This window comes from Myzus persicae, unplaced genomic scaffold, assembly GCF_001856785.1.
Source record: "Myzus persicae strain clone G006 unplaced genomic scaffold, MPER_G0061.0, whole genome shotgun sequence".
NCBI lineage: Eukaryota > Metazoa > Arthropoda > Insecta > Hemiptera > Aphididae > Myzus > Myzus persicae.
This window is the reverse complement of record NW_019102076.1, coordinates 337,168-401,687: the sequence shown is the minus strand read 5'-3', so window position 1 is coordinate 401,687 and position 64,520 is coordinate 337,168. Positions and strand designations below refer to the sequence as shown.

At 31.0% G+C, this 64,520-nt stretch overlaps 4 protein-coding genes across 8 annotated transcripts; 2 read left to right on the top strand and 2 right to left on the bottom strand.

Annotated features, from left to right (window-relative positions):
- The first annotated feature begins 4,403 nt into the window (after positions 1-4,403).
- LOC111031152 (probable multidrug resistance-associated protein lethal(2)03659) lies at positions 4,404-16,666 on the top strand. Of its 3 annotated transcripts, none has more exons than XM_022310983.1 (26): positions 4,404-4,601; positions 6,861-6,946; positions 7,617-7,727; positions 7,802-7,936; positions 8,110-8,317; positions 8,457-8,679; positions 9,381-9,537; positions 9,646-9,784; positions 9,875-9,985; positions 10,053-10,325; positions 10,395-10,559; positions 10,689-10,810; positions 10,883-10,980; positions 11,088-11,173; positions 11,792-12,189; positions 13,310-13,596; positions 13,659-13,738; positions 13,849-13,999; positions 14,096-14,202; positions 14,288-14,411; positions 14,498-14,668; positions 14,762-14,889; positions 15,551-15,796; positions 15,910-16,082; positions 16,176-16,416; positions 16,505-16,666. In XM_022310983.1, the coding sequence occupies exons 2-26, from the start codon at positions 6,870-6,872 to the stop codon at positions 16,550-16,552; spliced, it is 4,059 nt and encodes a 1,352-aa protein (XP_022166675.1). In that variant the 5' UTR covers positions 4,404-4,601; positions 6,861-6,869; the 3' UTR covers positions 16,553-16,666. The 3 variants fall into 3 exon arrangements, with proteins under 3 accessions (XP_022166675.1, XP_022166672.1, XP_022166673.1); XM_022310980.1 differs by having other exon boundaries at positions 6,855-6,946; XM_022310981.1 differs by lacking the exon at positions 4,404-4,601 and adding an exon at positions 6,507-6,707 and having other exon boundaries at positions 6,855-6,946.
- A 5,370-nt stretch (positions 16,667-22,036) lies between these two features.
- Positions 22,037-31,577, top strand: LOC111031157 (GATA zinc finger domain-containing protein 10-like). 2 transcript variants are annotated; one of them, XM_022310990.1, is made up of 4 exons: positions 22,037-22,433; positions 24,302-24,438; positions 25,356-26,229; positions 28,412-28,674. In XM_022310990.1, the coding sequence occupies exons 1-4, from the start codon at positions 22,410-22,412 to the stop codon at positions 28,484-28,486; spliced, it is 1,110 nt and encodes a 369-aa protein (XP_022166682.1). In that variant the 5' UTR covers positions 22,037-22,409; the 3' UTR covers positions 28,487-28,674. The 2 variants fall into 2 exon arrangements, with proteins under 2 accessions (XP_022166682.1, XP_022166681.1); XM_022310989.1 differs by lacking the exon at positions 28,412-28,674 and adding an exon at positions 30,968-31,577 and having other exon boundaries at positions 22,038-22,433.
- A 6,371-nt stretch (positions 31,578-37,948) lies between these two features.
- On the bottom strand, positions 37,949-45,093 carry LOC111031156. Its single transcript, XM_022310988.1, has 3 exons — positions 44,594-45,093; positions 42,451-42,491; positions 37,949-39,675 (listed from the first exon to the last, which is right to left on the bottom strand). Exons 1-3 carry the CDS (start codon positions 44,612-44,614, stop codon positions 38,382-38,384), a joined length of 1,356 nt encoding a protein of 451 aa, XP_022166680.1. The 5' UTR covers positions 44,615-45,093; the 3' UTR covers positions 37,949-38,381.
- Positions 45,094-55,616: 10,523 nt separating this feature from the next.
- On the bottom strand, positions 55,617-63,271 carry LOC111031155. 2 transcript variants are annotated; one of them, XM_022310987.1, is made up of 5 exons: positions 63,085-63,271; positions 62,684-62,796; positions 61,660-61,780; positions 59,920-60,118; positions 55,834-55,947 (listed from the first exon to the last, which is right to left on the bottom strand). In XM_022310987.1, exons 1-5 carry the CDS (start codon positions 63,115-63,117, stop codon positions 55,931-55,933), a joined length of 483 nt encoding a protein of 160 aa, XP_022166679.1. In that variant the 5' UTR covers positions 63,118-63,271; the 3' UTR covers positions 55,834-55,930. The 2 variants fall into 2 exon arrangements, with proteins under 2 accessions (XP_022166678.1, XP_022166679.1); XM_022310986.1 differs by lacking the exon at positions 59,920-60,118 and having other exon boundaries at positions 55,617-55,947; positions 63,085-63,233.
- Between the last annotated feature and the right edge of the window lie 1,249 nt (positions 63,272-64,520).

Sequence of the window (64,520 nt, the reverse complement as noted above, 5' to 3'; positions counted from 1 at the left end):
TATATATGTATCATATAAATATGTATAGGTATCTTATCTATTGAGTTATTTTGTAAGCATTGCCGAATTGACATATGTGGTCGCACGGGGCACGACTTCAACTTTCCTGCGGGAGTGTAATATGCAGTTCGCTATCTAGTTGTTATGCATATGTCTATGAGCGAATGAGCCACAATAAGTAAAGAATATACAATGTGGTCATTTTTTTAAATAGAAGCCTAAAGAATATTTTATATAAGAGAATCTATTGATTTTAGATTGTGAGCGGAGCGATGATTGTATTGATTTTACAATTATGTGAATTTTTAGATTTTTTTTTTTTTATGTGTCCGTCATCGCGGTTTCTTGCAGTAAAAGTGCTTCGATTTTAACAGAAACTTTTAGGCAGGAAAGTGAATCCAGTTGATGCATTCGGCAGGTCAAAATTTAAAATTCCCAATAGTTTTCAAATGCAAGAGGAAAAACAAACAACAAATTAAAGGAAAACGGGAATTTTTACTCAAAACCAGTTTTTGAAAAATTCGATATTGGCTTTTAGTTTAACTCTAAAAAAAATGACCATAGATACATGCAATTTTCACTGAATATTTTTGTTAGCATTTTCTATTTTTCTATACAACATACAATTTTCACATATTATTTGTTTTTTATAAAGTAATGTCGATAAAATAAGTTTCGCTCGATCAAAAAATGTGTAAATGTAATACAAGGTTCCTCGTAAGTTGTTGTTAATGCAAATTGAAAAAAAATGAGAGTAAATCCACAATAATTTTTTATAAACTTAGTAGTTTGGCAAAAATCCGTAAAAAGCACGAAAATTAGTAAATTAGATTTAGTTAGAAATTCATTGAACATTTTCTTTTTATATCTATAAGATTTAAAAATTGAATACGAGATTCCTTATACGCTTTTCTACCTTTATCAAAAATTAAAATGTCTACCGGAAAGTTAAATTATTAAATTTTTATGAGCGTTGGAAGTTAAAATGTTTACACCTATATTGGATATTCACTCGATTTCCCAAGTAGTGATTTTCTTATTTTGTTGTAATTCAAAAACGAATTACTGCAGACACTTAAAATTTACTCCATTTGTTTATTTTATCAATTTATATACTGACGAATTTTTCAGTTTTTAAGCTGTTGACGGACATTTTCAATTTTCATTTTTTTTCATTATTCTTTCTACAAATGTTAATAAAATTGAATTGTTTGGGTCAAAAAACATGAAAATGTAATACAATACATTGTTACAATAGCAGTCGAAAAATATTAAAAATACATAGGCACGATTTTTTTTATAAGCACTTTGTGTTAAAATTTTAACAATATTTATCAAATTAAAAATTGAAAATGACTTTGTAGTTAAAAATTTATAAAATATTCAATTTTTATAGGTAAGAATTGAAAATTTAAAACGACTAAAAAATCTAAGACATTTATAAACACAGTTCTTTTTTACAGACATTTCAAGTTCAAATTTGGACAAAATTGCATATTAACACAAAGAATAACGTTTATCATTTTGTTTTAATTTGGTTTCAAAACAGCCTAATCTTACATAGGTATATTACATATTTTTTCAGCATCGCTGAAATGTTAAGAATAATATTAAATCAACTTATCGGCTACCATATTAATAATAAGTAATAATAATATAAAATATCCTATACTGACATACCGTCTTCCCTCAAAATCCTTTTTCGTATACAATTATATATATTGATATGATATCATTGAATTCAAATTTAATGACATCTATTATAGCAACCTCCGAGACACCTAATATACAGCAGAGTGATATCTACTTGCTTTTTTAAATTTAATAATCATCAAAAAATACAAAATATTTTTAATTTTAATTTCGTAATTTTTGTTTTCGCTGATTCTATTATTATTTAGCCCTGCTCTCATTATTACATAGAAATCAGTTTGTATTTTTAAATTACATACATGTGAAGAAAAAAAATATATTTTTAGTGTAGAAAACTAGAATATGAAACTATTCACAACTGTTAGTAGTTGTTCGTTCTGGAGAAATTGAAGACCGCTATTCCCATATTTTTAAATTAAATGTTGATATTTCTTCAATGTTATTATCACATAAATAATTATAGAATAAACGAGTATTGTTTTAATCATTTTGCTTCATCGGGAACAACTGACATAGTGACATAAAGACAACACAAGATACGCAAAAGTCTACAAGTGTCACTAAATTTCGATTATCAGAACACAGAATAGGTACATTTCACAATATTTAAGATTATGACCTATGAGACTTGTACTTACATTTTGTTTCTGATAGTACCAATTAGACGTACCTATGTTTGCTCAGAAATTAAGTACCTATATCAGTTTTAATATTTTATCATATATGCCAGAAGAGGATGAAGAACAAATAACACAGGCACACAGTTACTTTTAGATCACACTAATAACTCAGAAATTTCAAGACATGCCTACCTATTGGCAGTGGCGTACCTAACCTAACCTACTATAACGACGGAGAAGAAATAGTACCTACTATTAGTATAGATGAAGCTAAAGGGTGTTTCGGGTGTGACAAAGCCCTACGTCCTCAGAAATTCTATCAGAGTATTCAAAGATCCTCAATGATGGCTTATACAAATTACACAGTATAACTCTTTGCATAGCACACTATATCATTTTATTAATAATTTCATCTAAGAGTTGAAAATGTGAATAAAGTTATTACAATACTACCTATAATATAAAAATATAGGTATTTAATAATACATATAGGTTTCATACTTATGGTAATAATAACTTTCTAGTTTCTACCTATAAATCATAATTATCAGGTGGTTCATTGAGGGTACAGAACTTATATCTTTCATAAAAATGCATTTATACAAAATACCACTCACCTCTTATATTATGTATGTATTTAGTATGTTGTATGTTTAAAGAAAATTATAATTTATACTCAACCTTCTCACTAGACCCCAGAAAAAAATTCTGTGTGTGCTACTCAGAACGCGGCCAAGATATATTGTTATTTTTGACACCTATATTATCAGTGAACACGATTTTATGGAAAGGTCCTTAGAAATTTACGTTGGTTTAGTCCTTGCGGGTGGACTCATCTGGATAAATGGGAGTTTGTAATTTGCACCAATTCGGGTAGTTGAAAATAGTGTTTGTAATTTGCACCAAAATAAGTATCTATTGGTGATGGGTATTATTGATAGTTAGAATTATCGAATAGTTCAACGGACTATTCAAATAGTAAAGTTTTTCGCATAAAGGAAGTTAAAAAAATAAAAAGTAATCAAGGGGAAAATATTTTGGATCAAACGATAAGTACGAACATAATTTGTCAACGTTGTACTCGAAGAAAATGTTCTGCAAAATTATTTAAGAGTGGTGAAAATTAAAATATGACAATCATCAGTAATGAAAGTTCACACATCAATCACGACGAGAAAAACTTACATATTTATAAAGTACAAAAACATAATATTTATAATTACCTACAAATACCAAAACCTGTAATTATCAAAACAGTGAATTATAAAATTATGTAAGTTAACTATTTTTAAATAAGACAATATTATTTCCAGTAATTAGAAGCTCCAAAGATGAAGTGCAATCCCAACCAATCTGGTAATCAATGCAACACAAATTTGTTTTATTTATTTTTAATTTATACTCATATTTTTTTAAATTATTTTTTTTTTTAACTGGCTAAATTTTTTGTAGAGTTAAGAAAAGTAACTGTGATGATAATAAATTGCAATAATAATACTTACTTTGATGATTTTTGTATGTTAAAATAAAAATAATGAATTATGTAAACATTTTGTAGATATTTATACCGACATTTTTTTTAGGAGCGTCTCATTTGATGATCGATTTTAGTGTGTAAAAATATAGTCGAAAGAAAGTAATATTTAGCTCTTTTAAATGAAATTTATACCAATTATTTTAATTCAAAGTTATAATGCATTTATTAAACTTTTGATGCCCATGGTTCATAAAACTAGTGAACCAAAATTTATGATTTGACCATCCAAATTTTTAGAAAAAAAGCTTTACTAGATCCATGAAAAAATCCATGAAAAAATATAGTCGTTACCATTTAAAAAAGTAAAGTGGATTTTGCCGTTGCTACAACTAAGAATACAATTTTGAAATTGTTATAAAAACATTTCCTGTCAAAAAGAAATAAACGTCTTTTTTCAAAATCCCATATCATGGTTATTAAAAAACACCGGATACAATGACATAAGATACACCCGGTACCTATATGTTACATAGGAAAACTTTTGGTTGTATAAATTGCATATCTACTATGCGGACATGTGGTCGCCCCATTCCACAGAGTCCTTATACTTATTAAGATTCCCACCACAAATAGTATGTTTGATGCTTATAAGTTTTAGTCATTGACAATAGTCGAGGCAGCTGGCAAAACCTATAATTTGTTTTTCACAGTAATTTTTGATCAATTGATTTGTAGATGTGAACGTTTCTGGACTTATTTCGTTTACTTTTTAATCAGTATAATATAATGATTCATTTAACTTAAACAAATTACACATGATGCGCGTTGATTAAATTAAGACATCAACAAATGTAAGTTTTTTTATTTATAAAATATTATAGGTACCTACTTATAGAACGCGTTTCTCTACAAAATTTTATTTTAGTAAAATGCAGTTTTATTTTTTCATTACTTCTACACTTCTCATTTTAATATAAGTATCAATTTGTACTTTTTTTAAAATTTCTAGGAACTGATAAATATTTGGGTGTGCTGCAGTGTAAAACTAAAACATAGAATTAAAATGAGAATGGAATGATTCGTAGGAATTTGTGGTTCGCATTGTCGATGCATTAAATTCTGAAAAAATAAGTGGAATATAGTGATTATTATGTATTGTAAACATTTGCATAAATATTTTTGGGCAACTTTTGAATGTGCCATCTACGTAAAATGCGTCGTTGTTACATAAAAAATTTTAATTTTTGACTGTACAAAAAATAACTATGTTATATTGATTATCATTAATTAATAAAAAAATTTCATGTCTGTTAGTTTTTATATTTAAATCGTTCAATACTTTGTGAACCTCGTCATAACTTTGTGGAATGTTTGGTAGAATATTTTTTCTCATGCGATGAATATTTTTTTTTAATAAGTGTACAATCGTAGCGTGTTAATGTATTTATATCATTGTTTTTTAATTAGGGATGTAATAATTTAGAAGGTTTCTCACATATATCATCTTGCGCTTTTTTTTTTAAATTATTATTTAATATTTGCCTATTTAGTATTTTTTCAGAATCACAATTATGATTAGGTATGTGTTAAATTTTGATCAATAAATTGATTTTTGTTATATTTAAAAAATGACTTACGTGATCAATGAATACATCGCCATCGTTCAATATCATTTTTCGGAAGTTTGTGAAATGAAAATTTATAGCCTTCCATAATACCTATATATTTTTTTACCCTTTTCATTGAACATAATGTTAGAGTCTTCCATATAGTGCTAGTCGTTAGAATTCAGAACACTTACTACCAATATGCAACTATAGGTGTGCACCGTGTAAGCTCGTGTATTAAGCTAATTCTTTAGCTCTTGTAAGTCGTCGATAGATAATTCGTCGAGTTTTAATCGGCATTTATCGCTGTTTCAGATAGTTTATTATATTTTTTTTTTTTTTATTATTTTTTATTTTTTATTTTTTTTATTTTTTTTTTTTTATGTTTGTTTTATTTATTTTTGATATTTTATTTTTTTTTTTTTTTTTTTTTATTTTTTTTTTTTTTTTTTTTATTTTTTTTATTTATATTTTATATATATATACTCGTAAGTAACTATCAAATACTAATATATTATAAATTATACAATTCTTCTTATACTTATTATACCCATTATAATTAATATTCAAGAACTAGTGTTGTAGCTAAAATAATTCAGGACCGAACTAGTGTAGTAGGTACCTATAAAGATCCGAGATCCAACTAGTATAGTACTTGGGATTAGCCCCCATTACTTGGGACCCAACTCCAATGCGCTGGATTTTATAAAAGTATTTTATACAGAATACCTACAAATTTTGGACTGTCTACATAATATGACATAGGTATTCATTTTTTATTATAAATGTATTTCACTTATTTTATTTTGTTTATTTATCATCAACTTTTTCAAATTTTTTATATAGGTACACCTGTGCATAATGATGTGAAATATCTTATGCTATTATTAATGTTAAAAAATATTATTAGATTGCATTTCTTCTTTTTTGAATGTCTTATCGGGAACCTATTCGGATGAATTTGTATTAAGTAGGTATTAACAGACATTTATAAAATACTTACTGATTGTAGGCACAACTATAAAAACAATTCTACAGCTTTATCTTTTAAATATTTTGGTATTTTTAATTTGATGTATAATATGATTTTTATAGTTGGTACTTATAGATAACCTTCATTATGTTAAGTAGGTACCTACATAAGATATCTGAATACATAGAACGGTGGTATTATAGTTGGTTTATTATTTATAATTATAAATTGTTGTTTCTTTCTTGCTTATGAATATTGATCTATCAAAAATTACATGCAAAATTAACATTTTATTTTTATATTTTTTTAAACTGTGATATCGTATTTTTGGCAGAAATTATTAGAATACAATCATGTATCGTCAATAATAATATTAGGTATATATATATCGTACTGGTAGTAGGTACCTAGATAGTAATATAAAAAGTAAAATATTAATAAAATACATGGGATTTTTTTTTTAAGTACACTTTAAAAAAACTATGCCAGTTATACAAGACCATATACAATGAATATTTTTATAGTTATAGATTATAAATATGGACGCAACATCCAAAGAAGAAAAACCATTGAATCCAAGAGCGAAAGCTAATATTTTTGAAATTGTTACTTTTAGGTAAATGTATTATATTATGTTATAAATAGCTATTGTTATATATTGTACATATAGGCTTATAGCACATAGGTAACCTACCTAGGAACAATATTAATATATTTGTAAGTATTCTATTGAACGTTGCGTATGTGCCTACTATGATGCAATTAATTATTAATTAACCAATGTTTTTAAACATTATATTAAAAATGAAGTATTGTAAGGTGAGCTGTTAGCATAAGCTTCTGCAAGTAAATTACAATTAGTAAGCAATTGTTTTAACTATGACTATCTATGGGTACCAGATAATAAAATAGATCATAGAATCATGTGCTTTTATTTCTTTTTAAAGACTAAAGGTACACGAGCACAAATTAGTTTAGCACTTTTGGGTTATCTGAAAACCTATGCAAATTGCGCTTTTGGATACCATTGCATTTTAAACTTTTTATATTGAATGTATTCTTTCAAAACGCGAGTCAACTATTTTTAATGTTGAAACTTGTTTTTGATTTGGTTATGTTACCATGTATATGTTAGTCACGAAGGCATTTATTTATAACAATAATGAAACATCTAGAAATGTAAAATGTGAATATTATTGCTACATTTATTACAAACCATATATTATTTTGAGTTTTGATTAAATATTAACTATTATAATAATATATTATATACATTTATTTTTAAGTTGGATGTTTAAACTCATTAAAAAAGGATTAAAAAAAGAATTAGATTTAATCGATTTATACAGAATTTTGGAAGAAGATTCATCTGCATTACTGGGAAACAAATTAGAAAAGTAAATGATACGTCATGTGTATGTAACGAATACAAATATAAACTGTATAAATGCCAATTTACATTTTTTGCAAGGTTATGGAAGGAGGAATTGATAAATTCAAAAACAAAAAACCGAAAACCGAGTTTTTTAAGGACATTAATTCAAATGTTTGGAACAGAGTTTATTTGTTTTGGAATTCTATTAACAATACTAGAAATTTGTTTAAGGTAGGTAAAATTTAGGGATATAGTGTGTATGCACCGTATCTGAAACATTTATAATTAGTTTTCAGTCATTACCTATTTTAATATTGCATATATAATTGTAGTACACATTACTATATATTTGATATACAATTGATTCATTATACAATATAATTTTTTTTCATATATTTAACTAGCGTTGGTATATCGACTATTGTTGGAAAAATAGTAGTACATTTTGAAACTAATAAATCAGTTAATCAAAGTCTAGATGGAATTTACTTAGCAATTGGCTTAATAGCAGTTTTATTAATGAGGTCAATTCTTTATAATGGTTTCGATATGAGAATATCTCATATTGCAATGAAAATTCGTATTGCGACTTGCAATATTATTTACAAAAAGGTACATTTTAATTTTCTAATCCTTAAACAATAAACATGTGATAGTAATATTATTCTATTGTTAATTATAAACAATATAGATAAAAATGATAAAATACATTTATAATATTATACCTAATACATTTTTTTTTTTTTTTTAGTCGTTACGACTCAAATCTAATTCTAACGAACAGGCTTCAACCGGTCAAATAATTAACCTTATGTCAAACGACGTAAATCGATTTGACATATCACTTTTGTACGTGCCTTTTCTGTGGATTGGTCCTTTGGAAACAATCGTAGTGACGTATTTTTTATGGCAAGAAGTTGGAGTGTCAGCTGTACTTGGTGTTGCAACGTTGCTTATATTTATACCATTACAAAGTTAGTAGATAATAGGTATCCTATATAAATTACGGTAATTTTAATTATCATGCTGTAGTTTGGTGAGGCGTGGTCGTACGCTCTATCTGCGGAAACGCTTTGAGTGTACTTACGGGTCGACATGGCTAGCTCCCCGATGGGTGACCACCCGGGTTTTTAGCAACGCATACTTACCACACATACACAAGCGACAAACATGAGTTACAATTCTACCACCTAAAACACCTACCAAACCTACCAAACCTACCCAAAAAAACTCCCTACCATACCATCCCACACCAAATTTCCTATGTTGTCTAGGGGAACCCTTAATAAAAATAAAAATTATTATGCTGTATTTTAAATAACTTTACTTAACAAAAAATGTAAGTATACAAATTTATTAATGAAAATAAGCTTTAAAGTTATTGGTATTTAGGACAGATGATATCGCGGTCATCAGCTATACCTAGTCTATATCTCTATAATTTATCAGTCATTGCTCTTTTTCTTCGCGAGTACCGTGATGAACTTATACCATAATAAATTAATTGTTTGTAAATGTTTTTCAACTTTGGTTAAATTTGTATTTATAGCATCGAAGTTACTATTAATCATCGCAATTCAAAACCAATTGATGTTATAACTTTAAATGTATACTAAAAATAAAACATTCCTAATTGTTTTTCAATTAAAAATAATTATTTTGTTTGACATTTAAGTATGGCTGGGGTCAAAAACGTCTGAAATTCGATTGCAAACAGCCGAAAGGACGGACAAACGAGTACATTTAATGAACGAAATAATTTCGGGTTTACAAGTGATTAAAATGTACACTTGGGAACCATTTTTTAATAACCTTACAAAATATGCCAGAAAGTAAGACATTATTATGAGTAGGTACCTACATAATATATAATATATAGGTACCTAATAAATGTAAACGAATTCAAATAAAAATAAATTCAATGGTTTATTACACTATAGGAAGGAAATGAACAAAATTATAGAATCGTCTTACGTCAAAGGAATTTTGTCTTCGTTTTTCCTATTTAACACTAGAATTTCATTATTTGTGAATTTATTTGCATACATATTATTTGGAAACAATATAACTGCCTCAAAAGTAATAATTAAGTTTTTATAGTATAATATGATATTATTGTATTTTGAAGTTTAGAATAAAATATATTTAATGATTTTATATTTTGCTTAGGTATTTGTAATCACTTCGTATTATAACATTTTACGAGGAACATTGACTGTAGCTTTTCCACCGGGTATTGGTTTATCTGCTGAATTACTAGTGTCAATAAAACGAATTGAGGTGTGTATGGATTTATTTGTAAATAATACTTTTTTTTCTCAGTCTAAAAAACATAATAATTTCTTAGGATTTCCTTCTGTACGAAGAAAATGATAAACAAGGGATAAACCAAATAAAACCAACAGATGTTTGCAGAAAAATAGTAAACGGCGGTACAGTGTCGAATAACATAAGTAATGAGAACGACGTCGTAGAACAATCAAATAATTTTGGCATAGTCATGTCAAATGCTTCAGCCAAATGGACAGACTCTCAAATCGAAAATACCTTAGAAAATATCAATTTAACCGTGACACCCGGTCGATTGGTCGCAATAATTGGTCCAGTAGGAGCAGGAAAAGTATATTTATTATTTAACGAAGAAGTTAATTAATAAATATTATATCATAATCTGTTTTTTTAACCGTAGAGTTCGTTGGTACAAGCTATTTTACAAGAACTACCACTTATAAATGGAAGTATTTCCGTGCGTGGTATAGTATCGTACGCATCGCAAGAACCATGGTTATTCTCGGGTTCTGTTAAACAAAATATTATTTTTGGTTCACCAATGGACAAAAACCGTTATAATAAAGTAATCAATGTCTATATTTTATATTTCATATTTAAAAATGTGTGATCTATGAACGTCAGCAATATTATTTATTTAACTGTTACGTACTTTCTGTACCTACAATTAGTATCATTCAATTATGGTATTTAGGTAATAGACGTATGTGCACTGAAAACAGATTTGGAACAATTTCAGTATGGCGATCGGACGGTTGTAGGAGAAAGAGGATTGTCTCTCAGTGGTGGACAAAGAGCAAGAATAAATTTAGCGAGGTAATCATTGGAAGTGATTTATCTTTATGATTTTATGAACTTAGTTTATTATTAAAACGTATCTTATGCCAGAGCTATATACAAACAAGCGGATATTTATTTATTGGATGATCCTCTATCAGCGGTGGATTCTCGAGTTGCCAAGCATTTGTTTGAAAAATGTATTAAAGGTAAGTACTTAAATATTTTATGTTGTGTATAATACCTATGGATTTTAAAAATTGTAATAACTTTTATAATAATTGTGATCTATATCTGTTATTATTTTTATTCAAAGAGTATCTCAAAGACAAGACTTGTATACTAATAACCCATCAAATACAATACTTGATTAGTGTTGATCAAATTGTTTTAATTGAAAACGTAAGCATAATAAATAATAATATTATACTGTATAATTTGTATATAATATAACTATAATATACCGAGTGATCCATCTAACGTAAGACACTCTTTATTTTGAAAACTATTAACGTTTTTGAAAATATTTTGGTTACATAATTTGATGTAAAAAACATTTATTAAAAACATTTATTTAAAAATGTATTTATTTTTTAATTTTTACATTTTATAGACGACTATAGGTTAAATTTTTTGAGTTATAATTCACTTATAAGTAGGTGTTTAATATTTTACCAAATTTTACCTCAAAATGTTGATCCCCTACTCCGCTTATGTAAATTTACAATAACTAATTACCTTTGTAAGTTGTAACTAATGAACTACTTATTCGAAATGCATCAAAATATACCGAATTATACTCTGCTTTAGAATATCATATAAAAATGTATGTAGCCATCAAAAAGTGTACTAAAAAAATTATGAAAATAAAAAATCGTAAGTAAAAATGTTTTTAATAACTTAAAATTGTGTAAAACAAATATTTTCCTAAATGTTGGTGTTTTCTGAAGTAAGAAGTGTCTTACGTTAAATAGATCATCAAGTAAGTTTGGATTGCACATTTTTTTATTTGTTCTACAGGCAAAAGTTACATTGGAGGGTTCATATCAAGAACTTCAAAGCTCTGGTTTAGACTTTACGAAATTACTGGGATCTTCATTGGAAACAGTAGTTTTAACCGACAATGAGTGTACAAATGAAAAATCCACTATTGAAAGTTCTGAAATACATTCCTCTAATACTGCACAAAAATTGTCTGTATCCAATGGTTCGTCATCTGTCAAAAACACTGAGATGAACAATGTTCACCCCGAACCTGTTAACATGGCTGAAACACGTTCTTCGGGGAATGTCGGATTTAATATCTATAAATCGTATATTTTCGCCGGTGGTCGTTTTTGCAAAGTACTGAGTCTATTGTCAGTTTGCATTTTTACTCAAATACTAGCATCCGGAAGTGATTACTGGATAACATATTGGTAATGTCAAATGTGTACCTATTTATTCACTTTCAAATAAAATTACTTAATATGGCTGATGTATAAAATATCATAGATCTAAATATGAGGATCTGAATCTGATGTGATCAGTCACATGTTAACGAATGACCTTGCCACCGTTTTCTATAAACCTTCATTCATAACAAATACAAATATGAATTAAATTATAATAACTAAATCATTAGAATATTCTAATTTTATATACACATATATACAGGTACCTTATTTAGAATTGAATAATTTTTAATGCGCTCCACTCATATAAAAAAAAAAACGTTCCAATAGAAACTCGTGAAATTTGGATTTAAATAGAATTGTTTATTTTTCAGTCAACCATGCTTAGGTAGTATTCTGCGTACTATTGTACATGAGAATTGATAGTGACGAAGAATATATTAAATAATTACTTACTAAATACCATATATACTGTGAATATAAAATTAAAATACCTCAATAATCATATAAGGTGGTCAGGTCAGATAACAACCACGTAGCTTTGAAAAATCTCAGTTTTACAGACATCCTACTATTTTCCTATGAAGAACATAGTTAAATAGTTGCCCCCTCCCCCTGGGATAAGAGGAAAATCGGTTCTTTTAATCAGCTTATACAATCTTGGTCCGGACAAGTGCTTTAAACTATTAAATAGCTGTGAAAAAATTTCGTTAACAGTTTTCAATTATTCCAATGTATCATAATGTTACAAAACATTACATTTTTATTTAATTATTATAATCTAATTAAGGAGTTTATATGTTATCTTTTAGTTTAAGTTGATTGTTAAAATGTGAACACATATTAAAAGTATCAATGCAAATTACTTATACATTTAAACGTACCCATAACCCAACCTAACCTAACTCTAACCTTAGGCTAGTAGACTGACGAGTTATCAGTCCAGGTATGATATAACTGTGCATGAAACATAGGTAATCTACCACCATGACCACGACCATAATACAAGTTTTCTTAAAAATTATAAAAAAGGAAAATTAAACAACCACAAAAATTGACCACTCGGGAAACATCCTCCTCTGCTCCACTCCCTTAAAACTGGTCCACAGAACGTAATATTATGTGATTTATTATTTGTCAATAGGGTTAACCTGGAAGATTATTATTTGCTTGGACCTGAAATATTCGTGGATATTAATAATGTTACGTTCACAACAACCTATTCAACTGACACAATAATTCCGTGGATTGTATCTAGGCAAACTTGTGTCATTGTATTTGCAATACTTACACTCTTAATTATCATTTCTGCTTTTGTCGAGTTGGCTCTGTTGGTATCTATATGCACCACAGCATCTTCAAACTTACATAATCAAATGTTCAGTTCAATAACAAGAGCAACAATGAACTTTTTGAATAAAAATCCATCGGGTTCGTATTAAAATCTTCTTTGTTTTTTGTTTTGTGATTTTAATCACACACTTTAATATTAGGACGAATTCTAAATCGTTTTTCAAAAGACGTAGGAATAATTGATGAAATTTTGCCTCCACTATTCGTTGATGTTGTACAAGTAAAATATAATATTATTTTTATTTGCGAGTACCTATCTATATTATAGGTACTCAATTAAAATCAGTGTATTATGTATTATGTTAAAATACAATACTTTGATTTTATTAGATCGGATTGGTGGTGATAGGAATATTAATAGTGGTGGGAATTGTCAATGTCTATTTAATCCTACCAACATTAGTTATAGTAGTACTTTTTATCAAAATGAGAAAAATTTACATGACAACAACTCGTAATGTTAAACGTCTAGAAGGAGTTGGTAAGTTTTGTAAACACCTTTTAATTGTGTAAAACATTATGAATTTATGAACAAATACTCTATTATGGTACAATACTTTGCAAATCATAAATTTAGCACGAAGTCCTATGTTTACTCATGTAAATTCATCACTTCAAGGATTGACAACAATAAGAGCATATGATGTAGAACAAATACTTTTCCAAGAGTTTTCGAGCCATCAAGTAAGAATCTATCTATTATGTAACCTCCGATATATACCCGTTGTACATACGTACCAATTATACTGTAATATTATACAAATTCTAGGATTTGCATTCTTCGGCTTGGTTTTTATTTATGGCTTTAAGTAGAGCATTTGGGTTTTGGTTGGACATTGTTTGTATTTTTTATACAAGTCTTGTAACGTTTTTCTTCATATTTATTGTTAATGGTAAGTTTATTACCAGTTTATATAATGAAATTTTAGTCGTCCCTTAAGTATTTTATTATATTTATTAAATAGTTATATTATTTCAGATACACACGGAGGAAATGTCGGTCTAGCTATTACACAAGCAATGGGATTAACAGGTATGTTCCAATGGGTAGTAAGACTGTCTGCGGATATGGAAAATCAAATGACATCTGTTGAAAGAGTTCTAGAGTACACAAATGTACCACAAGAACCAGCTCTTGAGTCAGCTCCAAGTAATAGCTGTTAAAATGGCCTAACAATAAATTTAACTTAACAAATCTATTAAGGTACATATTTTGTTTTTCTTAATAATGTTCTCCTCTCAGATAAAAAACCACCCAGAGAATGGCCAAATAAAGGAAAAATTATATTCGACAAATTGTATCTGCGTTACGACTTAGAAACTCCATTTATTTTAAAAAATATCAATGTTACAATTGAGGCTACGGAAAAAGTATTAACTATTTATTTATTGAATTATTAAATACTATTATAATATTGATATTGGAATAATTTAAGTTAAACTTTTGTCTAGAAAGGAGCAATGCAACAATAAGGATATACCTTACTTAACACAACCTATACCATTATGGTTTACATGGAACCCATTTTCTTAAAAAATCTTTTATATACCAACGTCCAGCATTTATTGAGTATTTTAAAAATAAACTACCTTATTGCTTTTAAATAAATATATGTCCTACTGAATTCCTAAAGAAACTTTAGGTTAAATGATGTGATAATAATTTCATTTCATATTTATATAGGTTAATATAATACCTATGTTTCAAAAATTAATGTACAGATAGGTACTCATATTTTTTAGAATTGACTAATAGTAGTAATAATATACCGTTTGGGACATTGGAGATTTGAAAATGATTTTAATTCTCATTAAATTTAAGTCCTGTAATTTAATTATTGTAACTTCGTAATTACACAGGATTTTCATTTAATGAGAATTAAAAACGTTTTGGACAAACATATTTTGTATTTTAAAACACATAGTATTGGTAGGTACAAAGTTATAATACTCGTATACTAATATTATTATATGATAGTATTTAAACTAATAATATTTTTAAATTTTTGTTAATGATGTCGTGTTTTTTTAGATAGGGATTGTTGGAAGGACTGGTGCTGGTAAATCGTCTTTGATTGGAGCACTATTTAGATTAGCTTTTAATGAGGGTGGTATTACTATCGATGGTATCGAAATACACGAATTGGGATTACATGACTTGCGATCCAAAATTTCCATCATACCTCAAGAACCAGTTTTGTTTTCAGGAACAATGAGAAAAAATTTAGACCCATTTGATGAATACCCAGATCATGTTCTTTGGAAAGCTTTGGATGAAGTAAGAACACAATTTAATAATTATCAAGCACACAACTACACGTACAAGACACAACAACACTACAAAGAAAAGTTTGTGATAATTTATTTAATATTTAATATTGTTATTTTTAGGTGGAACTTAAAAATGTCGTAGAAGATTTATCTGATGGATTGAACTCAAAAATATCCGAAGGTGGATCTAATTTGAGTGTTGGTCAAAGACAATTAGTATGCTTAGCTAGAGCTATTGTACGGAATAATAAAATCCTTGTATTAGACGAAGCCACTGCCAATGTGGATCCACAGTAAAAAAAAAATATAAAACTATTGTTTCGATCACAAATAGTATTTGCATAAGACATTTGATTAATATTATGTGTTATTTTTTTCATTTTCAGAACTGACGGTTTGATTCAAAATACTATTAGAAATAAGTTTCGAACATGTACAGTATTAACTATTGCTCATCGTTTGATCACTGTTATGGACTCTGACAAGATAATGGTAATGGACGCTGGTACAATAGTTGAATTCAACAGTCCATATACTTTGTTAGAAAACAAAAATGGATATTTGTACAAAATGGTAGAACAAACCGGTCCAAATAACGCCAAATTATTACATAGTGTAGCAGCTGAGGTATAATAGATTGTAACTATTCATAGTTTATTTTCACATTATACTTATTCTAGTTTGTAAATAAATGTGTTTTTTAAAATTGTTTTAGAGTTTTAATAGACAGCAAAATTTAGATGCTAACAGATTCTCAAACTAAATACCTCGACGAAGATACAAATGAAATTACTACAATCATAAATATTCAATAATATATTTCATTATATTATATTGTATCTACAAATAGTATTCAAAAAGTATTTTAAATTTAATTAAAATTATTAATTAATTAGTGTTAATTGTAAATTAGTTTGGTGTTATTAAAAATATAAGAATTTTTGGCAACTTAATACCTGTTGTTATAGCTATATGCGAATTGATTGATTTTAAGTACCTATTCTATTTGTGATACCCTCCATGAACTGTTATGATTATTTTCTTTTTCAAGAATGAGATTTTAAAAACCTATTATTAATTTGAAAGAATAAATAATGGATAAAAATATAAAAATAGGAAGTGGTCTCTTAAGACAAATTATTTAAAAAAACGAAAAAATTAAAACTTTAACTATAAAATTGTTTAGCTACATACTTATATCATATATGGATGTGAGAGACTGCTGCAATTTATAAAGATTTATCAAAAAAAATATGTATAATACAATAATCTTTTCAGTGTACATAAATATAAAAAGTAAAGAATGGCAGAGTCGTTTAGATTACTTATAATTTATAAGCCAAAAAAATTAAGTGCAGTAAATTATCTACATCGTCAAAACTATAGGAAGCGGCTGCTAACAGGTAACAGTATTTCACACTACGAAAATTGATGAATAGGTATTTGAACGAGCCTTAGAAAAATAGCATACAATTAATGGAAAGAGTTCTCCGGGCACTCTAAGGCTAAATTAAATCATAAAACGTCAATTTTGAGAATAAAAACAAATAAAACCATCAGACGAGGTTTAACTTAGCATCTAAGTACCAACATCAAACGAGGTTCACCTAAGTAGGCATCTACTCGGTAAATCGAATATTAACATTATATAATATTACGAATAAAATATGAAAGACGATCATTTTTTTTTCCATTCTGTATAATGCAAGTAATAAGTATACACGTATATTATTATGTCATATATTTTTATATTGTACTTAGGTATACACGAGTTTATTGTTGTATTGCGAAGTCTTGGGCAGTGTGCGTGTCAGCGTTTACGGCCTATACGGCTGTACGCGTAAATCTTATTTAATTGCAAATTGACAAGTACACGCGTTTACTTTCATCACACTAAAACGTCGTTTTTCCGGTTGTCATTGTTTCGAATTTTCGTGCATACACCTTTTATAATGTTATAATATATTATGTGTATAGGTATTTACTCTGGTCACGGCCCAAGGTCATTTGTTTGTAGCTGTAAATTCTTCGCGAATAAAAGACACACACAACAATCAAAACAATATCATATGTAGGTGTCTATGTAGATCTAGTCTCTATAATGTAAAAACAAACTTGTGGTATTATGGTACATACATACATTAAAATATACCATTTATAGCGTGGTCAAGTGACAGTTACCGGAATAAATAGCCACCAGCAAAATTCTAACGCCTTATAAATGTATAGTATTTTTCGTTTTATATTGAAAACGGTAAGGTATATTGAAGTACAATAAATTATACTTGCGATTCATAATGATTAATAATACCTTAATGCTTAATGACTTCTTTTCGCAAGTTATGCAAAACTAATCAACGAGTAAAAAATTCGTAGGCCCAATATCGCGATATAGGTGTACAATATATTTATGTTATATTTTAATCTTACAAATCATCGATTGCTGCACATTTTTATTGTCAGTTATAATTTGTATAGTTATATTATATAGAAAATGTTTATTTAATGATGTAATTTCCAAAATTTTGGTCTGGGATAGGCATTTCCAACGTACTCCACTTATAATTGGGTCGAATACTATGCATACTGAAATATATGTGGTATGTGAGTGAAAAATATTTTTTTCTTCAAATTTCCATTTATATTACAAGTTATTTTAGTAGTCAAAATAAGCTTTACTCTTTTCCAGAAAAATTGACAATCGTCTTTTCTCCGATTCCCACTCTGATATACCTACTTTTCAGTTTTCACCAAATGAGATAAAATCTGCTTATTTACCTTTGAGTTTTTTTCCAAACCTAATAGAACCATTTCATTATACAAATTCCATTTTTGTCTTTCTAATAAACTAAAATATGAAATACCTATACCTAATGTTTTCAAACTTAAAATATTTATTAGTGATGGAGAAATTCGACAAAAAAGTATATGCTGTTAATATGGACAAATATTATATATTTTAAAAATATTGTAACACAACTTGTATCTGAGCTATTGGCCTTTAGATCCCCTAAGCATTTACATCTAGAGAGTATAGCTCATTACTCACCACACCTTCTAAGTTCTAATCTATCTTAGTTATGAGTTATGAGTTATGACACAATATGATGTAATATTATAACGTGTAATAGCAAATAGGCCATACTATATTAATAAGCATTACAGACAGTATAATTCAAGTGGCTTAAAAACACCGGAAAATGGGAATTATGTTGTATGAATATAGTAGGTATGTATATTATTTTTGAAATATTTATTAGTATGTATGTGTATTGCGTAATTGTATGTACAATGAGCTAATGATTTATTTATTGATATAGGTAGGTATGCGGGAAAAAAATATTTACATACAACTGAGTGATACAATATAAGCAGCGTGCAGCGAAAATATTAATTGTAATATCTTTATTATATACTTTGATTTCTATACGAGCTGCAAGGTAAATTTTTATTTTTAAACTAAATCATTGAAATATCTGTATTTTTTAATCAAAATAAATACATAAATACGTGAGTATACCTATATGTATAAATATAAAAATGTAAACACCGTTCATTTAAATAAAACTGTGATGGAATTTAAACGCCAATCACAAATTAACCGATTTCAAACAATATTGTTCTATTTACGGAGTACATTATTAAAAAAAAATGCACATAAAAGTATACCTATACATGCAGCACTGCGACAGTCACAGGTGACACGTTAATGGCCTATTGGTATACATAATTGATACATATATAATATGGTATTATTCATGTGTATATTAATACGGTCGGATATAGGAACAGACAATATGCCTATTACCTATATTATATTTATATTCAATACGTACCTCCATGGGAATAATAAAAAATCAAAACCAAATTTCCCAACAATCGGCGACTCGTACGTACACATTATTATAATCCGCGTACAGTGGCCTGCACATTCGCTCATACACGCATTACACGTTATAATATTATTATTGTGTTGTATTGCACCGAGAGAGAGAAATGATCCGCTGCGTTTAACGCGTGTGTAACCTAAAAACGGTTGTATATATTGCATAGAGCAACTCTATGATATATTGGCTTGTGGACCGCCACAATATCGTATTATATTATATAGGTATCGGTACACTGTTGTGTGTTATATTTCTTACTCTATGGCTTACAACGTAATCCTAAAATAATAGTCGTGTACCGTTTATTTTGACTGCAATCATAACACATTATTTGGCACACGTCGCGTTTGTAAAGAAATACCTATAAATAGTAGTACACTACACCTACATAATATAATACCAGATAGCTACCTATATAATAGTATGCATACCATAATAGAATAATATAATAACGGAAATTCTTTAATTTGGGTATATTATGTTGTGTCATGTACACCCGGCTACCCGAATAAATATTACTATAATGTATTACGCACATTATTATTATTATTATTATTATTGTTATACATATTTTATCCATACGAATCAATGTAAATTTTTCGACAGCACCGAATCACAAGCATATCTACAGCGTATCTGTTCCGGAACACCGGAGCAGGAAAATAAACTTAGGTAGTAATGTAGTATATAATATACTAATAGGAGTTATCGCATAATATATAAATAAATTGAACGACTACGTATCTACACACGACTGCCCCTTAGGTTTTTTTTTTTTTGATATCCATTATTTAGTTATTAACAGTTATTGCGTTACGATAAGTTTTGTTCAGAATAAGATTACGTCAAATAATATGTTTAAAACGAATATTGCTATATGCAGATATCTTAACGATGATTGTCACCTATCTAGCTCTATGCAGTGCATAGGCGGCGGGGTTCGGGAAAGTCAGACTTCCAGGAACTAAGCCATTCAAATTATTATGAAGTCCCCCCAAAATAATTTAAGATTCTTAGCGGATTTTATAATAATTTGATTGAGTCTGAAAAAATCTTTTTAGAGTAGGAAAATGCTTTAATTTTCAACTTCGACGATTTGGTTTGTACCATGGGGGAGACCAAAAAAATGCATTTCCAATAACTTACAAGATAATTGCTAAAACTAACAAAAACGGGAACATATGTGAAAAACCAACAATCAAAAAAATAGATTTTGTTTTTTTTTGTACCTACCTTCCTATAATTTATTTAAAAGCGAATAACTTTAAAATTACTCATTGTACAAATGTATAGATTGTAATTCTTCAAAATAAAGTCAAGTATAAGTCAATTACAAGTTTTCCTGTAAGTGATTAAAAATTATTGAAAACAGATAAATAGTGACAATTTTTTATTAATATTTTAAATGCATCAAAATTGAGAAAATTTGCAACTTATTATGTAGTTATGAATCTATAACATTTTAAATTTTAATATATAAGGTTTAAAAAGTGAATACAAAGTGATTAATAAATTTTCATTACTAGAATTTATAAAAAAAATTAAGTGTAAACCCACATAGTATTTGTTATGTCTATTTTATCAAATTTTGATGTAATTGAATGTATATAAAAAAAAAATCGTTTTAACTATTTTACTGTCGTCTGAAAAATATTAAATTCTTTTCTTAGTAAATACATTTACAAATTTTAATTTCAACTGAATATATACTTTTATTATAAAATAAAATTTTATTTCAGAAATATATCTACTTTAATAAAATCAGGTATAAATGACAAGCAGACTGTCGGAGAAAATTGGAGAGGCTAGTCTAATAAAAAAAAAAAAACCACAATATTCTCGTAAAACAGTGATCGGATAGCCAATGCGATGTGGGCATAATTCAATAATATTATATTATACTCGTAAAAAAAATGACGTCGTCGCCGTTCTCTCTGTGGAAAACCCTTAGAAACTAGATGTAGCTAAAAACAAATTGTATGGGCATATAATACATATATATTATACTATATTGGTGAAACAACGGGGACATCTCGTTTGAAAATAATTAGATACAAATCCAACATCATCTCCAGTGGCATTGGATGTACACCCTGGTCCCTACCTCCCGGCACTTTTAGTCACACATAATACGAATATATGACACTCATATGTAGCATAATATCATAAAAATATCAAAATGCGTTGATACGCACTACAGTGTGGTGCCGCCGCTTGGTAGTGGCTACGATTTTTCGCGGTGTTTGCGCAACCGTTTTTCCAAGACGGTTTTGCCGGAAAACTCCCGCTGATAGCTCGGCCGTTTCCCCCGCCGACTTACGCCAACGACGAAAACCACCATCGCGATTAAAAGTGAAAACGCCGGCCACTTCGGGTCACATGTAGTCTACCCGTTCGGCCGAACCCAAACAAGCGTACACCATATAATATAACAATATCTAATACATCGTGATACCTAAGTGTAACTGTTTTTACGGAATAACAACCAAAAACATACATACTCGATTCGACGGTGTGTTTTATTTTTCGTCTTCATCTTGATTTTTGTTTGTTTTTCCGGAACAATGCCGTACGCGCCCAGTGCACCACCGTCACGTGAAATGTATTTTCAATAACGTACATTTTATAACTTACCGCCTACAGGTTTTAATATTACATACTCTTACAAAAACACACTGTAAACAGCATTTTAGATAATAGCTAGAAGACCACGTCGTCGTGTATGCATTTTAGATGTCGACACGAACGCATACAATGGTAAAGTATACACGTATAATTTTAATACACGCCTACATGTATAAATCATAATACGAAGTTTAGGGCTTTAAAGTAATTTAATTTTCACACATTTTTTGCAACGGATAAAACGTCCAAATGTCTAATATTATTCAAAAACGATGCGAGTGATTACATAAATATATGTATATACCATGACTATAGTCCATACCATATCCTGTTTACAACATCTCATCACTTTCATAATTCACATTATACCAATTATATTTTATTTGTTTCGGACCCTCGTATAACGTACAGGACAAGACGATGATAATTCCGACTTTCCGCATACAAAACGTATACCTACCTATGTACTATTATTATACTTACTATTTGTGTATTTCTGATTTGGACGATTGATCATCGACCGATCGATGGAATCATGTTCGAAGCGAGAAATCGCCTTTGATGTATATACACTTCGGTAGTCGAGGTTAATAGTGTCACGGTTATCTATTAGATCGTCGAACGTTATCCTCATATAATATGTTACACCCACCACAGTTTTAGCATTTCAGTACTTTCTAGTTTCTAGACACACGATATTCAAATATTATAATGCGTGACTGCGTAAGTATTATAATATTATTTTATGGACATAATATCTATGATTAAGTTAAAGGTGCTCAGATTAATTAGGTACGTGCAATAGCTAAAATTAATAATACCTACAATATTATGATGTGTGTAGTGTGTAGTGTGTACCCTCGTACGTTGAATATTATGTACATTGCACTTTTTATGTTACAAACAAAAATCTATAATTTTATGTCGAACGTTTCAAGCTGTGATTTTTCGAATCACTGTTGAGTTATAATAGAACTCAATATTATGATTATTGTTTTCATTCTCAGGTATAAAAGGAAAACAAACTTGTTGTGACATCATTGCAATTTGCAGGTCCCGCAATGCGTTTACACACATTTGATTTTGTCGTCGAATTCGGTTAGTGGACTCAGTTTTCCGCGGGGTTTGGTTAGGAACCGGAACGCTGGACCTATAATCACTTGTTGATTATCCACGGTTGGTTTTTCCGCCCGATCGTCCCGAGAAATGTGTCGAAATCAGATCCAGGGTGAACGTGCATAGAGAACCTGTCACGTGTGCCTTGTACCTTAATTCTTAATTCATCACGAGTATATACGTATAAGGCTTATAGTTTTTCCGTCCAACTCTCGAGGCGGTCCGATTATAACGTTTAGAAATCGAAAAATATTCGTTGGGGTTTTTTTTCCGTCTTGTTTTTTTTTTTTACAAAGCGTATACATGGTATGGGCACCTGTAGTTTTATTTCAGATCGTCGGCAATTATATATTATGGTACTATAACACTACATACCTGCATACATCGATATGATTTCACAGACTTATATATTGTAGTCTACATCACACTTCGAAGTAGAGCTTCGACGTTTACCACCAACTATTACAGTAGTTTCCTCATAGGAATTACTTAAATACACATAATATTATGTAATGTTTCTAACGTTATGGAACGCATTTATTTTAGCTAACGATCGATATTATTGTTGGCGACGGTCATTTCCTAGATTCAAACGCTTCGTAGGAGAATGTTTTTTTTTGGTTTCAAGTATAATAATTACGTCCAATTAGATGTCGTCTTGCCGTTTCGGTTAAATCTGTTGCGACAACGTGAGTCTGTTTACTGAAAACCTGGAATCTATAGTTATTATGCCCATAATATGCCGTCTTAAATTTTACAGCAATTTAACAATAATTTAAAGATGTCGTCACTCGTCATCGCATCGGCGTATTTATTTTAGTTTTCAAACAATAAACTTAAATTAAACCAATTATTTTTCTGTAACCGTTGTTATTGCGTGTCAGGAACAATTTTGGCATGGTCTGTTGATCAGTTGTATCTTCACGGCGACCGTCTGCAGTTCGGAAGACACGATACCACGCCGAGTAGTTCCAAATTCTGACGAATATAAAGACGAAATCGTCGCTGCCGAAGATCACGAGTAAGTTCAATATTTACATTAATTTTCCATAAACATATTTTTGAGACAAGTGTGTAAGTGTGATTTGTGTTTAAATAATTATATTATACTATGATAATTGACGATTGCACTTTTGTGATTATTTGAGGCCAAAGTAAATAGCAAAGCACTTACTGTAGATCGTGTCCAATATGATAATCAAATAATATAACATGATATTTTATTTGTTGAAGTTAATTTGTATGATTTCTTTAAATCGAGTTACACTCCATTTAGTCCTTAGTATACGAGTATTCAATCACACGTTGAAGTCTTTTGATCAATACATAAGAAAGTATATACTATAGTTCACAAGGAAAACAACGATTCAGTGATTGGTGGTTATAGATCACACATAGAAATCACTACTAAATGCCACGTTTGTAGTATAGATACGAATATTCAATGTTTGACCATTAAAAAAAAAATTGTTAACTGTGGTATGGTGTATATAATATATTACCGCAATTTATCGTTTGCTCTCATTAATTCACCATGTAAAAATTTGGTTGGTCATTTGTGCAATATCTCAGTTTTTTTTATGAATGATCAATTAAAACTAATCTCATTTTAGTCGAGCTAAGATAGTTAAATAATTTCATATTGTTTTGATTATATAGTAGTTTATCATTTATCATAATATATTATAAGCTTGTATTTTTTTTTTTTTTTTAATTGTAAATAATGACAAATTAACGAATCTACAGTTAAAATCTGATAATCGCATTGTATTTTAATCATTTTCCGATGTTTTTTTTACAACAATAGTTATCCGAAAATGACATATAAAAAAAAATCCGTTCGTAAAAATAGTGATGGACAAACTCCATATAATATAACACAAATTATACTATATATTTAAATATTACACAATAATGAGACTTCGTCGTTTTGTACAGACACCACCGGATCATCATTGTGGTGCCAAAAGAAGTGCCGCAGCATGTGAATCACGTGCACACGTACAAGCTGGCTGGCAAGGGCATACCGCTTATCCACTCTGGCAAAGTAGTGCATGACCACAAGCACAGCGGCAAGGTGGCGCACGAGCACGGGCACGCGGGCAAATCAACGCACAGTCACAAGCACAGCGGCGCTTACGGCCACCAGCACAAGCACCTCGGGTACATGGGCCATAAGCACTTCGGCAAAGTGGGCGTGGTCGGACACGGGCACAAGCCGGTCCAGCAGCCTCCGCGCCAATCGCCGCACGACCACCACAACCGCGGCCATCATCCACTGCTGCACAACGCCGCGCACCAGCTGCACTTGCAGCAGCTACAGCAGGCCGGCGACTACCTGGTGCAGCAGCACGGCAACGCGGGCGGCAGCAGTGGCGTGTTGCAGCAGATCGGCGGGCGTAGGCCAGCGTCCGGCGGTCGCATACAGTTCGTACCGTCGTCCAAGCCTCGGGGCCTGGGATCGTTCATGCCAGCCGAGATCCAACAGTACGTGCAGCACGGCGCGGTCGTCCAACAGCATCAGCAGTTGCAACATCAACAGTTGCAGCAACACCAGCAGCTGCAGCAGCACCAGCAGTTGCAGCATCAACAGCATCATCAACAGCAGCAGCAGCAGCAGCACGCGGAATACGACGACGACGAGAGCGGTGGTGGCCGCAGCGCACAGCCGCCAGCGTACAACGTGATACACTTGCGGGTGCCCGATCACAACGAACCGAACGTCATTAAGCACGTGGACATCGACTTGATCAACAACGTGGCCAAACTGCAGACCAGCGAAAAGCAACAGCCAGTCACCGCTAATTTCAAGGTTGGTTAATCATTTTTTTGAGATAAATTATCACACCTACTCACTGCGTTGTCACGGGGCAAGTTGACGTGTTTATAACCATTGACCACTTACACTATTTTCGGGTTGATGGTTTTTTTGGTATAAAGGTTAAAATACTTCCCAAATACCGCTTGAACGGTATAAACCGTAATGGGCGCATGTAAACTCCACCACAAGTACCTTTTTTTACTGTAAACTCCGCCAGAAAAAAAAATAGGTAAAATTGGGTTCATGTAAACTCCGCCAGTGAAGAAAATCAAATAGTAGTATAAAATTAATAAGTTATATTATTTAAAAAAAATTATAATATAATATAATATCATATCAATATTTAAATCATAGTATAAAAAATCATAATAAATAATCCAAAATCATATTTTTCATAATAATAATTAATAATTGTCCTCATAATAAAATAAAATATAATAAAAAATAAATAAATAATCTTCATAAATATTGTCATGTATGAAAAGTGAAAACTATTATGATTTGATACAATTTGCAAATATTCTAAGTCTTGTATTTCTTTATTAGTATACCTATTTATAGCATCCTGTAATACTGTCATTTTTTTTTTTGATTTCGAATTTTTTAGCTGATTTACTTGAGATATGCCATTTAGTTTAATATAAGTTTGGGTTTGAAATTCGATAAGAACTTTACTAAAAATGTGAACATTCGGATGACTTTTATAAAATGAATTTCTCAGATGACTATGAAAGGATTCACAGGCATTTGCTGTTCGATTTAAATTTGCATTTTGATCAGCCCACAAATGAGGAGAAAATGCTGCTTCGTTACTTATATAATTGTCAACAAGGTAATCTGAGAACTTAGTTACTCTAGGGTCGGATGGCATGATTGCTTCTAAAGTAAATGAAAATACATCGGGAACCTTTTCGGGAGATAAAAATAATAATCCGAAACATAGATGAAGCCACTTACTTATTTCTGATGTGAGCACTGTCGCACTGACCAGGCAAAAAAAAAAAAACTGGCGGAGTTTACATATACTCATCACAGGTAAGAAAAAAAACTTGCGGAGTTTACCATAGACCTATTATTACCTTTTTTCTTGACCGATATTCTGATGGAGTTTACAATCGCCCACCGTGGGCAATACCGAAGTACGGACGTATACCATTACCGAAGTGATTCCGTATATTACATAAGTTGACAGTTTTTTTCTTTGGTTTATCGGTTCTTATTCCGAAATACCGATTTCAATACCGCCAACTTTTATACTATATGACGTGCTGTCGGAAGAAATCACTCGTCACGTTTCCCTCCTATATAGTATAAAGGCACATCCGAATTTATTTGCAGCGGAGATGGGAGAACACAAACGCTCGAGAATGTTTGGTTAAAAGGCATTGAGTCTTTTTTTCTGCATCATGAAGAATAAAAAACCAATACTTTACCATTAAATACTTCCTTATACTTTGGAATTCGTATACCTATATGTTATACTTACTAGGCCGTACTCCGATTTTTGATACATTATCGTGGAAATGTATTGTAACTTATATTCAATGTATCGACTGTATTGATCCATTCATCATTTTTTTCTAAAAATGACACTCCATGATTTTTAACTTAACACGTTTATGATAGATAACTGTACGAAGAACGATATGACTTCAAATGTTCCTATATCGACCACATCTTACTCAAAATTGTATGTTCTTTGAATATTTTTCATCAGTTATGATGATATAATATGCGATAACTTAAGTGAATTTGAAGTTTCCAATATTCCTGGACATGAATACTTGCAAATACAATGTACACACGGGCAAATATTGTTATTACCATTTTGGTGACTGTCTACAAAGACTCGTTTTTCGTTTATTATAATATTCTTTCCACCGATATTACACAGGTAACGGACTTTTAAGTTATATGTTGGAAAACTGTGGCTGCATAATATAATATAGTATAGATTAGTGCTGACGACACTGGTCCACAATATTGTCACATTATGTGAATAATGTCATAATTTAAGGTTAATATTAAGTATAACAAAACCGTCTGGAAACGAAAATCTCGCGAGAAAATATAAAACGATTATGGCCGTACGCAATAAATTAATTTAAACATAAAGGTTAATTATTTCTCTATGGTACTTCCGGTTGTTTAGTTAATTTTGTTTTTCTTTCAGCGTACGCCAAATTCGTTTACCGAACATTTTCCAAGCCACTCTACGCACAGCTTTCAGATATCGCATAATCCGTGACAGAAGCAACCGTATAAAAAAAATATAGACCTTGTACCGTACAAACTACCTCGACACCAATATTGTTTATAGAGCCAAATAAGCCGATAACATAATAATATCTATATGTCTACATGATATTATAATATACTGTACAATGTTGCTAGCTGGCTCATTTTGTTTCTTACAGTAAAATGTTTTACGATCAATTTGTTGTTGTTGTTTTTGTTGTATTATTATCCCCGACGCTCACAATTCTTATATATTCTCTATTATAACAAACGAGTTTCCTGCATACGCGTCCGGAAGGGGCAAATGATCGACTTGGACACGACGATTGGGAAACCAACAGTGTAATTTTTAAGAAAGCCAACAAGTCACGTGTGTGCGATTTTCCGTAAATACAATTTTAAATATTTCCGCATTCCGACATGGCCAATTTTTGCAAATCCGCACGAATGTAGGTACATACTACGCAGCTGATTATACACTATCTCTCCTGTAACTGTATAATAAAATACACGCATAATATGAACTTATGTGAAATGATTGCTCAGGTAGTTAGAAAAATAACTTCAGGTTTCTATTTATATGCCAAGGAAAACAAAAAGGAATGTACAAAACAAAGCAGTGTGTTGGACAGAGCATATACCTACGTACGCTTGTTAAACTATTAGGGTTTTAATATACATAATATTTTAAAATATTATTGTCAGTTGCATTAAAAAAATTCATCAATTTAATAGTTCACTGTCAATTAATGGACCATCATGTGCCACTAAATCATGTTTAAGGTACCAGTGTATATTGAATTTGATTCATTACATTTTTAGTGATTGTTCATGCAATCCGGAATATATTATACTAATTATAGGTATCAGATATTTGAAATTAGCGTTCGAAAGTTAGGTTAATAGATAAAACTAAAGACTTTCCATAATAATTTACAAATTTATAATCACAATTGTTTCGTTAAGTATGAAAACTTAACAAAACCTTTTCTGGAGGTAAGACGATTAATATTTAACATCCAATGATTATGAAAGATTCTTGAGGACAATACAAAGCCTGCTGATAATATACCCCTACATGATTAATTCTTTCGGTTGTTTAAATAGCTTACACGAATTATAGATACATTTTGAACATTAGTATTACCTAATGATTATTAACAATTGTGAATATATTCTTAGACCAAAGTACCTAGTACCTATGGTATACTGAATAAATTTGATATTTCCTCCGCTGCACGAAAAAACACATTGAATCATGCTATATTTTATATGGTCACTGTACTAATGTATCAAATATAGCTCAAACAAATTCTATGTCAAAAGGTACGGTTTATTAGGTTACTAAAAGTCGATTGACAATATACACAATTTACTTATTTGTTGATAATTGCTTACCATTGCAATTGTAACGCTAAATAGACTGCTAGAAATGTATTATTTAGAAAATAATATAGATACCTATAATCAAGTACAGAATAACCGATGTAATTGTAGTTATTTTTAAGTTTGTCCTATCAACTAACGGTTAGCAAAAAATGTTGTATCGAGCCCAAAAAACATATTAATGTTAAACAATATATTATTATCAAATAAATAATTATAGTTTAATAAGTATATCAGTTCATTGTAAGTATATTATTTCAAAATCAATAAGTATGACTAAATTATGGATAATTCTAACTTTAAATGTACCTACGCCCTACAATAAGTTCTAGAAATAGGCGCATGAGCAAACAAAATACAATTTAAAAATTCGCTGTAAACTTTTATAGCAGGCAAAATGTCCTTAAGTGGACTCGATGTAAACTCTGTAAGTCTGAACATTATTTTTAAAAACAATACCCCCCTAATGTGAGTTAAATGCACAATAACTATGACCGTTTTTATTATTCTATGATAAGGGAAATTTTGATGTAGGCAATGTGTATAGATTATTGTGGCGTCGATTATATTCTGTAAAAAAACTACAGATTTGGTTCATTTCATCTTATATTTAATAACAAGAAATCAGAAAGTTAAATGTCATACAATTACAAGTAACAATCATAATAATAAATTGCAAACGCTGGTTTAAAATTTCATATTTTGATGCTTGTAAAAATAAAATGTCTTTATTACGTTCCGATGTATTAAAATTGAACTTGACCATTGAACGGTTTCGGTTATAATATTTAAACAATCGGTACTGATTTTGGGAATGTAACTGTGATCAAACTGAACCATATACGTATAGGTAGGTAGTAACGTTAACTATTAACCGTTTTCATCAAACCGAATATCTAAACGAAATGACTGTTTAACTATGTAACGACATAATGGTTTATTATTGCTACAAAACTTTTAAGGATTAAAATATATTTTTACTCTTTGCCCATATATTTTATTATGGTCGTTTCGTCTGGGGTCGCCCAATCTGCGTAGAAGGGGGAAATGATAATGATAACAATAAAAAAAAAATCATTTTCCGGTACCGTTTTTGTGTGCGCAGTCGGTGACGCAGTACAACAAGGTGATCGGACACGGTCGCGCGGTGGCCCCTGCGAATGCCGAGGACGAGTTCGACGCGCAGACGGACGACGAGGACGTGGGCGGCGAGCTGTTGCTGGAAGACGCGGGTTACCGGTTCGGCGAGGGTTACCGGCTGGCGATGGACACGGCCGGCGGATCGGGAGCTCGCGACTTTTCCGCCGCGCAGGAACAGGACGAGGAGGAGGTGGACGAGTCGTTCAAGGAGCCCTTGGCCGGCGTGGACGACGAGCCTTCCGACGGCGGCAATAACGCCTACAGCCAGACGTACAGCCTGCAGTTTTGAACCTTCACCACCGATTCTTATGTATAAGATTGTTGTAGTTTTGTAGCTTTTGATTTTTTTTTTTACCTATAAATTATTTGTTTTTGTTACTATTTTCCTTTTTGATTTTGTTCTAAGTAGCTTTATGTCATGCGTGTCTTGTGCAATCACATTTTACGCGTGCATATTATAATATTATATTATTTATATCTAAGCCATGTAGTTTCTTTCCATTTGTTTTCATTTGTTCGCCACACTATCCAATAAAGAACTTTCGAATAAACTACTCTAAACTCTTAAAGCAGAATTATGAAAACATTTTATTACATTCTATACAATATAAAATATTTTTAAAAACCAATATTTTCAAATGTATTAGTATTCATACGATTTGACAGACACAAAACAAAAACTACTACTTTGTATCATTAAATCGCAATGGAATATTATGATAGGTTTAACTTTAAAACAATTTTTAATCGTTGAGAAATCCAGAAAGTTTGTGAGTATATTCTGGACTGTCACCGGTCAACCCGTATAATATAATATAGAACTCGTTAGATAATAAATAGTCCACTTGGTATGGATCACTCGGTCCTTGTGTTCATTTCAAGTCAACCAGAAAATCATGTGATATAATATTATGTGAATGTGTGTACGAATGGTCAATGAAAATTAACTTTTAATTACATTTTTGGAGTGCCGTGGGCTGCTGAGACATAAAAACGTCAAGACGTCCGGAAAAACAAACAATTGTCCAAACAAGTACTTATTATACACGCCGTACAATAATAACGCTGCACATCATATAGAAAGGTCACGCGGGTTTTGGGGGTTATGACATGCTTCGTCATATTCATATACCTCCCAGTAATTACGCCACTATCGTACAAGTAGTCTGCAATTACAAAGTAGTTTTGAAATGTTATAGCTGTATTATTACACACACACACACACACACACACACACACACACATACACACACACACACACACACACNCACACACACACACACACACACACACACACACACACACACACACACACACACACACACGCTCATCCATACATGTGTAATGTGTGTGTGTTGTGTGTATACGCCCAAATCATTCGATATGATAATTACATTATAATATTATTATACCGGAAACTATTCCCGCGAGAGACGGGTGGACTGTAGCTAGCTAGTCTGGATGGCACCGATTTAAATCGTATAGTTTTGGTATAATAGTTTAAGCATACATTTAAAGCACAGTATTTGAGCAACGATGACAGTGTTTCTGTGTACGTTAAGCTACGACGTGGCGGCTTGTTCGGTGCTCGTAAGACACGACTCTCGTTTTTCGATTCCGACAGGATTTGCATATTACTCATCTTGTCTCTAATCTTGTACGCGTCGACGGGTCGTTTGTGCATCTATTAAAATAATCATTATTGTTATTCACGTGTGTGTTTTACTTAAAAAAACATTATACACAGTATTGGATGTATTTATTATTCAAAATTTAAATTCATAAACGCCTCAACTGTCATCGTAACATATTATGCCGATAAAACGCAGTCAGCAGATGACTTTATTGGTACATATGTATTTTTTTTCAATAATAATAAAAAGTATGAATGTTGTTTGATTTGATTTGAATTGTTATTGAATGTACCTATTTTTATTTTTGTAGCTGAATAATTAATGTTTACAACTAAAATTGTTCCTCTGCACAGAATATTATGATTCCAAAAAATTTCTTTTACCTAAATTCTTATCGAAATAAGTTATATTATTTTAATTTAATCACTTCGACTATTTATCCCATACAGTAGAGTCTCGCCAATGCGGACTAGATGGTACCGGACTCTATCCGGATTATTGAAAATCTGGATAAAACGGAATGACGTTTTTTTTAACTTACTAATAAATATAAAAAAAACACAGTTTTCCATAACACATTATTATTGTTATTATTATGATTATATGTACTACGTATGTACATAATATGTCAATACAAATTTTAAAAAAATTAAAGAAAATAAGACTGAATTCACTTGCAAAATTCTGTGATATTTTTTTGTTTTAATTAAAATTGACGTATAGACATTATGCATGAGTGCCAAAGTACGAAATATAGATTATCCGGATAAGCGAGACTCTACTGTATTATTTTGTGTGAATATAATTTTAGAACATATTTATATACTCCGATGCACATGATTGAAAATGAATTACATATTATTTATTACAAATTAATAATCATTTCTTCACAGCAAACAAATTTTATGATTTATATCTAATATCGTTATTTTACGAATAAACTAAATAAAATAAAATAAATTATTGCATTAATATGAAGAAAAAAAAATTTGAAATAAAAGCACATTCCAAAACCCATCTCAACCGAACACTTTAAGTTTCACGTGATTTACCTATCGACGATTCAGCATAAACATATTTACTATATGTCTATATGAAACACTATCAATAGGTACCTGGATAACGATTAGATATCATCTACAATATTCTACATTCTACAATACGGAATTATTAGTCTAGACAGATGGAATCCAATATAATACTTACTTATCATGTTAAAAATTTAACCACAAACAAAACATACAATATTAATAATAATACAAAATTGAATTGAGTCAATTTAGTCGTATTCACGATATTTTGTGTTTGTGTGTGTGTGTATGTCATACATAAAATTATCGTCGAATAATATATTTGTATTTATTTTGATGAAATCAATTATACGTGTATTATAATTACGACAACGAAAGCAGCATCGACGAACGACCACAACGGGCACAGATATGCAGATGTACAGCGTGTAGGTACCTAACCGACTATAGAAATTTCTATGAAATGTAGTATGATAGGTATACGTATTTTATACTGTTACGACTTTCTAAAGATATTAGGATTTTTCTATCAATTCGAATTAATTGCACGACGTGATTTACGTCTGTACGGCCTACGATAATATTATTATAATATTATTTGATGCGCTCAAATTCGAAATCTCATAATTAGAAGAATCCCGGGAATCCGATTGCAGGAGTCGAGTCCAAAGATCTATCATAATATTATTATTATCAGCAATCGGCATGGATCGGTGTAGGTACCTACCTATATATAATTCAATATTCGTGTGTGTCTACTTAATAGTTAAATACTTAATATATTTTAATAGGCAGCTTACACTTTAGGGCGTTGTTGAGCGAATAGTTATGGTACCTATAGAGTCGTGTTATCGTATCAACGATCTACCCAGCATGGTTGAAACCGAAACAGCCGTCGAAACCAACAGACAGTCTATAACAATATTCTTACCCAGCGAATCGCCATCCGAGCGAATATTAGTATAATAAATATATTTATGTTGCGCGTTTCTCGAGATCCCACGAACGGAATACACCATAATAATCGTGCATGATTAATGATTACGGCTGTTTAGAAAATAATTTTAACGGATAAATAATAACACACAACCTAAACCAGTGCTGAATTTTTTTGAGGGGAGGGGAGTCGCAGGGAGTACCCAAATAAATTTCCAGATATTCTAGCGTATTCATACTTTTTTCTCAAATCGGGATACATATGAGCGGTTCTATACTTAGGTTTTTTTTTTACAAAACTATTAATAGTTCAATTTTTTCTATAAAAAAAAAATTGTGTTAGTATTGATATCTGACACTACGCTATAATCATAGACATTAATTTATGTCTATGGTGAGTGATGGTTATAAATCATGCAATAACACGAACTAAGATATAGTATCTTAAATAATGAAATCAACATCGACAGATCGAATGAAAATAATTTTCGTTGCTCAAAACAATTCCACAATCCACACGACCTCACCTGAATCAAAAATAAGTGCATTAAACCCTTAATATATATCCGTTCATTATGTACTCTTTGTACAATGTGTTGGTCTAAGCCCCAAGGTATTTATAAAACATTTAACTCGGCCATTTATGTATACCTACCGGAATAAAAAATCTAAGTAATTGAAAAGAATTGAAATTTGAATTTGAATAAATTGATTAAAAATTGGGAAAATTGGGAGAAAAGTTGTGGTGAATGAGCTATTTATGAATCACTCTGTATATATTGTAATTGTATATATTATGTGTACGGCGCGTACGATATTAATGTACAACACAACACTGATTTTCAATTTCTGGACACGCTCAGCGGTGTTTAATGTAGTGCTAATGTTCACGGCCGTACGTCAAACAAAATAAATGCAAAATATGTGTGTTGGTCGTTCCACAGATTAATCATTGCAGTAATTATTGGTCACTAAAATATATTATACACTAATCAAATTTTTTTATACACTTTTCACACTGCAGCGGCGTTCAACTCCAATTTGTTATGCACCTGCTGGTCGGCAATAAAATTGACTAACACTAAACAGTTTATTGTATGACGTGTGCTATAATAATGTACGAAATGTATATTAACCTGCTTTACAAAATGTCTCCATCGTTTATTCGTGGGGAATAATAATAACTATTTTATATAACAATATGATATTTTTTTTTATCCTTTTGTGTCTCACTTATAATAATACACTGAACACCTAGTATTGCTTATTTTTCGAATTGCCTATTGCTGGCGATTTTCGTGAGGCGAATACAGGCACCTATACGGTACGTTATGATAGGTACCAAATACAATAACCGTACTTACCGAGGGTGTTAAATCAATTCTGCTGGATATAAGAGAAGGTATGTTTATTAACTTTTATAAACTTTAATTTGAAAATCACCGACGATAAGGCCTACCTTCTATAAAAATGGAATTGTTTATTATTATAATCATATACCTTGGTACTGTTCGTGATATCTTTTTAGTTTTTTTCATTTCAATGTTTATAATAATAATAATCGTTTTAATACTATTCATGATTGTGCAGGGTTTTTATTGTATGTATTAGGTACTAGCCTTATTGTATATACCTATAATTGGAAAGTATTTAAAATAAATTAAAAATAATATATACAAATATAATATGTTATTAATTTATCTTTACTCTTACGTTTGTTGTTTATTATAATTAGTTTGCTAAATACTTCAAATACTTAAACCTATATTTAACATCTTAAATTGTTAACATAACATTGATTAGTTACACTGGGAATGAAAAATTACCAATTATTTAAATACATGCTGTATAGTGTATATTTTTCGAGTTAAATTATGTTTAATAACTTTTCTTCAGACATCACAGCATGTGTAATTATACGATAATAATATGATGAGGTGCCAAGCCGTTTTACACATTAATCATCATTATTTATTTTCCACGTTATCGTGACCATTGATTATACAGTATTTTGTTATACTTATTTAATTTACATTGTTATGACAGGAATACACACTTTTTACATACTTACATCTTATATTGAGTTGTAATGGACATAACGGCCATAGTTGATGCGTAGGTAAGTGGGTATAAGACATTATTCTTTATTGTTTTGTTTATAAATATATAATATTCTAATATTAACACTATAAATATTCATAATATAGTTAGGTACTAAAATATATTACATAATTAAGTCGACAAACATGTACACGCAGGCTGCGTAGGTATCCGTAGCTTCAAAGCAACGGGTCTTTTGAATCGTTTCCATAATCGTCATTATTATCATTATTCGTAGCAATATAACATGATAATATTTGTATGGTACGCGTGTGGCGCGTCTGTCGAATAATAAAAAAAAAAAAACTAACTGTACAACTAAAGTATAAGCTAGACAGTAGACACGTACTAAATCCCAGTCCTAATAATATGCCACTTACATAAAATTTATATACGTAACCGTGAATTCCACTCTAACACAAACGAACTTGAACTATGGGACTGACACGTATACCAATACATACCTACAATATTTACAAACGGAATGGATATCATGTGTGTGTTTGGAAGCCTGTAATTTTGTTAGTGATCTATCGATAAAATATCTAAAATCGTTTACATTCGTAGGTAAGTACTAGTCGTACTTACTAGTACTATAGGATGGGTATATTAGGCACTCGCATCATGCGCTTGCGTCGCAAACAATTTTGCAAATAAGAAAGTCACGATGTTGAAATATAGATAATAAAAATATTATAATTTAACAAAACGTATAATAGTTATTTTCACAAAAATATTATAGTCATATAGTTAATACATAAAATATATATTATTTATATTATGCACTTATGCATTATGTACACAAAAATAATTCATAAATAATAAATAATAATATAGATTCATGAATAAGTCGTACACGCAGAGCGCGTGCCGAACATTATCAATAATTACAAGAATTCAATTAAAATATATAATATAATATAGATGTATAATCGTAAATGAATAAAATAAATTTCCGATACAATTAAATTTACAATATATATATTTTATATCTATAAAAATTCAATATACGAGGTTTTGATATAGTTCTGATTAACTAAGTACCTAAAGAATATATTATTATAATTAACTTGTAGGTATACTTAATTTCCCGTACCTACGTTTACGCTAACTCGTATTATTTAAGTATTTAACTATGGTTGGAAGAGAATGATTTTCATAACGTGCCATAATTATTACAGTCGAGGGTAATATAGATATTTATTCAACCCGTAATTTGTAGAAAGTGTGTTACAAAGATTTCGGTTATTTTATATTTTTACTTGGGGAATGAACTTATTTATATTATAGCTTATCTGCTTAAGGACATTCAGAGTTCTACAGCCTCCAGTACTGAAGTGCGCGTACGTCTTTGTACGTGAACAATCGTATCATAATAATATTTGAATCATCAAAAATAATTGTTTAATTTTTTTATTTGGATGTAATCATGTATAGACGTGTATAATACAGTAAGTATGAGTATTATTTTAGGTAAAATGACATTTTTAGTTTTTCTGCTTTTGTTGTTCTCGACTATAGCATAGCGGTGTTTTTTTTTGGTTTTCGACGGATGGTCAGATTCAGCTACCTTGCTACCTATATGCAACACGGTTCACCGAAAATGTGTCCACGCGTGCCTACCGTGCAGTTATGATTTCGAGGAGCTACACGACTGTACTTGGTAAATTATACCTACTTACTTGTACGTCCACCGAGCGGCCGGCAGCTCATAAAGCGCCTCGAACGGTGACACGTAACGCAAGTACTGAGGCTGATGATGATCCTCGCCGCCGTACTGCTGATGATGGTGATCTAGCTGTGGTCGCTGCTGCTGCTGGTGTCGGTAGCTCTGCTGCAGGGCGTCGGACAACACGTACCGGTGACCGCCAGCGCTGAGTACCGTTTCCGCGGGCTTAGCGCCCATGTACGCAGATATCTCGGCCAACGTCAGCCGGTCGTCCGAACCGTCGGCGTCCACGTCCACGTCCTTGGTCGTCTTGACGGATGGCGACTGCGATGGCTGCACGGACGCCGTGGCAGACCTCACAGCATCGGCGGTTCGTTGTTGCTGATGTCCGTGGTGTAGGGCTTTCTCCTTGTCGGCGGGCGCTGGCGGTTGCCGCTTGTACTTGGCGCTATACACCTGCTGCATCTGCTGCATGTTCGGTTGATGCTGTTGTTTTCCGAACCCGTCGCCGTACAGTTCCTGGTGCCTGTTGGCAAAATGCTCGTCCATGGCCTCGTGCACCAACTGTCTGAGCTTGTCCATGGGATCGGCCACAGCGTCCACTTCGTTGGCGGTGTTCGATGGCGTCGGTGCGGTTGGCCGAATGACGCGCACTGGGACGTGCATGATGGCCGCAGGACGCGTTTCGTCGGCATACCCGGCGGTGGGAGCGGCGGCGACGATGACGGGACGTTTGCGTGACCGACCACCGCCGACGGCCTGTAGTGGCGGCCCGTAAGCGTAAGCGGCCGATTCGTGGTCGAATTCACGCATGTCGCCGTAGTCGAACGACGACACGGGCAGCGGCGCCGACTCGAAGCCATCGTCGTAGTCTGCGCCACCCGCCGTGTCGATGTAGTTGTTGTGCTGAGGGCGCAACATCGGGGCTGGCGAAGGCAACCGCCTGTACCGCGAACCGGCCATCGAAGACATAGTCGGTGGCCCCCCGGACATGGACGGCCGGCGTCGTGGCCTCAGCCCCCGCCTCCCACCGCCGGGTTTCGTCCTGAACTTGGGCCTTTTCATCGGCTGGCCCGGGTTCTTGTTGTACGCCCTGCGCTGCGGATACGGCTGGTAAGCGAACGCAGCCGACTGTTGGTAAAACTGTCTGCCCGACCGGTGGCCGTCAACGGCCGCCGCAGCCGTGGTCGACTCGACGGCGCTCGTCTCGGGGTGCAGGTCGCCGCCACCGACACCCGCGGTCGGTCCGTCGATTGGATCTATCCGGTTCTCTTCGTCACTGCTTGCCAATGACTGCAAGTCCCTACAGTGCATGCCAATACTAGTTGTAAAACGCATTGGTACACGGTATGTAATTCGATCGAAGAGTCGGTCTATATCTTGGATCATATACACTGGATAGAGCTATAGCGTATATCACGCGTAGTCCGTGTTTGAAGCAGACCTGTTCATGCCCGAAGTACTTATTGCGCATGCGTGAGAAATGAATTAGATCGCGCGGGACGGGGAAGGAACAATAGTGTGTTATAGTGATAAGGACGATTGGGTACTGAATGCTTAGATCATATACTTTGCTCATGCGCAGTGATGACTTCGGGGCACGAACAGCTATGCTTCAAGATTTTAAGCCATAGCTTTATCCAGTGTATATGATCTACGGTATACATGGTTAATATCAATCCGGATATTAAAATGACTTATATTTTCAATTATTAGTAACGAATATTAGTGCATCATACGAAACGCGTGCCGAGCGTCTGCGTAATCGGTATAAAAGACACGGTTAAAAATATGCGTGGTTTAATACCCGGATCGTAGACCGGATTCTCGATTAAATCACATACATGGGTACATATAAAATATGATTTTTTTGTTAGGTAGGTAAAATGTAAATGTATATCCAAACGTAATGCTAATGTCCTTAGTTGTCGAAGCAGACATTTATGACTTCATGACCAATAAAAAAAAAAGAATATGAATATAATTTTAATAGTTATTTTTGCAGTAGGTATTTGTTTTAGAATATCAGATACTCAGATGCCCAGTTCATCCTTGCAGCATGGCTGAAGAGACTAATATTTACAATTTATAAAGCATATCACATCCCTCCCCCTCCTATAACCATTAACTTGGAATTCCCATACTTTGTAGTTTTGCATACCGTGCCCATTTGAAACTGAAAAATGAAAGTTCATGGTACATAATCATAAGTTACTCATTTAATACGTTTTCGTACACACGATAATACATAAGTATTATTATACTGTGTCACGTGTATCAGTGTATGTATATATTTTGTTATCCCATTCACAGTTCTCTGCAATAAATTTCAATAACGGTCACTGTTCGTCTACTATCACGACTAAGCATAACTTACTGTACGAGACTTACTTTCTTTAGATAAATTATTATTTTATTAAAATTATTGTATAGTGTCAACTGTCAACTGTCAACTGTATGCAAAAATAATATTATTAAGTTTCTTTTACAGAATCATCAAGATGGTTACCTCTAAAACACCTTAATATGTGACTGTATTCCTGTTACTTGCCGGTTTTGTTATTGAAGCATGTCTTGAATTCCTAGTTCACTCAGACTGCAGTCGCCAGTTTGCGACAACGACATAATAGTTTACATGAGTGACATAGCTATAAGTAAGTTACTTACCCAGACGTAAGACATCAGTATAGATACAGATTTTTTTATACCTATAAGCTATAATTCCGGGTATTCATCTTTCGCGGAATAAATAACAACCTAAGTTCATTCGTATCAAGTTGTTGATAAATTGTTTGAAACGGTTGCTTGTACTATTATAATATGATTATAATCGATTTACGTATTAAAGCAGCAAACACGTTTTATAAAAAATCATTAGAGAAGAGAAAAAATGAGAATTCCAAAATGTAACGTTTAACGCGAAGACGTGGATGGAAATTACTGAAATTCATGATGAATATGAGTACCTACTACCTATAATAATAAGGAGGACGTTCATCTTCCTTTTTGTGTGTTCCTATTATCCTCGCAGTGATCGCCTCGGGTAAACATCAGTTGCCAGTTACCCCGATACTCGCATATCCGTTAAGCAACTGGTTTTCCTATACTGTCCCGGGCCGAGCAGACAATTCGTATCGGTTTTATTCGTGAAGTATTCTCTAAATTTCACGATTTGTATTCATTATTATTATTATTATAATTATTATACCGCCTAAAGGGCCAATAACAACATAATTACGAATAACCCTAATAGTACCTACGGAATGGGTTTTAAATAGTCGATATACGATATACCTACCTAATGCGATGGACAATATTTTGGTATAATAATTATGTATTACACCGAATAATTTCAAAACGTACACCGTGTTAGGGGATGAGTATTATAGGTAATAATAACTATTATATCCTAAATTATGCATTATAGTACAATACGTATGTAACTATGATAGCCGTGAACTGTCGGAAAGAGGTGGTTAGACCACCTTGATATTTTACAGTGGAGGCAAAGATATCGTTTAAAGCTCCAATTAATTGTACCTATGTATATTGCAACACTTTTTTAAAACGAAATCATTTTTCATTATGCTTGAGCTTGAATATTATTTTTCTGAGTGCATTTCATATGATTACTTTGTCATCATAACATTTATATTGTGTAGACTATTATAGATAATATACTTAAAATTATGCTCGTTAAAATATGAACAATACCAACTCGATGTTATTATATTAATTTTATAATCCTAAAACACTTCAATGACTGCTATCTTTAATGTTTACAGGAATAATTATTGTTATTGGTACTTTATTTGAGAGGTAGACGCGTGTCACCTCCTCCCACACAATTTATTTAAGACGATAAGTAAAATATATTTATAATATTTACCCCCTCGACTGTGAAATAGATTAATCCAAGTTACGCCACTGTCAACTACAATAATATGTTGTCTGTCATGTGATAAAAATTTGGAGATAGGTTTTTAACTTTATTTTATGTCACAAGTTTCAAAAGATTAATATTTAAGAAACACCAACAGATATTTGCATATATTTTATTAAATTTGATCAAACTTACGTGCAACGAGCAACGGCCAGGAATGAAAGAAAAATCAGCATCTGAAATCCATAAATAAATTATAATAATACACTACCATATAGGTAAAAATAACATAGGCAGGTATTATTTTTGCATAGGTAAGCTCGTTTATATACTTACTATACATATTACGATTACCTGTGTCATTTTGTAAAGTTTTACTAGGTTATACAAATGTATAAAACCAATCACACGATTCGAATATAGTATAGGATATAGCTATGAGCCAGTTGTTTACAGCAATTATTAAGGTGACCAATTCATTATAAGTTATAACAATATTACCCTATATTACTGTTACAGTATTAAATATTAAGATTTTTAAGAGTGTTAAGAGTCTTAAAAGCTCGAAAAAATAACTACGGCTTAAACTTTAAGCTTAAGTAAATGCATGTAAATATTCTTAGAGTGTATCGGGATTTTTACACCACTAAATCGAAGAAATGGATATATTTGCACTAAAAGATAAAAATAAAGGTATGAGATCGTAATCTGCAACACGTCTAATAATCAATTTTGGCAATCTCCATACAGCCAAAACCAGACCCCACTTAAATAATTAATATTGTAAAAGATATTTCCAAAATCATTAAATCATACACAGTAAACCTATTGATTAATCAATTAGTTCAAACAAATTATACATCGCCACTAAGATATCCGGATTTTATTTATAAATATGGTAGATAAATTATTGAACGAAGTTTAAAAAAATGTATAGTAATAATATTATGAAAAGTATTGGAAAATATTTTTACCTCGCAAACAGCACTTTATAATGAAAATATTTTATTATTATTATTATAAAGTTATACTAATGATATTAATATAACATTAAAATAATATTTTTAGATAACAAATTGGTCTCTGGGATGGTATTCAATTTATTTAAGAATTTATGACCATAAAGTTACAAATGTGTGATTTCATTTATGAATTATTTTAAATGTCTTATTTTATCAATTATTTCGTACATCTTAATCTATATTTTCAAAAAGACTTTTTATTATTTCTCAATTTTAGTTTACTTTTAAAAAAACAATAACAAAATTATATGAATTAAAACTAAAACAGTACATAATTACATAAACGTACATTTGTACATAAAATAAGTTATTTACAACGGGATCCATTTAAGTGCCTTCCCTAAATTAACTTATTATTTGAAAAGTTTTAATTTTCTTGTAAATATTATTTTACTTAATTTATGTGATGTCATTGCAAAATAACATTTTTATAATTGTTACCGTTATAATTTTAAAAGTTTGTACCATTTTAAATGACAACATACTTTTTTAATTTCATATTCCGTAGCAGAATATTATCTCGAATATTTGATAATTGGACCGATAAAAATTAAATGCTGAAAGAGCAATTAGTTTTAACTTGTAATTTATGAGTTATAGGTATCTTATATATTATACCTATTTAAAGTTTAATGAACCAATATTTTGCGGGGTTACCTTAGTATAAATGAATTATAAATTATAAATTATTTTAGAATACCATAATTGGTTAAAATAAACTATTAATATTATGTAACAGTATGATTGAATAACATTATGCGAGTGTAAATGTATAATTTTCGGTATTTGAAGAACACGAGGAAATATATTACATTATACATTTAATTTTTGTACCTATAACTAAGTAGGATTTACAATTTTAAATTTCTGGAGATAAAAAAAAGGATTAAACTGTTTCATTTTTCATAGGAAAAATATGTTCTGAAATTTACGTTATTTTAAAATTGGCCATCTGCTGTAAGGTTCTATATATATAGAATTATTATTATAAAAAATAATCATATAATTCATAACAATTTGTCGTATGAAACATTGAGATGTTTGTAAATGAAACAATAATGTGTGTACTTCATAACCGTCCCGTAAACAAAAACCTTAAAATTAATAAAATTCGTCTGTTACTTACTGACTAGTAAAATGAATATAAAAAATCTTAAAGGTAATAAAATCCCGTAAAATTAAATTCTAAACAGTGTTTTTAATTATATGGTAGTTGGACATGAAGTCACGGAAAAAAAAATATAATTTACTGGATTTATGAAATAACAGCTTAATAATTAAATAATTGTACCAAGGTATATGTTTAATGTACTCACCATTTTGTTATCCGTTTTCATGGTCAAAATTCAAAAGTAAATCCACAGCTGTTGATCGATCCGAATAGGTATCTCTCTGATTTATCTTGAATTATTTTAGTATATTATATGTTATAAAATATGATATAGTAGCCTAGACGGACCGTGTACGGCGTACCTTCGAAATGTTAGTAGTGCGTTAAAACTTTTTTCAATGCTTAAACTCTATATCGTATTATATTATTATTGCTATTGAATCGGCGTAAACAATACAACTATGAACGAATATCGACGCAGTACTACCCGAAGTCGAACGAGAATCGCATTGTGGAAATGTGCAGTCTGACCGTGTTTGTGCAATGGCATTGAATCTAAGACGCACGATGACCTCTAATTACGATCTTTTATAAGCTTCTAGGAGACCGGTTGCGAGGGAGTCGCTGGAGGGAGTGCGAACATTGCGGTGTGCGTATATATTCTATAGGCATGCAAGTATATGATATTACAGGTATATATAGGTATCAGGTATATACCTATATACCCACCTGCCTATACCTACCTAACTGTCTGGATGGTGCAGGCTACGGCACCGGCACGCAGGCTTTCCACAAATCGCATGGATCGCGTACATTATATGTATACGAATTCAATAGCCGCATCCGACGCCACAAATTTCTCCCATTTCACCATCCACGGAATGCGCATAAATAGGCGTATACTAGTATACAGTAATTATATTATAGATGATAAATGCCTATACGCGTGTACACCCGGACTGTAGGACGGAGACTTCGATTGTCCGAATACTATGGGTATGTCTAAACATTATTGTGTTGGTATTTATACCGCTCCTGACCATTTTTGATTACGATCAACATATTACACTACTCCGTCTTATCTCAAAACTCGAAGTATCCGATAATTTACGCGTTTGGTACATATGCCAAAAAATGTAATTATGTATATTTTGGAATTCCGATATCCGACTGTTGTGTGACTTTGCGCCAGTTATCGGATCATCTTATAGAAGTTAAAGGTTATTTGCTAACCTTTAAACGATATAATGAGTATAGGCCTCTAATTGTTTTTGGAGCAAATGTGACTTATCATTTAGCACATGAAAAGTTTTTAAAAAACGAAGAAACTTTAACGCTTTAATGAACTAAAATATTGTTGCACAATTTGTATTGAATATTTGGATTATTTTCTTAAATGCCATATTGTTTATAGCAATTAGTAACTAATAAATATTCAACATATAATATTAGACATTTTCAATTTGCCATTATTATGATAATAGATTAAACATGATCATTGTTATTACAATATTCATGAATATTACAATATTATTGAAATATTATTCATAGGTATTGCCATTTTTAAATTAAATTTTACTTTTTTAAAAATAATATTATTAATAGTTGAAATCGTACTTGGAAAACAATAATTAATGAATGATAATAATTTTAATTGATGGTTTAACTACTGATATGCTTTATACAAAAGCAGTTCCGTTTGAAATAAAAATATTTAGCTGTCTGACAAATAGTATTCTTCAAATAAACCACGAAATATATTGTGATGGGATTATTTTACATATTGTACAATAAACTGATCAAGAAGTTTTGAAAAATGCATTTGCTTATAATAAGTAATAACTATAATGTATGCTTATAATGTACGATTATATCTATTATTTATATATGATGATCAGACGTCATGTTACGTTTCTGGTTTCTAATAATATAGGAGATAATAAAAACTTCCGAATAGGATATAATTTAAAATGGTATGAAAAACAATATTCAATTATTTTGAATATATTATTTTTGGACAAGTTTTACATACAACTCATATTTACTACTTTTGGAATAAATAAAACAATTTAAGTTGGATTGATTATCCGTAGAGAGTTTGACATCGAGTATTTAGTTCAACGCTCATATTGATCTGGTTAATTATGTCGAGAAGACGAGAAATTTCTTCTAAATAGGAGGAAAATGCCTAAACAAATAGGTAAATACGAAATACGAAAAACTCTCCTTTTTATAATATATTCAATTATCGAGTAGATATATCGCCGGAAGTGAACGCGTATAATTGTATGTCACGAATTTATTTTTAAAAAACATGCTTATTCTTCATTTTTGTGCACAACATATTTTTGTACTGTAGGCGGCTGTGTACACGTCAAACAAGACCAATTTATGTGGTGCTCAAATGCTCAAATAATCATCACGTGTCAACATTTATTGTCACGATTTTATTAAATCCATATTAATAGATTGTGCTCTCGAAATATGTCTAACGTGAATAATCTTTACCAGATAGACTGTTTGTATAATTAATATACAACTATACGAGCTTCAAAAACATTGAACTCTTAAAAAATCCATAGGTGCATGCATTGGAGAATCATTATTATACTAATAATAATAAGTAATAACATAGGTACTGAAGTGAAACGGACTACGGTTAATCGAAATTATTATTTGTCTATCACGTTGTAGGAATCTGTATGTTTTAATCGTGTTTTAGAAATTAATGTTCATTAATAAGCACTAGCCAATTCAAATTATTTTTATGTTTTGTTTAATTTTAATTAAATTATTTAAAAGTCTGTTAAATATTGACTAATGTATAATAATGTGTGTACCTACCTATTTCCTAAATTATTTAAATTGAAATACTTTGCGAAGGCGTGGGAATAAGTTTGATTCCAGAACAAAATAAATAATTCGTGCCTAGCCGCTCAACAATTATCTACTAATATTATTAATTTACGTCATAAACGTACCTACTAACAAAAATAAATGTTTTTAATACATTTAATTAGGTAAAAAATTTGACTGTTTGCTCGTCTAATGGTATATTTTGAAATAATAATAACAATAGTAATCTTTATTACGAAAAAACGACTTGATTTACAAAATATAATTACATTTTAAATAATAAATTAATAACAGTAGTTATACCCAAAATATTCAAAAACATACTACCTACAATAAATTAAAAATTATATTTTAAATTGAAGCTTACATTTTTAAAGATAACTTTAAGGATATTGTGTATATTATGATGACATAACACATTATATTAAAAAGTAGAATATTTGTATATTTTATAGAAAGCTGGAAGTGCCAATACAAAAAGTAGAAAATATACGCATATTATAAATTGATGGTGTAGGTACATTATACAAACAAACAATTATCATTAATCTTAATCCTCTACATGTGATATTCAGCACTGACATTAAAATTATAGGTACCACACCTATGTGTCTATATTTATAAATTTTGAAAAGTATGAAATACTTTGAATATACCGAAGAAAAAATAGTGTATCTATATGAATTATGCACGCGAAAGAGACGAAAAGACATGAAATTTTAGCACATGAACATTGAGCATATTATTACCAGGATTATTTTATGGTATAATATAACTCCAATCGACCGGCTTCCAAAGACGCGAGTTGTGTAGTAAAAAGAAGGATTTGTTTAGTTCTCACTTTTTAGGTTTACCCGCCGGAGCACGATACGAAAATAAAATGAAAAACTATCCAACACCTGGACGGATACCATCAGTGTCACGGTAACTTATTATCATTTTAACCACGTAAAGTATGATATTTTCTACTTAAAAATGCCGACTATACGCGAGATAACGTGGATTATATTCGCATTGACAAAACAAAAGTAGTAACTCTTTGTTTATGTTTTCATTTCGTGTAAAATTTCAAAACATAATGTATATTGGTCGTGAAAGCTGATGTTTGATGGCTGATATGTCGTATGATAACAATACGGTAACAATTGGATTAAATCAAACGTAAGAATATGATCTGAATTTAAAAACAATGTTTTCTACGAAATAATACTCAAATAAAAACAAGTCTAAATGTGCTTTCATTATGTATGTGCTGTATTTTGAGTATAATGTCATATTATTGAGTATGTTTTTTACACTTATTCTAACATGCCAATTGATTAGTGTTAGAGCAAAATTGAAACTATTTAATCTGCTATACAAAATATAAGAAAATATATTTATTTAAAGAATTCCAAAATCACATACTTTATGTTATATGCTAAGTTCAAAGAATAATTTTAATTCTTTAATATACCTATATAAAATAATATATTTATTATTGTATTATTCTACCATATATTTGGAATTAAAAACATTCAAATTGTTAGCGTGGCTTTGGCTTAATTTCTCCGGTTCCTGCACATTATTTCAAGTCTGCATATCAACGACCTGCTATGGACATGAATCCTGCTACTCTTCTATTTGTTGTGGACTTTTTATTCTCATATAAATCTTTTTAAAAAAACCATATATTCTCATATCCATTTAAATAGATGATGCGATATCCATATTTTATCTCCATTTCTACGACTTAGCAAAAAAAAACGTTATGACCATATAGAATTCAAATGAAAAAACCTACATCCATTAAACGGATTAAGGATTTTCTATCGTTTGATTTTTTTTTCTTAATCCATGTGAAGAATATAATAATATTTTAATCAAGATTAAAAATTTATAGCAAAAAAATTATTATTGCAACTCTTCAGTCGTTTAAAACGGTGTACCTATTTCAAAATATATTGACATTTTGATGTCCATCCGTCCAAAATAAATAGTCTCCCGTCAGTGAAACTCACTTTCTGCAAGGCAAACCGAGCTAAGCGTGGATGTTAAGTGTTAGGTATACAATTGTTTTTAGGGTTTTTACTTTTTAAACAATGTTCCGATTTTATAGAAGATACAATATTAATCATAGTTAGTATTATAGTAAAAATACTATTAATTTTTTGACAAATATAAATTGCTCAACTAATTATTATATAAAAGTTGATTTCGTTAGTTAAAAATATTAGCTCAAATTTATATTATATCATCAAAAATAAATTCTTAATACTTACTGGATGTATCTTCGCCTGTGTATTATTATCTATAATAAAAGTATACCGGACGATCCATTAAACATAAGACACTTATTATTTAAAGCTTAGTTCAGCGGAGTGGGTTGGTACAGGGGTATACTGTAAAATGCTGCTCATTTACTCTGCTCATCTTAACTTTAAAAACTTATTATTAGGATTTGGATTTTGTAACAAAATAAATAGTTAGAACTTTTATAAATTTAATTTAAGCTTATTAAAAGGTTCAAAATGATAGGTACGGCAGAAAAATAAGAGGTTGTACAAAATATAACAGTTTTGTCACATCCTTGCCAGATTATTTCATAATTTTTTTTTATTTTGAATTTTTGACATTTTGAAGACATACTCGTATTATTTAAGTTTTAAATCATATTTTGTACAACAATATTCACATTTACTGATTGATGTTTACCGATAAGCTAATGTAATTGAATGTACTATAAAAATACGCTGTATTTACAATATGTATGGCACGCCATAGTATAGCCATTATATGTTTTGTCCTTTCCAAAAGTCGTAAATAAAACAGTAATTATGGTCACTTTGATAAAACTACAATTCCAGTACTCAGAATTCCAATATAGTTAATTTATCAGCAATCTATTATATTATTACGATGATTTCACTTATTTCTGGCAATAATATTGTAGGTTAATATATAATGAAACACAATTGTCAATTATAGAAATATGTGACATTTTCATGCAAATTATTTAAAAATTAGGAAAAAGTAAGTAATGGGGGAAAAAATAGGAAAAATTAAGTTTACTTCATTGCAATCATAATGATTCAAAACGTATTTATGTATTAGAATTACATTGCTATTAGAATATCCTGGCCAAAAAAGTATATTATGCTACAAAATCTGAACCCTACACTTTAGTAAAACAACAAGTCCAAAATTAAATTTTTATGGATCGAAATACTTAGGAAAATATTCTGTTCTGGAATATTATAGAATTAAAAAATGTTTGAAAATGGTAAAAAATATTTTTTTTAGAAAAATGTAATTTTGTAGTTACTTAAAATGTTGGAAAAAAAAATATAAGTTAAAAACTGAAGAATCACACTAGCTAATTTTAAAAATTGCATAATTCAAGTTATTTTTTATGACACTCGAGATATCATGTTTACAACTTTCGTTCTTTATTTTCTATGCAAAATTAAAATATAGGAATTAGAAACTTTCTATACACATAATATATTATGCATTCATAATATTCCATAAATAAGTTGCTATTATATGAAAACGATGTGTAATATTATGTTAATATCAAAATTTCACGCAATTTAAATCTAGGCATGAAACATAAAGACAATTAAATTTAATCGTTAAAGAAGAAGGAAACCAGGCGAAACATGAAGTATGATATAGACTGTGTCGGAATTGGCAGTATAAAAAATGACTGTTTTTATTGCGTTTTAATAATTTTTACTCAAAACTACTTGATATTTTTATATACAGAACTTTTTTGACAGCGAATAGTTCAAAAGTTTTATGAAGCCATATATTTAATGGACTGGACTATAAAAAGAGAATTTTCCAGATGTTTTCAAGAAAATTGCTAACTATACCTATGATGATCAGAAATGTGAAAATATATAACCCAGCCTTACCGCCGAAAAAATCTTAATCGTTTCCGACATCATATGAGCTCCCTTAAAATATTTTTTTTCATATTTCAATATGTAATAAGAGTAAGAGTAGCGAAGGATACACTACTGAAAGAAGGTTCCTTACATAAACGCTTTACGAATCGGCGATAGTACACAAATACATTCATGGAGAGATCTTATACAACAGTACCTATATGGCTATATATTATTATAATAGTATAATATAGCCAATAAAAATAACCATATGCTTAAATAAATAATAATATAGAGGGCCGAAGGTCAACGGATTTTTCAGAAACACTACCACCTGCATTTGAATATAGCGACGGGAAGATCTGCACGATTATTGTTATAATTAATATTTAATACCACCCTCTACGTGAACGGCGAATGAAAGTCTCGATCTCCGAGCCGTAGGTGTATATAATATTATATATTATACACTCGATATAAATGAAACATAATATTCTAGTAATAATTACAACGATTATCGGAGAAAACTTCGGTGACTTCTAACACGAATAGATGAGAAACAACCCAAACAACAACTACCTTTAATAATATTATGTATTATCTGATTATACGAGTATTACTACTACACACTTATTATAGTTAAAAAAAAACCATATGGGTACGCCCATAATTGTATGGGATGCAACCCGAGCTAATTGTGTGTGCAGACCGATATTAAAACATTAAAAAAAAATAAATTTTAATACTCACATCAATCATTCAGATTTGTTTGTGTTAGGTTTAGTTTGTATACCCGTATATATATAATATTATATTGGTCATTGGTATAATATACAGATTACAGTTGATTCTATTATAATTTAGGACGCTCGTTATTCTGAAAACTATATACGTTTTTGAACATAATTTTGTCATTAAGAAACGATATTTTATGCAAGCATCAGTTTTCAACTTTTTGGATGAGAACATATTTGTAGTTTCATACTCTAAAGCAGAATATGCTTAATCAATGAAACGTTGGTGCACACGAGAAGCCCGTAAAATGGTGGCTTACTTTTCGTCTTCTCTGCTCATCTACAACTTAAATATACTAATAATTTATGATTAGTTAACTACTCATTTGAAAATCAATGGTCATGTATCAAAATACTCGAAAAAATACGTGTTATCATCCAAAAAGTGAAAAAGTGAAAAATAGTTAAACATAACATATCATTTTTTTTTAAATATTTGTCTTGTAATAATCCCTTTAGTTTATATACAAAAATATATTTTTAACAAATACGTTAATAGTTTTTGGAATAATGAAATGAATTTTAAAAATCGTTTAAATCAAGTGTACACTATGCGTATATTATAACTAAATAGTAAACATCTAGTCTTGATTTGAGATTACTACAATGGCGTTTTAATTACACGCGCCTATGAGTATTGTTTTCTCTCAAAAGTCAATGACAATAAATAATAAAGTTTTCGTTGTTGTTGCTTTAGAGGAAAAAGAAAATAAGAAATTAACAGTTATCATTCCGGAGAAAAGATCCGGTGACCAACAACAACACCTTACCGTATGATATTATTGAATTTTAGTACAAAATAACATCATGGACCACACGTCTCATTATTATCACGTACTTACGACGAGCACAACAATATTATGCATTCAAACAGATACAATAGGTAGGTAAAATATACGTGTGGGATTAGATCTGCTCGCGCGCGTGTGTGTGTGTGTGTGTGTGTGTGTGTGGGTGTGTGCGTGTGTGCAGATAATGGGATGGATACAGGTACATATAATATATGTTATAAACTTCTAAGTTTGTATGTGCGATACGTGCACAGTGCGCACGCTGTATACTTATGAACGCGCCTGCATTATACATACCACGGTTACGACCGCGGTATAATGTGTAGGTACACGAGTGCACATTAACTCACACACTACTGCTGCTGCCGCTGCCGCCGATGCTGATGCTGCTGCACATCACGTGCATTCCGATCACGTTTCCCGATACGGACCGGCCGCTTCCGCGCAGATACCGTGGCGGCCAAGACGACATCCGACCTCTCGGATCGATTCTTACGTAAAAAAAAAAAACCTTGTTTACTTTTTATTTTTTTATTTCGCTTCTTCCCGCCGCCGGTTTTGTTTCATTACTATTATTATCATTATCGTTGTTGTGGATAATATTTTCTTTTTAGTTCCGTCATCGCGCGCAAACGTCGTCGCCGATTGTCGTTTCTCCGAGTTTTTGGACTATCGTACCTTTATGGTTTGTACGCGTGTACGCAATAATAATAATAATAATCACAAGAATATAATATCGTGTATAGTTTAATATTATTATTATTATTATTATTATTAATCGGCGTGCTTGTCGCCCGGAGCGCGGCCGTTACCGGGCCCGCACCGCTTTCGCTGGCCCCCCGGGAGAGATGTGCGGCGCGTAAACGATTGTATTTTTTTTTTATTTTATACTTATTTTTCGTACATAAACGTCTTTCCGGTGTACCCGCATGCTATCTTTCTCCGATACGCGTACGCGTCGCGGTGATTAATTGCTTTGGACGCGCGAACGCCGCGGTATCTATGTATATATATATTTTTTTTTTTTTTGTTGTTGTTGATGTCGTCTTCGGTTTTTTAATACTTCAATTATTTTTTACGACGCTATAATTTCGATCTCGTCGCCCGAAACGCCGACTGTTATAATGTATGCGAACTGATGTGCGCTAGGTATAATAGTTGATTAATACGATCATAACGCCCGAGCGAGCTTAACATTTTTATCTACAAGTACCGAATCGTATATAAACATAATTTTATACACACATATATATATAGCTTTGAGTATGTTATGTGTATACCGGAACTGTAAAAAAGTAAATTTTCCCCAAACGAGTCACGACTTTATTTTATTTTCGGTAGGACCTATTTATGTACCTATCTATTATAATTTACAGATAAAAAACTACGCGTATCTTATCGTTTGGAACATTCCCCAAAACGTTTGTGATCGTCCGTTTGAATAATGTTACTAATTTATTAAACTAAGTATGTAATGTATAAAATAAAATCTAGTAAGTACCTACCTAGATATTATGTATTGTTATTATTGTAACTATTTACTTTTTTTTTTAAGGTTGACAACTTCTGTACGTACGAGTCAACGTTTATTATTGATGTATTCGACTTCTCGTTCAAACACAAAAAAAAATACCTAATAAATATATGCATAATACGATATTATACCGATGAATTATTATGTACCAAATTTAAAAATAATAGCAGCAATGGTGGAATTAAATTTTCTATACTTCATCCGGAATATAGTCCTAGGGGATCTGTATCTTTTACTCGCAAACGTACAAATCATTCTCCGAAACTTCATGGCATATAGATATGTAGTATACAAACTATTGATAAGTATAATATAATTAAGTCTAATGCTTAATAGTTGATAACCAGAATACAATAGTTCTATAGGTATAACATTTTGAAATATTTAAAAATAAATGAGTAAATATAATTTAAAAATGTAAATAGATAATCTTTTTTTTTTGTATCTTAGAAGAGTAGATAATATAATATAATAATATATTAAGCCTAATGTAAAAAAACAATTCTAAATATAGTATCAAAAACCATATTACATGCTCAGTTTATTTAAAATGTTCACTATAATTGTTAAATACTGATTGGTGACTAAATTTACATAAATCTACTCACCTATAACATATTTAATAAATGCATAATTATGAACTATATCAATAAGTAGTTAGCTAGTAATATTTGTGTCATTACAATTAAATGGATTTTTATATTATTTTATTATTTAGCGATAATTATAACTTTTATAACTTTAGGTACTGTCTATACCACGTACATGTGAAAAAAGTTTTATAAGAAAATTGCTCTATATGAAATAATAATATAGTTGTATTTTATGACTATAATTTTTCTTGGTACCTATCACAGATATATAATACATATATGTATCTGTTGTAGTATTACATATACATTATACGTATATATATTTTTTAATTGTAATCACTCTTTCTACGATAGTGTCATTAACGGTTTTGTTTTTTTCTATAATTTTTTTTTTTTACTGGCTATCAGTATAATATTTTATGTATGTATAATAGATCTTGTAATTGCATAGTTTAAAAAAAACGATGATCTCAACTCCAACAGTACAAAATAGAAAATGTAGATAACACCTTATTCTTTAAACGCTCCATTCCAACCTCCACATCCACTGAAATGCTCTTATTTCCGAACCACCTGTTCTTACCATCCCAGGTGACTCCGGAAAACAAGTGAATCGGAAATTATGGAGACCTCCTATTTCAATAAATTCACCCACATGCCCCGAAATTCTATCAATAGATGGATTATATGATTCTTCACTCGAGACTAAATAACCACCTATTCAACACGTCATCACTTTCGTTTGCAGGTTGTTAAATATACTTAAATTGAACAGAAAAAAACGATCATGGTAGTAAATAAATAAATATAATTTAATGCTTCAATTAATATAAATTAAATGGTCTAGGTATAATGAGAAAAAACATTTTCTCAAGCCTCAATTGGATAGTTTGCGAAAATGAACCGCGGTACGTCATTGTTGGAAAGGTCGGACGGTGCTTGGGTCGTGGAAGAAGAGTAATACGAAGCCCCATATTTTTGTTGTTGTTGGTGTTGTTGTGGTTGTGACTGTGGTTGTTGTTGGTGATGCTGTTGTACATTTCCCCCCTTACGCACTGGGCACAGACATGGTACCCATTTTACGTCGGAGTTAAAATGGGTTTCAAAGATGGATTGCAACTGAAAAAAAAGACAATCATTAATTGTTCAATAAACTGAACATATAGTATCATAATATATATATACCTTTTACCTATTTTATTTATTTCAATTGTTTGATTTGCATAGCGAATACTTTTTAAAAAAAAACCTTACATATAGACATAATATAATATATTATATTCTTTGCGGGCACAAAATGGGTACCGTATAATAATTATAAATGATTATAATAATAATAATAATAATACAAATATAAAAACAACTTATGGAGAAACGGCGAGAATGGATCCGACAACTATTTACATACCCGTACTTTGGACAATGCATGCGTATATCTATTAAATGTACATATATATATTATAATATATATATAATATTATAGGCATGCTAATAGGCGTACTTTGCACAACAACTATGGAAATCACGCTTTCTTCGAGAAGCTCACATTTTTTTTTTAGTATCATTGAAAAGAATACTAAAGAGTAGGTAAATAAATAACATGGAAGTTTACTGCAGATAGAGAAGGTGTTATTCAAAGAAATGTAAATTTATAGAAAATATAATACGGCCCTGAAGATACAAAAACAGTGGGCCTCATGGAATTAGTCTGTGGTATCGTTTAGCGGTGGCAACGAAGACTTTAACGGAAGTTTGTCAATTGATAGCTGACCCAAGAAAGCCGAGATTCTTGCATAGGCGGTCTCATATTTCGACTTAGTGGGAGGGGGTGAGAATTTGAAAAAATCCCGCGCAAACGACTAGTACTTAAACCTATTGTACCTACAAGTGGAACGACGGAGAGTATAATAATATAATAATCACAATGTGTGTGTGTGTATATATATATATATACATACATACATATACACGACTATTACAGAGGCCCATAAATATATTTCGGTCTACTGAATCCATTACGGCGGTGCACTGCCGCGTGTATAACCCGTTGGTTCAGTTAAATTATATACACACCAGCTATAAGGTCTAAGCCGTTACGAGTGGACACACGACGTCAAATTCTGGAGGGAAAGCTCGATAATATATTGATACTGTGTATACCTAGTACCTATCTATATAATAATGTAGAGTATACCTATACACTACAAACCATTACGAGACGCGCAATGCCGCTATACCGCGGTTAGGATGCTGCAGCGAGCGTATCGATTTACGACTGTCATAACGCGACTCGGTGTGTTTCGATATACGTACATATATATGTATTATTGAGGTACGACGAGACCTCGTAAAATGTGATGTAGTAATACTAGGTAGTAGATATATTATTACGACAACGACCAGTCCACGTCGTTATAGTAATGTCACGTGTGTGGGACGAATCTTTTATAAATGTATAGACAGACGGAAAAAATAGTTAGGTACATATAGGTAGATGATTCGCTTACAGAACCTACGTTGTACTCGTAGGGGTTGTGTAGGAAGGCACAGAGTTGACAAATTCGATTGAGATCATGATGTGAGGGAGAACACTGTATTTGATGGTTACGTGTTATTTTTGTTTTTGATACTTAGCGCGTCTTTATTCAACTCTTTAGTATTTAATAAACTGTAGGATTTACAAATTTATTATTTACATATTATTTTGCTTGAGTAGGGAAAATATAATATGTGAATGATATACTATCGACAGCCAAAATTAACGTTCTTGATGATTCAATGATTTATTATACCCCTACTATGACTCGAACTCTCATAAACAGGTACAGATAAAATAATGCGTTTATAAATACCCTGCAGGCATAATATTATTTTTTATAATGAGTTAAAGCTAGAAATCGATAAGTACAAACCATTGCTGGTTTTTCAAAAATGCAAAACAAGTGTGTTGGTAATTTGAATGTATATACGAATAGAGTTTATAATTTTAAAACTTGACCATAAATCAAAACAAAACGTTTTGATAAATAGCCCGAAAAATGAATCATTGCTATTTGATATTACGCTCATATGCTAACACATCCACTGTGGATGATTTTCAAAAAAATATTAAACTAAATTAATTCTTGTGCTCGCAAATATAATATAAAGACTTGAGACACTAGACAGGCGTGGGATTCATTAACTTCGTAAAGTAAACGTTCTCATTTATTGTATAAGTCCACACACCACGCCATAAATATTATTTATTGAGAGGATTTCGAAACGTATAAGGTATAAACCTATAGACATGTGTCATGTACCTACCTATCATCAGCTACCTACGCGATTTGACCGAATATCGTACCTAAGAATTCCTACTTTTCTTCTGCAAGTAAAACCAATAAAATACTGTATATTGTGATATCGTTTACCACAATCATAAAATTATGTCGATGATTTTTTTCGCATAAAGCATGATAAAAACTACAGGCGACAATTCAATCAGCAATCACAAATAACATTATTCCATCCCTGGGAACGGCGACTCACGGGTGTGCGGCAACCCAAACCATCTCTACACTTGCTATCGGCGCAAACGAGCAAAAACCAGTAGATTTATGACGAGCGTGTGTGTGTTCGTGTGTGTGTTAAATATATACGCTGGTAGAGATACGCTAGAGACTTCAACGAGCGAAAAACCCTCTTAGCTCTGTGCCTATTTTTACCACTATAAATCTCACGGTTACAATCGGCACATCCGCACATCCGCGCGCGCTATCGGCGTTGAGAATATAATATGCGAGTATATAGAGGCATTACGCAGATACACATAGATAGGTATTATAGGCAAGTAAGGTATACAATGTACAATATGTACGCTGCACGGACGAGAAGATATTATACCTCGTACATGTCATACGGCTCGCCGCCGGTCGTGCTCGTCGATTTCTCTCTCTCGCGTCGTTCAAACTCATAAGCATACGCGCTCAGGGTTTGACCTTCGGTGTCACTTTCTTCGATCACGAACACCGAACGGACACAACAGCGCACACACATACACACACACACACACACACACACACACACACACACACTTACATTATACCCACGCCGCACACGTGGGGGCTTCGGCAACGGTTTAGAATAGTACGCAGATATATAATATATAAGTGAGGTGTATGGGAGAGAAAAAAATTTACCTATACACAAATGTGGTATATAGGTACACGCGTATAATATAATAGGCGCATTATAGAAAACCTCTTTCAGCTTTTTCATTCCGTTGTCTGTTTTTTTTTCCGTTAGCGATCCTCGAACTCGATAAAGTGCAGTATACCCACGGCGAACACGTATCGAGCTTATTATACGCGTGTATACCGTGCTCGCAAGGATGCGTATGAAGCTTGGTACCCCGACAGACGAGATGACCATGGTTACGGTAGTGATATCACTATATGTAAGTATAGGGCGCAATATTTAAACATGGAAGATCGATATTGAATGTTCCGAGTACACGCTCCCCCTTTCAATCGATTCGCGAGATTCTCAAACTGCACGACATCGATGTAAATGAAACATAAAATATATGACTATAATAATATTATATAACTGCACGTATGCATAATGTAGTTTGACGAATTAATACTATAGGTAAACGTGCGTCGCCCATCCATTATATGTACGAATAAACGAAATAAACTAATTCATATTTTAATAAACTAATGGTGATATTAAAATGAAATAGGAAAACTAGCCGAAGCGCTAAAGACGTATACTATTTTAAAGAAAAATGTTTCAAGTTAAAATCGTAATTTCCTTTGTATAATTAGGTCAAAGGCCGATTGCGGGTAAATCCGGGGTTAACTAGTTGGACCTAGGAAGTACACTTAACACGGTTAATTTTGTTCAAGTTCGAAATTACGAAATAGTATTTTATTCGATATTTTACTTATATGCAGATTACATTCTACCAGCCTAGCATAGTTTGATGGACAAAACGTATCAATGCACCAAGTACAAACCTTAAAAACATGAATAATAATAATAATAATTCTATCATATTATCAGTAATATACAAAAATATGAAATAAATATCGTTAGCACGCTTACATCGTAGAGGACGATTAATTACAAATGTGGAGTAATTATCTTCATATTCGATAATTAATTTGTAATCATTGTCTGAATTTAACTCCTTGTCGATTAAATCAATTTCACACCGATAGTCGAATGAACGGTGTAAAATTGGTTTAACGACGGATCTCTTTCTCGGCATATTACACTGTCTATTCGGGTGCTCTTGAATTTCCTTGAAAATAAGTATATGATTTAATGATCTAATATTTAATATATATTTCATGGAGTCAAACCCTAGTTATATATGTTATTAATTCTCCTTATTTAAACATTCTTTGAACATTCGATGTTTTACCGATAATTATTAATCTTTCGACATTAGTCTATAACTCTTCCCAGGTTACTACCCAATAAACCAATATTTTTATAACTTATAACTTATATTTAACTAAAATTAAAAAAAACATAAATAAAACATATCCTAAAAACTAAATATTGTGTTAGGTAATCATAATATTTGTGTCCTGCAATTTTTTTATCGTTTCTCGAACTATTATAATTTAGACTTGAAAAATAATTCCGTGGTGTTTAACGGGCGTAAAAATGTGTACATGAAGTAAGAACGGACAATAAATATTATTAGGTATTAGGTACATGGATCACTAACGCAGACGTCTTCAATCAATAGCACATTATACGACAAAGTGACTTTTATACACTTAAAATATGAGTTATATACAGTTCCTACATTTTAAAGCATTTTAAAGTACTTTAATTGGATGTATTAGATGTCAACTACTGCAATATTTAGTTTAAATGTGTCCATTAACAGCTTACAAGCACTCATTCAACGCGATGGGTAATCCTCAAACCATTGTAAATACTAGGTAGTATAGTGGCACATTACTCAGAACGTAATTAATAGTCGGCAGTTAGTCATCGCTCATCACGCTAAACATGCGTGTGATGATTTACACGCACGACTTAACAAAATGAAAATTGAATTAAATCGCGTGCTTAACTAAATGACGAAACATTTTAACAACAACTATTCGATGATTTGATTCATTTAAATCAAATGTAAATTAACTCGTCACGCAGTGCTTACAACTAAAACCGAGATGCGTATACGTCGAGGGACAAGCAGAGAATATAGATAACATTGTATACCTATTGTATATTATTATACATCCGATTGTCGAGTCATAAGTATGTAAGGGACTTCATCGAATAATAATGAGAAGAGATTGCAATCGTGCAAACAATAATTATTGATAGGTATATTTTTTATATAGATATATAATATCTAGTAATCTTGGTGACCCAAGATTACTTTATTGTTTAGTTAATAGATATAATAAAATGTTAAGCACTTCAATAATTAATTCGTTTAAGCTTATACTTTGAATTAGTCATTTGTCAAAACGAAATTAAAAACACCTACTAAACACTACCTACGATAAAAACACAAGTTAAATTATACATATTTTTTCATATTAGTTATGTATAAGTGTATCAGAAAAACTTAATTAATCGGGTCATTAAATTATAATAAAATGTAGAGATTAAACTTTAAAGATTTAAGTGGCTAAATTGTTAAGATTTTCTTGAATTAATTATATTAATATACATTGCGAAGAGACATTTGAACAAAAAAAATTGTATATTATAAGTTTTGAACAAATTTTTAATTAATTGCATTTCAATACCGTATTCGCTTTTAACTTCGGTTATGAACAAATTAATACAAGCAATATTAGGTATAATTGTTACCTTTTGGCGTACTGGTACAGGTACTGGTACAGCTACTTGATTTGATACAGAATTTTCATTAGATTCTGAGGCCTTAAACTTCATTTGCCACCAATGTGATGTTTCTTTTTGTGGAACTGGCCTATATAATAAAAATATATACTGAATTAATTAACGAAAATATACCATTATTGTTTATTTGCAGCTATGAGGAATTTAATGAACATTTTTTACTGAGTTAAGTTAATTATTTTGTTGAGTTAAGTTATAAAACATTTTAAAAAGTTTAAAATTAATAGTTATCCTAAATTTTTTTTTTACTCGGTTAAGTTAAAAATTATAGAGAAACTTGCAATTACAACTTATTAACTTAAGTCGAGTTATTTATTTTTGATTTTTTTAATGTTTATGCAATATGCATCATCAATAATTATATTGTATTATATTTATTATTTAACTATGAATAAGCTAATGTAACTTGGATTTGATCGAATGGAACTCGTTATCTATCTATATTAAGTGAACATCGTACAAAATTAAATTTAAAAAAGTTGAGTTAAAAAGTTAAAATCAACTTAATTTAAAATTTTTAAAACGTTTATGTCCACGCTAGTATATTTGTATGATTAAAATAATTGTTACCATTGCATGGCTAATGCAAATACCACATGTTATAATATACTCGTATGTAAGTATACCTAATAAATAATGCATTATATCACTAGCGGCACTATCCACAAAACTATATTTTAATATTTTGTTATACAAAAAAACGAAACCTTATCAACTAGATTATTTATTGTTTCTGTTTGACTTTTTAAGTGTCTTGACAACATTTTTAAATTCGTTGTATCTATAAATGTTTACCTAACACAGAAGAGCAGTATTGCATTCAAATTCAGATTTTTCAGTGATTAAAAATAATTTTGTTCAATATACTATACATTTTTTACTGTCGAAAATAATTTTTATTATACAAAATATAAGAATATATTCTGCATAAGCCGTTAGGTTAGGTTAGTTATTTTAAAAAAACATTGCTCACTTTGATTGTTGGGCAACATTATCCACTGAAGGTGAAATGGGTGTACTTGACTTCTTCCGAGAAAACAGAGTTTGGTCCGTACTCAAGACGCACAGGATTAGGATCAGGACCGCCTGCGTGACGAGAAACATATAATGTAACTATTATCGTATGGTGATCAAATTAATATTATTATATGACGTATCAAAATTTTAAAGCGTGTCGTACAATAATTATTTATTTAAATATAGTATTTATTAATGAAATTATCTAAAATTTTATAATACTATGTCTACAACACGATTTATTATAGGTGCATAACAAATACACATTTATAACATTAAACATGCTAGAATAATTTCCTAGTAAAAAATATAATATACATAACACGCATACTTTAAGTATAAAATAATTCTACGTACCGAAGGGGCGACGTGTTTGGCGTTGGAATACATGACGTGAATTGTGACCAAAGACTCGCTTTGGACGCTACCAACCCTATTTATATAGGCACGGACAAAGAGGTAGAGGTAGTTCTAGTGGCTAGTGCTCTCGTACACCCGGAGGATGAAGACGAGGGTTACGAGAGATACGAGGAGGAGATGTGCGGCGTCGGTGCATCAAACACGAACCCGAAACGGATAATAATTATCTACTTCAGTGAAAACAGGAATTAAAACGAGATAGACGAACTGTGTTACCTATATAATAAATATATATAGGTATATTTACCTATAATAAGGGTACAATAATTTTCTCCCATTTCCCCTCGTCTTGGGAACATCATATGCGTGTAAGTACGCGCGCATTTCGTCCGGACCAATCTTGTGGTTCTACCACATTCCTGAATTGTTTAAAAACTATATTTTTTATTTTTTACTCAGGAACTGTTCGAGGAATCTAATAATATATACGTGGGTTAAAAACAGCTAATTTATAAAGTTGATTCACTATATGGTATAAAAGCTAGAAAATTATATAGAAATATAAACATGATTAAGAAAAAAGAATGCAACGGGACTCGTTAGAAATGGAGATGGTTAATTTTTTTTTTTTTGTAAACAAACTTAAAATTAGCTTATCACCTCCGGGTATAATATATGGTTCTAATACTATCCATTTAGTCCAATAGTCCAAACCAAATGCAAAGCAAACAAATACAACAAAATCTTAAATAGTTCAATGAGATATCATACTTACAAACATAGTTTTACAATTGTTTTATTGACCATAGTCAACACACTCTTCAAATGTTTGCTAGTAATAAATTTGAAACATTGTTGGATAGCAATATTATTGTATGCTTATAAGTTATAACCATTTTAGACCAGTATACCTTTTTGGCCATTTTGTAATAACCGTTGTCGATCAGTCACCAATGCAAACTCTTAAACAAATTATTCATTGTAAAACCATATAAACATAATTCACATTACAATATCATTCATATTGCTATTTTTATATCAAATATTTGCAAATGTTTACATTCTTTACCTTTGTTTAAAGTAAGAATAAATTGTAATGAATTTATTTTGGTTAAACTCGTTGAACTGCAAATTGAATAATAGCTATTATTGAAAATAGGTATACCTAGAAATGCAAAAACTGAATTGTCTGAAGTACCTGAAAAAATTAAGAATCTACTGAACTAGCATGACCTAATGGTCCAAATAATTCAAGAGTATATTATTAAACCAATTTTCTATATTCTGTTTAAAAGTTATTTTATCCATTTAATCAATTGATCAATCCTAAAATTTGAACTTGTTTAAACCTGCAAGATTGTACTAGATGAAAACCATAGATAAATACAAATAGATAACCGTCTGTACATTATAGTTGTGACCAGTGTTGAAAT

Bases quoted from the DNA above. Each gene is read 5' to 3' on its own strand.
- LOC111031157 (XM_022310989.1), top strand. From the start codon at position 22,410: ATGTCGACACGAACGCATACAATG. The intron at 24,439-25,355 runs GTAAGTTCAATA...CGTTTTGTACAG, and splicing joins GTCGCTGCCGAAGATCACGA to ACACCACCGGATCATCATTG. The intron at 26,230-30,967 runs GTTGGTTAATCA...TTGTGTGCGCAG, and splicing joins CAGTCACCGCTAATTTCAAG to TCGGTGACGCAGTACAACAA.
- LOC111031156 (XM_022310988.1), bottom strand. From the start codon at position 44,614: ATGAAAACGGATAACAAAATG. The intron at 42,492-44,593 runs GTGAGTACATTA...TATGGATTTCAG, and splicing joins TGAAAACGGATAACAAAATG to ATGCTGATTTTTCTTTCATT. The intron at 39,676-42,450 runs GTAAGTTTGATC...CATGCACTGTAG, and splicing joins CTGGCCGTTGCTCGTTGCAC to GGACTTGCAGTCATTGGCAA.
- LOC111031152 (XM_022310983.1), top strand. From the start codon at position 6,870: ATGGACGCAACATCCAAAGAAGAAAAACCATTGAATCCAAGAGCGAAA. The intron at 9,986-10,052 runs GTGTGTATGGAT...ATAATTTCTTAG, and splicing joins TGTCAATAAAACGAATTGAG to GATTTCCTTCTGTACGAAGA. The intron at 14,890-15,550 runs GTATTAACTATT...GTGTTTTTTTAG, and splicing joins CAATTGAGGCTACGGAAAAA to ATAGGGATTGTTGGAAGGAC.
- LOC111031155 (XM_022310986.1), bottom strand. From the start codon at position 63,117: ATGTATTCCAACGCCAAACACGTCGCCCCTTCG. The intron at 61,781-62,683 runs GTGAGCAATGTT...TTTATTATATAG, and splicing joins AATGTTGCCCAACAATCAAA to GCCAGTTCCACAAAAAGAAA. The intron at 55,948-61,659 runs GTAACAATTATA...CTTTTTTTTCAG, and splicing joins CTGTACCAGTACGCCAAAAG to TTGCAATCCATCTTTGAAAC.